At 46.3% G+C, this 61,046-nt stretch overlaps 1 protein-coding gene across 1 annotated transcript; it reads left to right on the top strand.

Moving 5' to 3' along the window:
- Window positions 1-957: 957 nt before the first annotated feature.
- LOC148475113 (serine/threonine-protein kinase PAK 6-like) lies at window positions 958-58,399 on the top strand. Its single transcript, XM_088457718.1, has 8 exons — window positions 958-1,287; window positions 4,761-5,357; window positions 25,287-25,751; window positions 32,781-32,914; window positions 33,718-33,844; window positions 39,558-39,683; window positions 44,107-44,241; window positions 56,394-58,399. Exons 1-8 carry the CDS (start codon window positions 1,084-1,086, stop codon window positions 56,559-56,561), a joined length of 1,956 nt encoding a protein of 651 aa, XP_088313844.1. The 5' UTR covers window positions 958-1,083; the 3' UTR covers window positions 56,562-58,399.
- Window positions 58,400-61,046: the final 2,647 nt, after the last annotated feature.

The following is a 61,046-nucleotide window of genomic DNA, read 5'->3' as shown; positions in this document are numbered from 1 at the left end:
GATCTAATGTAGCATCATAAAATTAACATTATCCATAATTTTGTCAGAATTGTGCACACAGTAACATAATTTATTTTAATAACAAATGGCTTTTGTTCAGGGATTGTAGTAATAAACATCTGTTATTACTAGTTATTGCCCGTGGATTCGCCCACGTTGAAGTTGCTTCTGCCATCATTATTTTTTTATTATTATTTGAGGTGTTTAAGTTGTAATTGGGAATCCCTAAGTGTATATTTAATTAAAAAAGCAAACAAACAATGTGTTTATGGTATAACTTTTGAAATAGTTTAATATTAAAGGTAGTTAAAAGTCTAAAAGGATATTTGTTTTCATCATACTCCTTCGTAGTCCGTTACATCTTTTGCACACAGATTTCCGCCGGGCGCGACTTCTCCCACCACCTGGCCCGAGGCCAAGCGGCCCTGCACACAATTAGGTTTTCTTGTTAACTACTTACCCTCTTGAGAACGGGCACAATGATACATAGCTTATCCTTGTACCCTGATATATAACATGAGTCAACGTGAAACTAACAGACAAACAGAATTTTTTAAAATGGTTAATTCAGTCCAGGTACCCGATAAACTAGATGTCTAATTTGAAAATGCCTAAAAATGTTAAAATTACAAACTTACAATTATATTTATTTGTGTTGATTGTGGATTTGAATTTTTCCCCCAATCTTTGTAACCTGGTTTTTGCTAGCCACAAGCATAATTTCTGGGTTACATAAGAAAATGAGCCTCTGTTTATAACCATACAACCATTTTATTTCTGGCTGATTAGGTTGTATTATTGAGAGGATTGATGATGATGATGATGATGATGATGATGATGATGATGATCAGGCTTATTTGTCAATAATGATACATGTACTCAAAATTAAAAGAAACGCATAGCAGCAGGGAGTGTGCTTAGTTGTGTCCGGTGCTCAGTTCTAGGCATTCTGTGTTTGACATGTGATTGTGAGACGTTGCATAGTATTTCAATATTCCGGCAATACTAATCCACCAAATGTAAAGCAGGTGTGTTGTTTATTATTTTATTCATTGAAAATTTCTCCCACTCCAGTTCCACATCATGTTTCGCAAAAAGAAAAAGAAACGACCCGAGATCTCTGCTCCTCTGAATTTCCAGCACCGGGTGCATACCTCCTTTGATGCCAAAGAAGGCAGATTCGTAGGCCTTCCTCCACAATGGCAAAATGTTCTGGACACCCTGCGACGTCCAAAACCTGTAGTGGACCCTTCCAGAATCACTCAGGTGCAGCTCAAGCCCATGAAAGTGAGTAATTACAATTGTACTCTGCCAGCTTGTTTCTGTTGGCCAGTAACTGTACTCAATCACCCTTTCCGCAAGAGGCACTAGGGGATCAACAGTGACACAAACATTATCTGGGATGAGCTCATAAATGCCCCATCAGTGAGCTATACTATCTATAGTGAATACAGGGCCCACACTGCACACTCTGCATCTATGCTCTGTAATACTCACCTCTCCGAAGTTCCATGGCAACCGCGCTGCACAAATTACCGGGAAAATGGCGCTGTGGTTATTTTCCAGGCGATCTGCACATGTACAGTAGAAAAAGTGCAGTGCCAGGAAAATGATCGCCACCCCAGTTTCCCAGTGATCTGCACATGAACAGTAGACTCTGGTACTGCATCAGCGTCTACCTGCTTGTGCCACCGGCTAGAGTGGAGAGGGGCCCGGATGGAGACTGCACACGGGCCCCCTCCTCACATAATGCACGCCTGCTACACACTCTAGATGTATTTGGTATATACCTTATTGCAAGTGTGACTGCTAAGTGGGCATTTAAAATCTACCCTTGTCTTTCATCTAACAAATACCATCATGGAATCGCGTTAGCAACATACTGTATTGTAATTGCAAGAGGAGAATGTGTGCGTTGTAAACTTAAATCCTCTTGTCAGTGAGTGGCACATATTCACATAATAAAGCCACTATTTATTAGTGTGCATCAATCATAAAGATTTCCTACAGCCCCTTATCGGAAGGATAGAAATCTTTTATTGCCACAATCTGCTAATAAAATATCACTGAAGCAGCTGAGTGTCACTCGGCTACCTGGCAATACTACCTGGCAGCGATACGAGAAGTCTTTACCACATTGCCGGATCACTGACTCAGGCTTCCAGTTCCACTTGTGTAACAAAATAATAATGAGAATAAATGTGCTGACATTCCATGCAGAAAAAAATGTTTTATTTCAGTAAATAAAGAATTTTGTTACATGACTATCCTCTGCTAGTGAGAGAAGTATCATTATTAAATAGATTTTATTGAATAGATTTCTCCATGGTTTGCATGGGGAGCTTTTTCCGAAGATACCCAGCAAAACTCTCCACCGGCGATGACAGTAGCAATACGGTACGCCTATCGGCGGGTAGCAATATTTGTGATTAGCGCCACTGTAGGCAATCTATTTATACATGCCTGCATGTATTGCCCCTTTGTACTAACCTCAAATTGTGTCCCACTGGAATATCGGTAAAAGAAGGATGTGCAGAATTAGCCAGGTTTGCTATAGCAACTCCTTTATTTGCCTTAGAAATCGCTTTTTCAAATCAAAGAGTACTGTGAAAGAATATAATTGCTGAGTTATAATGAATGAAACAAAGTAAGTTAAGGCCTAATAATTATTTTCAAAATACTGATATTTATACTCAATCGCCCAACAATGTATGACCCCAAAAATTTCACTTTACCCAGTCTTGGCAAAATGTTAGCTTCATTAATGCAGCGAGTGTGGTTCAAATGATCAAAATATAACTTATACCAAATATCCCTGAAAATTACATTGTACAGTATGAAGTCTTTATTCTCACTCAAATGCTACAACGTGTATGGCTTCAAATTATTTTAGTATACTGTATTCTAATTACAAATATTAACTAATAAAGATAAACTATGAAGTGTATCAACAAAAGTGCACATTTAAACAGCAAACTCTGAAAAACAATGCGGACAAACAGCCTCCCTGGCTCCCGTTCACATTCGTCACCCGGGGGGATTGCTCAGGGCTTGGAGAAAACGAGCTGATCTCGCACTTCTTATAGGTGGTGCTTTCTATAACTGGTGAATTGCCATATCGTTTTTCAAACAATTATTAATCTCTATACATGTTCAAGCAGGTTACATATGGTCTGGTAAGTATGGCACAATGGACTTCGAAAAACTTAAAATGGTTTTAAGACCTTTCATCCTGTTATCTTGCAGAAATGTTTCCCAGTCTCGTTCATCAAGGTACACTGACGACCAGGTTTTAAGGATAGCCATACTTGAGCACAGTTGACTTAGGAACTGAGGGCCTGATTCAGAGCCGCTCGTAAGTGGCCGCTCGTTCGTTCAGAAAAAGGGGGAGGCTATTCAAATGAACCGTTCGCTCCTTGCGGTCTGTTGCCGCCTCCATGTCTGAACGAGCGAACAAAACATGCGCTCGTTTATTTGATAAAAACGCCCCCTGGCCGCTCGCATCATACGTCAAGTCCGCTATTTATTAGATTAATCGAGTACATCGAACAGCGTATGAACTGCTCGCTATTCTTGTGGTTGGTTTTTGCTACCACAATTTTGCGAGCAGTTCTGGCTATAAAATAACCCAGTGACGTGGTCAATGACGCTGCTGTTTAAATTATGCACACCCATAAAACGCCCACTTTGACCTTTAAGCACGCCTGCGTTCTGATCTCCACTCCCCCGTTTTCAAGCACCTTCCCCTGTTACCACCCACATACGCCTCATTCTGTCACTCAAAATAGCAGGCATTCGCTATATAGCGAACAAACGATTTTCGGCCGCACTGACTGGTTTGCGCATGCGTATTAAAAACCGTACGCATGCGCAGATGGCCGAACATCGCTCGGAACGAGCGTACTGCCGCTTACGAGCAGCTCTGAATCAGGCCCTGATTCATTACGGATTGCAACTGTGATTACGCACGCAATCGACCAATTGTTGCGTACTAAGCATGTGTATGCATCGCACTGCGCGATGTGGCCACTGTGATCGCAGTGACTACGCAGACCCATCGCAGTGTGATTGACAGGAAGTGCCGTTTGTTGGTTGTTAGGGGGGATGGTCGGTGAAACACAGGCATGCCAGTGCGTTTGAATGCCATTGCAGGGGCATGCATAAATTATCCACTGCGATGCCGTACACAGCCTGAGGACTCATAGCGTGCGATGACTTAGCAATTTTTGAGTAAGGTCAGGGCTTGTGCAAGTGTGCGTGAGGCTACGATGGTTCTCGATTGTACCGATGGTTTTGCAGTCTTACTAAACATTATGGATGTGTGGTAAGTAAAGTGGGCGTCCTCGCAATGGATTAGCATGTTATCGCAGTGAGACTGCGTGTGTAATCGCTATTGCAGTTGCGATCAGTAGTGAATCAGGCCCTTAATTAGTACTCAATGTACATGTAAACAAGCATGATATCCTCAAAACCTAGACTGCTAGTGTGCCTTGAGGACCAAGGCTGGGAAACACTGTCTTTCAGTGTTGCCCTTATATTGATACCACTTGGTTTGATTAAAAATAAACACCCATGCACTATCATACTAAGGATCAGTGACTCCTATTTTGTGCTCTCATTCCCTTTGTGATGAGCATCGCAAATGAGTTGCCCAGGGCATATACAAGGTTAAATACTTTACATATTCAACAAAGACATTATTTGTAAGTAATAAAGTGCTGTATTTGGTCTAAATGTAGTTTTGTATATATTCTGTGCAGACTGTTGTTCGTGGAAGCACCATTGGATTGGAAGGATACATATCAGGGATACTAATTGACATTCAGAAACTTTCTGTGACCAGTTCCAACACTCTGAGAGGACGGAGCCCTTTAACAAGACGGAGAGCTCAATCTTTGGGGGTTCTTGGCGAAGAGAGGCCAAACAATGGACAGTTTATCATTCCAGAGCAGAACATTTCTGACAAGTATATTAACTGTAATGGGAGCTCTAAGACCAGTAGGAGGCAGACCATGTGGCCGGACTATAAGCCTATAGAGGATAGCCCATCTAAGCCCAATGGTTCTGTTTGTAAAGCAAAGTCTTTGGATCCGGGGGATTTTCAGGATACAGTTGACCGTGTTGCTCAGACCAAAGCACCTCTTGGCAGCTTGCATAAGAACTTTGGTGGAGGGCATAGCTTTGAGCTGGATACACATACAACAAGAAGACAATTATCTCATGAGACACTGCTAGAAGAGGGCTCTGTGCCAAAGTCTGCAGAGAGTGTTACAAAACACGGACAGTTACGGAGTGGTTTTGTGCCCTCCAGCAATGGAAGGAGTTCAGAAATCCCCGCCTCAGCAGTACAGATAAAGGTATGATTGTTTTTCCTAATATTGCACCTAAGTTGTTTGTTTATGCTGGTTTTCCCATGACATAATCCTCCTCTTTGTGGCAATCTCAGAAGACTGTACAGCAGTGTTTGTGTGCAGTGCACGTGAGTGTGCAAGGGTTAATCACCACCAGGCCACCTGGCCTGCCTATAATGATTAAAAAAAAAAAAAAGTGTATAAAAACACATTCCAGTTACATGGGAATAGCGTGGAACAGTGGCGTAACTAGGGTATTTGGAGCCCAGGGCAAATTTGAAAAGGGAGCCCCCACCCCCCCCCAACATCCCGATATGTGCGCGCGCTGGGAAAAAGAATGGGCGTGGTCACTTAAAAATGGGGCGTGTCAACATGACACACCCCTTTATTTTCACGCTGAACATTCCTATCCATATGCACCTTAACCCCAGTAGCACTCCTTATACAGTACCCCCAGTATGCAGTTGTGGTCCCTCTTATGCATGCCCATAGTAGTGCCCCTTATACAGTATCCCCAGTAGTGGTCCCCCTTATACAGCCCCCAATTAGTTCCCCTTACTCAGTGCCCCAAGTAGTGGTCCCCCCAAATGCAGTACCCTATGTAGTGTTCCCCCTTATGCAGTGCCCCCAGTAGCAGTCCCCACAATGCAGTGCACCCAGTAGTGGTATCCCCTTATGCAGTGCCCTTTATATAGTGCCCCCAGTAGTAGTCCCCCCCCCCCCTATGCAGTGCCCTTTATATAGTGCACCCAGCAGTAGTCCCCAACCCCCCCCCCCCTCCCCATGCAGTTTTCCCAGTAGTGGTCCCCCTTATGCAGGCACCCAGTAGTGATCCCCCCCCTATCTAGTGCCCCCTGTAGTGGTCCCCGCAGTGCCCCTAGCAGTAAGCCCCTTATATAGTGCCCCCAGCAGTAGTTCCCCCCCCCCCTCCCTCCCATGCAGTGCCCCCAGTAGTGGTCCCCCTGATGCAGGCCCCCAGTAGTGACCCCCCCTATCCAGTGGTCCCTGTAGTGGTCCTTCCTGTTATTGCCCCCAGTTGTGGTCCCCCCAGTGCAGTGCCCCTAGTAGTAGGCCCCTTTTATAATGCCCCCAGTAGTAGTTCCCCCCCCCCCAAGTAGTGGTCCCCAGTTGAGGTTCCCCCTCCCGATTAAGTGCCCCCTGTAATAGCCCCCCCACAGTAGAGGTCCTCCCAATAATGGTGCCCCCCCCAGTAGAGGTCCTCCCAATAATGGTGCCCCCAGTAGTAGCCACCAACCCCCCCGTTGTGCCCCCACCCCAGTAGAGGTCCCCCCAGTAGTAGCCACTCCCCTCCCCCGTTGTGCCCCCAGTAGTGCTGACAGGTTTTACTTACCTGAATCCACGCTGCTGCTCGACACTGCGCCCGCCGCCGCCATCCGCCAGTCCTCCCGGGCTGGCATGCTCAGCATAATGGGAGAGACGTCATGATGTCATGACGTCTGTCCCATTACCCACTGCAGGAGCCGGACGGAAGTCTGGCTCTTGCAGTGGGTGCTGCAGCAGTCAATGAGAGTCTATCTGACTCTCATTGGCTGCTGTTTAACACACGCATCGCCGCAAGCGCTGGCGGCGATGCGTGTGTCATGCACAGCCTGAGCCCGCCTCCTGGCGCTATTGGGCAAGCGCTCAGGGGGAGGGAACGGGCTCAGCTGTGCAGCACAGGACCGGCGCTGGAAGCCTAGCGCCGGTCCTGTGTAAATGTGTAACGCTGACCGCACTCACTGTGGTCGGCGCTACACTGGAGGCTAACTAGGGCGGGCCGGACCGTGGCCGGCGGCGCCGCCGGTCCCACGGCGCCCAGGGCACGCACCCTGCTTGCCCTGCCCTAGTTACGCCACTGGCGTGGAATGATGATGGACAGCCAATCTATTGATAGATTTCTCAAACCCTAGTTGGGGTTTAACAGCACATATTGTGTATATATAGTATCTCCAGGGTGACCAAGTTATCTCAGAGTTCTGGACTGACTCATGTGAGGTGAGCAGTCCGGACGGCTTGTTGCCATGATTCTCGCTGAATCGCATCAATGTGGTCTCGCCCTATTTTACAATGCCGGTCCCTGTACTGCCTACTTGACTGCTCCACACCCCATGCACCTCCCAGCGAGTATGCTCCGATAAGAAAAAAGCTCTTGGACAGTTGAAATTCCGAGCCTGGTTTACCAAAGGGACATTTATTAATAAATTCATTACCTCTTTAAGAAATTAGTGGGTTGAGCGGGCATCCATTCCCTGTATTAACCAATGGACAGCTGTACCCCATGTATGAAATTATGTTGTATTGTTGTTTCTTATACAGCTTGATCACAGCTCACGTTTATTAGCTTCATCTGTGTTTTTTTTTATATAAGGTGTCTCTGGGTCTTCCTTGAGCACCAGGGTTCTTAACTCATGATTTTCATAACTGAAACCTTTCAAACTTAGGGGGAGATGTATCCAAAGCTTGGAGAGAGATAAAGCGGTGAGAGAAAGTACCAACCAATCAGCTCCTAACTATCACTTTACAGGCTGTTTTAAAAATGAGTTAGTATTGGTAGGTTCTTTGGGGTCTAGGTACATAGCCTTGGTGAGAGAGAGAAAGTGGATGGAGATAAAGTACCAACCAATCAGCTCCTAACTGTCATTTTTCAAACACAGCAGGTAAAATGACAGTTTTGGAGCTGATTGGTTGGTACTTTATCTCCATCCACTTTATCTGTCTCCAAGGCTTAGTACATAGACCCATTATTTCTTTCCTCTTTATCTCTCTCCAAGCTTTGATACATCTCCCCTTTTAAGCATTAACCACCTGCAAGACCCATCCTTGGGCCAAATGTAATAGGGTGAGAGTTTAGCAGTAACTCTCACATTGGTCAAGTTCTCGGACTCTATTACATTGGCAGAGTATAAAAAGTGTGTGAGGTTACTGCTAAACTCTCACCCTGTTACATTTGGCCCCTTGTCTTTTTGTAAAAACCTAATAATAATAATAATAAATACTGGAAGGAGCTTTTTGTATTGTCCTTATTATACCCCTTTTACACCGGAGCTAAAACCTGGGTTTTTGAAGGGTTAACCCGGGCAGCTCCCTGGTGTAAAAGGGGAGAGGGTTGGATCGCCGAGTCGAGTGACCCGGCAATCCAACCCAGGTAACTAGCAGGGTTTAACACGGGCGTAGCCCGTGAAACCCTGCTGTGAGAACAGCGCACTCCGGGTCACGATGACCTGGAGTGCGCTGCTAGCCGGCCGATTGGTCCGGCTTCAGTGGCGCTTGGAGATAACGTCATCTCCAAGCGTCCACTTTCACTCCGCAAAAGCCGGGTCTATGCAGACCCGACTGCGGTGTGAGCGGCGCTGACTCGGGAATATCCCGAGTCGGCACCGGCAAAATTCCGGGTCTGATCCGGATAGGAACTTTGGGCCTGATTCAGAGCCGTTCGCTATTTGCGGTCGTTCGTTTAAAAACAAGGGGTGGCTATTCAAATGAACCGTACGCACATTGCAGTCTGTTCACACCTCTAAGTCTGAACGAGCGAGCAAAACATACGCTCGTTTATTTGTTAAAAACGCCCCCTGGCCGCTCGCACCATACGTCATGTCCGCTATTTATTAGATTAATCGAGTACATCGACCAGTGTATGAACTGCTCGCTATTCTTGTGGTTGGTGTTTGCTACCACAAATTTGCGAGCAGTTCTGGCTCTAAAATAACCCTGTGACGTGGTCACTGACGCTGCTGTTTTAAATATACACACCCATAAAACGCCCGTTTTGACCTTTAAGCACGCCTGCGTTCGGATCTCCACTCCCCATTTTCAAGCACCTTCCCCTGTTACCACCCACATACGCCTCATTCTGTCACTCAAAATAGCAGGCACTCGCTATATAGCGTACAAACGATTTTCGGCCGCACTGACTGGTTCGCGCATGCGTACTAAAAACCGTACGCATGCGCAGATGTGCAAACATCGCTCGGAACGAGCGTACTGCCGCTAACGAGCGGCTCTGAATGAGGGCCTTTGTTCCAACTCCCCCATCAGACCCGGAATTTAGGTGGAAAAGGGGTATTAGTCACGCATGGCAAACCACCGGAATTGGTTTGAAATACCGACTGCTGAATAGCCGCCGGTTCTCATACCGACGCCGGAAAGAAGGATATCCCAACAGCGGCCGGTAAGTGCTCTAACCCTACCCTCTCCCCCCCCCCCCCCCCCCTAACTTTCCCTTAGGGGTGCCTAACCCTAACCTCTTCCCAGTGGTGCCTAACCATAAGTCCTCCCTGGGAGTGTCTAAACCTAACCCACTCTTTCTGCACCCTAAAGCTAACCCTCCCGGGGGGTGCCTATCCCTAACCTCCCCTCAGGGGTGCCTATCCCCCCCTTTCCCATAGCCTAACCCTCCCCAGGGGGTGCCTAACCCTGTTCCCCGGAGGTGTCTAAACCTAACTCTCCCTCCCCTCCGCGGCTACAAGCTAACTCTCCCCGGCTTCCCTCGTTTGGGATGCCGGGTGTCGGGATTTCGGTGTGGGGCTAAAGATAGGCGTCGGCATTTCAACGCCCATATTTAGTCCTAGGTCAGCCTTCCGCCATCGGGATTCCGATGGCCAGCATTCCGGGCGGCGGTAATTTAACCGCAACCCAAACCACCAATATTCTTGACTAAGAATAAACAGGCATTTGGTTGCTGTTCCTGCACTTTCTACAATACTGCCTATTAAAATTGTCAGGCCAGAATATACATATTCTAGGTGTGACCTTGTGTTGTGCTTATGTAGATGCAAGATAATACATTCATTACACAATTTCTTATTTGTCTTACTGCTTAATGAACAAATGTTATTGGCTTTGGCTGCCACTGCTTGGCATTGCTTATTGGTCACCTACCAACGGTCCACTTTATCAACATTTGTTACACATTTGCTTGGTCATAGCATGAACAGGCAACAGAGCAAGGCCAAAATAATCCTAGTTTTCAATTATGGAATATATAGAGAATAGTGAATCTGCATCTGACTATTACTCTCAGTGCATTCTAATTGAATGGTTTGCCCAATATAGTACTATTTAAGGAATAATTGTATGTATTTATTTTATCACCAGTGATTTATATAGAGCACACATACAGCACTGACCCAGTGGAATTTACAATCTATGGGGCATATTTAATAATGAGTGATATTCATGTTATTACTTGTTACTAATCTCAAATGGTGCTCCAACCAATCAGCTCCTAACTGTCATGTGTTTGAAAAATGACAGTTAGAAGCTTATTAGTTAGAGCACCATTTAACGTTATGAGTGATAACAAGAAGATAACGCGTTATTATATATCCCCCTATATTCCCTATCGCATGGACAAACCTATACACTAGGGATAATTTTTTGTCAGCTGCCAATTAAACTACTAATATGAGTGTGGAAGAAAACTGGAGCACCCTGGGGAAACTCCTGCAAACACGGGGAGAACATACAAACTCCACGCCAATGGGCCATTACTGGGAACTGAACTTGGATCTCAGGGCCTCATTCAGAGGCGGTCGGAGGATGCAAGCGGTCGCTCAGAAACTGGGCGGCCACTTGCATCCTGACCGCCCCGCCTCTGTTGCGGTTAACACCCACAGCTCTAACGACCCGCTCGGGTGATGGTCGCGATGGTCAGAGACCATCGCGACCATCGGGGCTTACGACGAGACCCTAGGGTAGGGTCTCACTTGTTGTAAGCCCCAGAGAGCTTCTGCTCCCATAGGAACGCCTCCGTTTGGCCTGCCACCCCCCCGGCCCGCCTTCCAAATGGGGCGAGCTGTCAATCAACATCGAGACCTGCTACGACCGGCGCTGTCGGTCGTAGCGGGTCTCACGCATGCGCACGAGGGAGCCGGCTCCCTCGTGCGCATGCGCACTTGACAAACATCGAGGCGGCCGTGCGTGTCGTAGACCGTTACGGCCGCCTCTGAATAAGCTCCTCAGTGCTGTGAAGTCATAATGATCACCGCTACCAAAGCAACATAAAGGTAGGGGCACCTCTCTCTCAGCCACCCTGCCCTTTCCTAGCCAGAGCACACTGCTGCACTGTGCGGTGTTGGAGGCGTGCTCTGTGCTGCCTCTGTTACCACACACAGCAGCCTCCGGGCACTAGGACCCAGCGGCTCTCCATGGAGGTGCGACCTTCGGCATGTGATTTCTGCACATACGCCACACCCACCCGCTTCCTCCCCGTCCGGCATATATGGACGAGTCACATGTAGGGATGGCCATCGGAGGGGTGTCCTTTGGTGATTACCATCGATGACACACAAACCATCTATGGTGAACCATCGATGGTTAGACACCCTCCATGGCCACCGCTGTGGTGCGGAACGGTGGTCTGTGGGCCAATCAAAAACAGGGACGGGGCTTAGCCGTGCTAGGGGGGCGGGGCTAAGCTCAGTCCCATCCAGAAAAAAATATACCATTGGTACTTTTGCCATCGATGGTAAAAGTGTTCAACATTGGCCATAAACCATGGATCATTTCTAATGATCGATGGCCATCCCTAACCACATGAGACCCCAATATCAGCTATGACTTTAATATTTCTTTAGCCCTAATGCTAAACACAAATTGAACCCACGCCCCTTAGTCGGGAGTGCATGGACTCCTTTGACCTTTACGGCCAAAACAGAGGTTTGCATAATTAAGCCAGAAGAGCAGTGACAAATGCAGGATTTCTAGGGAGGTAGCGGGGGTCCAAATGCTTGATTTTAGAGTGTGGTCAGTCCATGAAAAGGGCATAATTAGCACTTATCCAGCTTTAATATGCGTCATACAAAGTGTATTGTGTGTCATAGTTCCAGCATATACTGGACCAGCGATCACAGTAAGCCATTAAATGTGGCAGTAGGGCCATCCTGCCCGAGCTCAATGTTTTTATTTAAGATGTGGGCACCATTCCAGAGTATTGGAGCAAGTCCGAGAGTCTGGGGTAGCAGCAGGAGAACCTAGCACTGCCCTGGACATTTATGTACATATCGGTCTCCTTATGCACTGGATAGTGTATTATTATACAGTATTAATTATTATTCCTATTGATGGTCTATAGCAGTGCACCCCTAACAGTGCATGTTTTCCAGATCTCCTACTTGGTGCACAGGTGTATATGTTAAAAGATCCACAGGTGGTGCTAATTATTTAATTTGTGATACTGAGAAGAACATGCAGCACTAGTAATATTCTATTATATTACTATATATTACTATTTATATTGTGGTCATGGTGTAGGCTGTGGAGGCAACTGGAAACCCCCCTGCGTTTGCCTAATGAAGAGTGACGCGGTAACAGAAACACAAATAATTGTAACAGGATTTTTTTTTTTTTTAAGGAAACAGAATGTCACTACAAGCTGAGTTACTGGGGTTTATCAACAAGTTGTATGTTTTCTCACTGTGGCCCCCATTTATTAATGATCGCACTTGCAATGCGATCTGGGCATGTCAGTACCCGCCCATGATCGCATTGCAATATGTGATCATATCGTCCGGATGCATCATCCGGCACATGCAAGGATAGGGGCTCCGATAGGAGCCCGTCCCTGCGATGTGCTCGGAGAGCTGGCAGCTAGTGCCGGGGCTGCTGCGCTGTCCGGTGACTGGTGCAATTGCCAGGGGAGGGTTCTGCCGGCTAATTATGTGGTGGTAGCCCATAGGCTACAGCGGCTAATGCCATCTTTAGATGGCGTTAACTGAGGGGGCCAATATCGGGAATGCGATGCATTCCGGATATTGGTAAATCTGGCAGCATTGCATCCCCTATAGAAACCTATGGGGAATGCGGCTGCCAGCGCTAATGGAGGGATCACAGCAGGTATCTGAGATACCTGCTGCGGTCCCTCCTTAATACATCAGGGGAATACTTAATAGTTGAGTCAAATAAATACCGGTTTCGGGGATTATATTTATCAAATATTCAATGGTGCGGTGCTGACATACACAACTCTCACACCTACACTTGGCGCATCATCATTAGGAGAAGTTCTATGTCGATAGAATTAGTGTCTAAATAGAGCAATGTGCACGCGTAATTGCCCTTGTTTTAAGGTGCACCTGGTACAGGGCTCTTGCAAATTCCCACTAATGATGACGAGGGCTACAGATGGGGAAGATGGATGGGGGAGGGGGCATCTGACCGCAGAGAAAAGTAACTTGGCATACCGGCAAATACACACTTTTTTTTCCAAGCATGTAATTGAGGAGCAATTATAGCGAACTTGCATTCAACTCTACATACACTGCATAGTGTGATTGCCACTTGAGTAAGTTGTAATTTCCTACTTTAAAATATGTAAAAATGATTGGTCAAAACGTCTCTGAGGCTAAAAACAAAAACAAAAAAAAAAGAAACAATTGCTATAAGTTCTGTCATTTTAATGGGCTAAAACATTTCGGCTAAATTTGAGCATGGTAAAGAAGTTCAAACATGTGTGAGCTTCTTTGTATTTACATACAGACAGGCAAGCAAGCGGTGTCTGCAGTGGTTTCCATGTGAATTTCAAACTTGAACATTGTAATTTGAACAATGACCATTACTGTGTTTATGTACTTTTTTTTGTTTGTAATATAAGATGTAGCCAATTTCAGCACAAACAAATCAACGTGATACAGGCTAGTCTTTTTTTCTTTGTTTACTAACGACCCGCCCCGGATTTGCATGGGAGCCATTTTCAATTTACAGCGATAGGTTTTTTTTTTAACCATGGTCTTATAAAATTGCCTTGTAGTCAACATTAGTCGTTTTTCCTCCTGACATCAACACGAAAAGATTAAGGGGTATATTTACTAAGCCTTGGAGAGAGATAAAGTGATTGGAGATAAAGAACCAACCAATCAGCTCCTAACTATAATTTTTCAAACACAGCCTGTAAAGTCAGTTAGGAGCTGATTGGTTGGTTCTTTATCTCCAATCACTTTATCTCTCTCCAAGGCTTAGTAAATATACCCCTTAATCTTTTCGTGTTGATGGTAGGCAATTTTATAAGACCATGGTTAAAAAAAAAAGCCCGAAGGGAGAAGATCTTGACAGGGCAGGTAAGTACCCTATCCCTGCCCCTCCCCCCCAACCCTCACTTAGTGGGCCTAACCTCCCTGCCTAGTACCTAACCCTAACCTCCCCCCGGGGAGTGCCTAACCCCCCTTACCGCACCCTAAACCTAACCCTCACGGGGGGGTGCCTAACCCCCCACCCCCCCTGCATGCGGCTAACACTAAAGGCGCCCCGGACTTAACTCGTTCGGGCTGGTGTCCTTCAGCACTCCGGCGTCGGGATTAAGATAGGCGTCTGTATTTTGACGACCTATCTTAATTCCCTTGTCAGGATTTCGATATAGGTATTGAGACTGGTGGCATCGTGCCTGCCGGTCTCATAACTACATCCTGTACATAGACCCCTTAGTTTTTACATGCAAAAGGGCCATTTAAAGTTGTCCATGAGCAAAACAGTCTCCACTTAGGTCAACTCCAGCCAAGTTAAGTGTCTGTCCCTGGGCTTTATTTATTACATGCCAAATCACACTCTTACCAGGAATTGAACTTCTTTGAAATTAAAGAAGCATTTTTCACATAAATGAAACAGGAATGGTAATAAAAGTGTGGATCAATTTTTCTGGAGAAACCAGATAATATGCATCAATCTCTACATGGTATAAAATAAAGTCCATCGTTGTGATATATCTTTAACGGTTTAGGCAACGTAAGCCAAGAAAGTGCTCGGACGTTTTTTTTTTCATTGACTTGCTTCACTAAAATAGTCGCCGCTCGGCTCCCTACTGTTATACATTAATGTTTCATACACCTAAACCCACTGGTATCACTAGGGGGTTGCGGGCCGCACTGTGTGAGCTGCTTCTGTTATTTTGGTGTCACCGAGCACTGCAGCCACAAGAGAGGCAGGGGAGAGGCTGTGGGCTTCCCCAGCAGCTGCCGGAGAGCTGGGTAAGCCAAGTGTGCGCCGAGAACGGGGACTAGCCTGTACAGACAGACACCTACAGTACCAGGGACTTTATTCTATACTATGTATAGATATTGGGAACCCACTGTAAACCATAAATGTAACTGCATTAGATGAACCAAAACTGCACCAACCAAAAAGAACATGGCTGAAAATCTAAATTAATCCTCTCTCACGCGCGCTCTCTCATTCTCTCTCTCTCTCTCGTGTGCTCTCTCTCTTTCGTGCTCTCTCTCTCTCTCGCTCTGATATTTGCAGTAAGAATACAAAGAGTTCTGAGAGTCCTATATTAACTTTTTACTATATCATCCATAACTAGGGTTATTACCACTTCATTTCATTTCTTGTATACATTTATTACTGAATCCGGTTTAGCTTTTCCCAGTCTGCTGATAAACGATAAAGAGCCGCCCAGTGTCTGATTGGTGTCATTGAGAAACTATATAACTGTGACAACACTGCTGCCTGTTATTTGCTGTTGGTTTTATTTCACCCACTTTTCTCATTCTGTGCAAACATAAACTGATGCATTACAGGACAGGACATTTCAAACCTGCTTGTGGAATTCACCTCCTGCATGTCAGAGACGGCTAGAAAAATGCACTGTTGTTATTGCCCTGTATAGATATATCCTAAGGGAAGACATTCTGTGTGGGGCCTCACGTCTACCAGTACAGACAGGCAGGCAGGTGGCTGCTGTGTCTTTCCAGTTGAGGCAGGTTGAAGAGTCTCCATTTGTACAAAGTATTCCTCCTCTGGATGCCTCAAAAATCAATTTAGTTTGAGAGGAGTAAAAGCACATGACCTTGAATTGTTTGAATTCTGTTATTTGGAGGCATAAATCAACTTATACAGTGAAGGATTTCTCTGGGCATGTGCAGCTATGTTGTTAATTAACACTCTGGAGAACAGATAAGACATCAAGGCCTTGTAGTTTCATTTATGTCAGATATTCACATAATCTTGAAATAGGCACCGAATGTACCTAGTTTGACCGGACACTGCAAGCATTGCTGCTGGATTACCAGACATAGATCAAGGTTAATGTAATTACCATTACTATTAGATCAGTCATTATCAACATATTCAGTAATTACACTGTTTCTTAAATGGAGCTTAATTACTAGTTATGACATTTTTTTCAAGGTTAATGGGTCTTGCAAGTGTGTAAGCTATGATTAGATTCATTATATATCAAGGCTAATTAAAAGTAATTCACTATCTTAGCCTAGCCCTAGATGAATACAGGGTTTGAACAGTTTGAGTGCCAGCCCATTCTCTATGTCCTTATCAGTGAATGGCAGCGATATTGTAGCTGCAGCCTGGTACTGTACTGAGTAGTGTCCGACAATGAATAGTTTCCAGTTTTCCATTATGATTCCCCCTACACTAAACAGGGCTGTCTTACCTAGCACAGTATACTGCAACATGCAGGTCCTGACAACACGTCCAAACTAGTTGTGTTCCAGATGGAGCCAAAACAAAACCTCAAACAAGTCACCTGTCTGTATGCACCCCATCTGTCATGATTAGCCTCATATGTCAGTAGTATGCACCTCATTTGTCAATATCAGCTTCATCTGTCAGCAGTATGCGCCTCATCTGTCAGCAGTATGCACCTCATCTGTCAGCAGTATTTATTAGCCTCATCTGTGTCATTATGCACCTCATTTGTCAGTATCGGCTTCATCTGTCAGCAGTATGAGCCTCATCTGTCAGCAGTATGAGCCTCATCTGTCAGCAGTATGAGCCTCATCTGTCAGCAGTATGAGCCTCATCTGTCAGCAGTATGAGCCTCATCTGTCAGCAGTATGAGCCTCATCTGTCAGCAGTATGAGCCTCATCTGTCAGCAGTATGAGCCTCATCTGTCAGCAGTATGAGCCCCAAGTGTCAATATTGGCCTCATCTGTCAGTAGTATGAGCCTCATGTGTGTCAGTATGCACCTCATTTGTCAGTATCCGCTTCATCTGTCAGTATCCGCTTCATCTGTCAGCAGTATGAGCCTCATCTGTCAGTAGTATGAGCCTCATTTGTCAGTATCAGCTTCATCTGTCAGCAGTATGAACCTCATCTATCAGCAGTATTTATTAGCCTCATCTGTGTCATTATGCACCTCATTTGTCAGTATCGACTTCATCTGTCAGCAGTATGAGCCTCATCTGTCAGTATGCACCTCATCTGTCATTATCAGCCTCATATGTCAGTAGTATGTTCCTCATCTGTCAGTATGAGCCTCATTTGTGTCAGTATGCACCTCATCTGTGTCAATATGCACCTCATCTGTGTCAGTATGCACCTCATCTGTGTCAGTATCGGCTTCATCTGTCAGTAGTATGAGCCTCATCTGTCATTATCAGCCTCATTTGTCAGCATGCGCCTCATCTATCAGTAGTATGAGCCCCAAGTGTCAATATTGGCCTCATTTGTCAGTAGTATGAGCCTCATGTGTGTCAGTATGCGCCTCATTTGTCAGTATTGGCTTCATCTGTCAGTAGTATGAGCCTCATGTGTGTCAGTATGCACCTCATTTGGCAGTATCCGCTTCATCTGTCAGCAGTATGAGCCTCATCTGTCAGTAGTATGAGCCTCATTTGTCAGTATCAGCTTCATCTGTCAGCAGTATGAACCTCATCTATCAGCAGTATTTATTAGCCTCATCTGTGTCATTATGCACCTCATTTGTCAGTATCGGCTTCATCTGTCAGCAGTATGAGCCTCATCTGTCAGCAGTATGAGCCTCATCTGTCAGCAGTATGAGCCTCATCTGTCAGCAGTATGAGCCTCATCTATCAGTAGTATGAGCCCCTAGTGTCAATATTGGCCTCATCTGTCAGTAGTATGAGCCTCATGTGTGTCAGTATGCGCCTCATTTGTCAGTATCCGCTTCATCTGTCAGCAGTATGAGCCTCATCTGTCAGCAGTATGAGCCTCATTTGTCAGTATCAGCTTCATCTGTCAGCAGTATGAGCCTCATCTATCAGTAGTATGAGCCCCAAGTGTCAATATTGGCCTCATCTGTCAGTAGTATGAGCCCCAAGTGTCAATATTGGCCTCATCTGTCAGTAGTATGAGCCCCAAGTGTCAATATTGGCCTCATCTGTCAGTAGTATGAGCCTCATGTGTGTCAGTATGCGCCTCATTTGTCAGTATCGGCTTCATCTGTCAGCAGTATGAGCCTCATCTGTCAGTATGCACCTCATCTGTCATTATCAGCCTCATATGTCAGTAGTATGTTCCTCATCTGTCAGTATGCGCCTCATTTGTGTCAGTATGCGCCTCATTTGTGTCAGTATGCACCTCATTTGTGTCAGTATGCACCTCATCTGTGTCAGTATGCACCTCATCTGTGTCAGTATGCACCTCATCTGTGTCAGTATGCACCTCATCTGTGTCAGTATGCACCTCATCTGTGTCAGTATGCACCTCATCTGTGTCCGTATGCACCTCATCTGTGTCAGTAGTATGAGCCTCATCTGTGTCAGTATCGGCTTCATCTGTCAGTAGTATGAGCCTCATCTGTCATTATCAGCCTCATTTGTCAGCATGCGCCTCATCTATCAGTAGTATGAGCCCCAAGTGTCAATATTGGCCTCATCTGTCAGTAGTATGAGCCTCATGTGTGTCAGTATGCACCTCATTTGTCAGTATTGGCTTCATCTGTCAGTAGTATGAGCCTCATCTGTCAGTAGTATGAGCCTCATGTGTGTCAGTATGCACCTCATTTGTCAGTATTGGCTTCATCTGTCAGTAGTATGAGCCTCATCTGTCAGTAGTATGAGCCTCATTTGTCAGTATTGGCTTCATCTGTCAGTAATATGAGCCTCATCTGTCATTATCAGCCTCATTTGTCAGTATTGGCTTCATCTGTCAGTAGTATGAGCCTCATTTGTCAGCATGCGCCTCATCTATCAGTAGTATGAGCCCCAAGTGTCAATATTGGCCTCATCTGTCAGTAGTATGAGCCTCATGTGTGTCAGTATGCACCTCATTTGTCAGTATTGGCTTCATCTGTCAGTAGTATGAGCCTCATCTGTCAGTAGTATGAGCCTCATGTGTGTCAGTATGCACCTCATTTGTCAGTATTGGCTTCATCTGTCAGTAGTATGAGCCTCATCTGTCATTATCAGCCTCATTTGTCAGTATTGGCTTCATCTGTCAGTAGTATGAGCCTCATCTGTCAGTAGTATGAGCCTCATGTGTGTCAGTATGCACCTCATCTGTGTCAGTATTGGCTTCATCTGTCAGTAGTATGAGCCTCATCTGTCATTATCAGCCTCATTTGTCAGCATGCGCCGCATCTATCAGTAGTATGAGCCTCAAGTGTCAATATTAGCCTCATCTGTCAGTATGCGCCTCCTCTGTCAGTCTTAACGCTATCGCCATACATTGCCTACCGTATTAATAAGAGGTTTAGTTATCATATGTACTTGTTGCTGCAGTATTTAACGTTCTGAATGTAGTAACGTTGCTGCCTGCAATTCCCCCCCCCACCCACCCACTATATATTGCACTTCACAAATTGCTCATCCAGCCCATTGTAACCTACTGTATGTAGTGCGACTTAGATGGCTACTTCGTCTGGCACTTTCATGAGCAGAATGAACAACATGTGCAACTATTTATGCAGTGGGTATCGTGTTAGTCGCTCTTCATTTTACTTTTGTATGTCTAAGGCTGGGTACACACTATACGATATGTCGTCCACATAGGCAGTGTGTACCCGCTATGTCGCTGACGACACACGCTCCAAATCTAAACCACTACATTATGTTTATGAATTTTGTAAAGCGCCTTGAGTCCTTTTGGTGCAAAACGGTATATACAGAAAATTATGATTATTATTAGTACCACTGCATTTTATTCACAGATCAGCCTCGCAATGTTTTAAATAGCCTTCACCTGCAGCATAATGCTCTGCCGAAAGGCTTCTTGTATGAAGATGTTAGAGTAAATCAGTGTGCATGCAGAGCACGTGCATGTCCATTTGACTTCATCTCCATACAGGTAAGTGCCAGCCCAGTAAGTTTTCCACTTTTTCCATTCTGTGCATGTACGAGAGAAGGTTTCACAGTATATTGCAGAACAGTCCAGATGTCTGTGGGACTTATGGAGCATACACACTGTCAGATATCAGATGAACGATTTACCAACGATTGAATGATTTTTGCCTGTATTATAATGAATGGAATCGTCCAAATCTGACTGCAAACACATCAGATGTCAGATATCGTTATCTGACCATCGGGAACGCACATTGTTCATCTGTCAAACATATCAGCAATGTCAAATTTTCCTTCAGATATGAACGATTGAACGATTTTTAAAATCGTTATTGTACAGATCTGACGGAAAATCTGACCGTGTGTATGCACCATTAGTTATACATAACGATATGAGATGGTGTTATCGCAGTATGATAAATTGGAAATACTCCACAGTCCCCATAATAGGCTATAGGGACGCAGTAAACTCCAAAATCACAGGAACCACATATGAAATCAATAATATCTCTGCGGAAATCATTTTGATAATTAGCAGGAAGCAGTGACAATTATAGAAAAATAGGTTATCAGTGTTGAATAATAAACCCATAATTTCCTGGCTTAATCACCCACAAATACCTATTACTATATCTAATGAAAGACTGGCATCCAGTATGTTTTAAAAAGAGACAATAGGCGGTGCCACAGATTGCAGAAAGACATTAGACTTTCTTATTTTTATACTTTCATGTATGTGTGTGTATGTGTATGTGTATATATATATATGATCCAGTTTTTATTTTATTATATAATCAGTATGATAAAAACAAATGTAAATAAACCGTATAATACAACAAAAATACAATAAAAAGTAATTGACAATAATTAAGCATGATGCTTCTGGCAAACTGGCTGTGATTCCTAGAGAATGCACCGTCGTATCTAGATTGCTCAGTGTTTGGATGGGCTGTAATTACCAAGACTAAAGTGATAAAACTCAGGTATATTTATCACTATGGATCAGTCCACTCCATATACATATTCTTTCTATGCCAGCACAGTTGTAGATCAGGCGTGTATTAGAGAAGCCCTTTAGCATACAGCATGGTTTAATAGGAAGGTGTCTATAACTGCACAGTGAGTATACTGTGATGTGTCTCTGGATAGCATTAACTGGCAGCAGAAAATGATGTAGTATATTAGTAACAGATTTGTCCCATCCACATTCCTTCCAGCTGCCATCCGCACACATTACAGTAATATCTCCCTGCAGCAGCCGGTGAGATCGCTGTCACATGCAGTGTATAGCTCAGCAGCCTAGTAGCATGCAGTATGCTTATAGCCACATTGGGCTGACATGTGGACCAGTACAACATTTATATTTTGTATGAAGGCAGCAGTGATGCAAACAAAGCTTGCATTAATGCATGTACATGTAATTACTTGTTTGTATGAATTGAAACCATATGCAATATGACATTGTATGCAATGGAGGCATGGGCAATATGCCTAGCAGTAGCTCTGTCATGTAATGGTTATAAGGTCTTGGCAAAGTATCTGAAATTCAAGGTCTGTACAGTAGCTCTATGTGGTAGAAACACAATGGCACAATGCTGCAGTAATCGTGTCTGAGATTGGAGGTCAGAGCCACAAGAGTGCTGCCATGCTTATCTTCCAATTGCTTCACCACATGTATCACAGGCTGTGTATTCCAAAGCTGAATAATATAAAATAAATAACTGTGCTTTTTTTATACTTGACTAAATAGTTCCACTACGCTTTATTTATAGTGTGCCATGGTAGGAGTGAATTCCTGCACTAACAGATCACATCTGATCACTCACAGATTGGCAAACTTGCTTTGAAGAAATGCTCTGGGGCAAAGCAAAAGAGAGCAAGTAACTTTGTATCGGACAAACCATGCTGCAATACAGGGGCCTGAATAAAATGAGGTCTGGAGGATGGTTGGGGCCTGTAGTGTATTTCCAAAGCAGAAAAAGTGAACAGAAAGCACAAATAGTGTAATACTAATATATGGGTTAAAAAAACAAACCGGTGCATACAGTTAATAGAGGTGTAGAATAAGTTCCCTTTAATTTAGAGTTCAGAGGTGGTCCAAAGATAAATGTGTCTCAACACCAGTATGCCTGTTTATGCATGCCTCCCCACTGTCCTGCTCTCAGCCGGACTGTCCCACCCGCGGAGTGCAGTGTCCCGGTGGATGAGGGGAGCCTCACAGCTGCTCTGTGTAGCTTCTGTTCACAGTGCGATGAAATCCCGGGGCCAGCCCAACATATCCAGGTGCTGGTCACGGAAAATGGGGGAGTACTGGAGTTGTGAAAATGGGGGAGTGCCACTTCCAGTGAGTCTACGCCCCCTTTTCGGCCGCATATGCAGTAGGGATGGACATCGGAAGCCCAGCATTGAATAGTTGCCGGGCTTAAAACATCAAATCATACGATGGCAACTAGCCATCGCATTGCAACAATTCGATAGTATAACCATCACGATGGTTAGTCTTCCATCCAAAATGGGGCCGGATTCTGTGGGAATGGGGCAGGGCCTCATAGCACCCCCACCCACGTCACTGTGGGGGCATTCCCAGCACTCTCCGAGATGCTAGACTGTCCCCAGGCTCCCTCTACATGCGCCCGGCAGCTATTCTTCTGCTGCCCTGCTATGCAGAGCAGTGGTGTGTGCTCTCCCCTTCATAGCCAGCCATTGGATGGGTATCGGAAAGCTGCATCTGATGGCTGGCAACCATCGAATTTTTGGTATTTGATGAAAAAAGTACTTCCATCGAATCAGAAACATCGATGGTTGCTAACCATCGGCTTCCGATGCCCATCCCTAGTACACAGAGGGCCTGATTCAGACCGTTCGCTAGGCTGCGTTCACACGTAGTCTGGCGATGTTTGCAATCTGTGCATGTGTATAAGACGCAGTGCGTGTGCGCGAACCAGTCCATGCGATTGGGAAGCTTTTGCACCCTGTACATAGACGCTCCGCAAGCATGAGTGACAGAAAGTGCCATTTGTGGGTGGTGACAGGGGGTAGTCGATGGGAACGGAGGTGTGGTGGTGCAAACGCAGGAGTGTCTGAATGCCGTTTCAGGGGAGTGAATAATTAAGGCGCATCGTTGGCATACATGTCACATGGCTGAACTCCGTAGCACTCGCAGTGCTTGCGGTAGGTATGGTCAGCCACAAGTGCTGCGTATGGGTCCGATGTTACTGATTGTTAATACACTTCCTGGAGATGACGTGTGTTATGAAGGGAAAGTGGGCGTCTTGTGTCAGGCTGGTGAGCGTCTAAATACATTCCGTGATCGCACGGCAAGACATAGTGGGCATGCTAATCTCGGGCTAGCGATCGCAGGATTTGCATACTTTGGCTGCTGATGGCTGCGTGCGAACGGGTCTGAATCAGGACCAGAGTCCCGAATTTAAACTACAGGATGTTGGGAGGTAAGGAGATTACTTTTTACTACATGGTGGTAGGCTGCTTTTTGTAGCTTATTGCAAATAAGACTGTCCACAATTATAGTATAATTTATGCAATGCATGGCTGCAAATACATTTATTTTTAAATACTGGCTTCTATTGCATGTAGTTCAGAAATGCTGGACACAGGGCCGGATTATAGGGGGAGCGACAGGGGCGGTCGTCCCGGGGCCCCCACACAGCAGAAGCAGCTGCACAAGAACCGGCACTGTTATTAAGCCCCGCCCACCTCGTGGGTCAATCGGCTGGAGGCGGAGCCAGTATGATGCATTTCCATTACAATTGTGTAATTTGGCTCCGCCCCTTTCCGATTGACCCACAAATCGTGGCCAAAGCCGTGAGGGGGGCGGAGCTTAATAACATGGTGCCTTCCTGCCAGGTCCCCTCCCCATCCACAACATGCAGTGCAGATAGTGCAAGGTAAGTGTGTGTGTATGTATGTATTTATGTTTGTGTGTAATGTACAGTATGTGTGACACATGCATATGTGGTGTATATATATGTTTTTCTGTGTGTGTGACTGTATTTATATGTGTGTGTGTGTGTAAGTATATAAATATATGTGTGTGTGTGTGTGTGTGTGTGTGTATATATATATAAATATATACAATTATATTGATTGGGGCCCCCACAAAGTTGTTGCCCTAGGGCCTTCTCAAACCTTAATCCGGCCCTGGCTGGACAGTATTATGTTTACACTGCAATGTAGATCTGAGTGTGGACACGGTCCTCTCATATCTAAATCTCTCTGTACATTTTACTTCTTCCCACCATCAGTGCAATATGGTTTTTCCAAGGTGTAAAGTTATTTGCTCTTTTTTTGCTTTGCTCCCAACTCAGAATCTATCAGCCCATGCGTGGATTGGGGATCTGTATCAGGTCCCACTTGGACACTCCTAACGATGTAGGACAGGGGTCTTCAAACTTGGCCCTCCAGCTGCTGTGGAACTACACATCCCAGCATGCACTGCCACCTTTTTGATATAACAGCATGCTAAAACTATGTGCAGTGCATGCTGGGATGTGTAGTTCCACAGCATCTGGAGGGCCAAGTTTGAAGACCCCTGATGTAGGAGGTGGTTAAGCTGTCTGTAATGGAGAAGGGTTTAAATTAGGGATGTGCAGGCTCGGATAGGACTTTTGTCCAGGAATGATGATGTTCGTCCATGCAAGATGACGTTTTGCCTCTTTCTGAGTTCCGTTTTTTTGGAGGGAAAAATCCGAACACCACGTGCAAACTCGAACCTATCCGAGCCTGCACATCCCTAGTTTAAATACTGACTGCATCGATATATCAACATGATGACACTAAACAGTAGATTTTTACCTTCATGAATTATATCTGAAATTCCTAATTTAGTAACCCTTCAATTTCACCATATTAGACCACTTTGCTTTTTAATAAACACATTCCTAAAATAAAAATCTGTTTCAGATGACATCCACTGATTATATTGTCCTTGTGTCTCTTCCTAGACCCAGGGATTCCAGCACCGCACCACATCTACACGGGGAGTTTTGACCAAAGCAGCCTCTCTTCCACCTGAACATTTATCTCCTGACTTTAGCAGGGTACTATCAGAGACCCCATCAGAGCGTTCATCTCCCCTCCGGCCCTGCAGACCTTCTCCAGCAGGATCACCTCGTAGCCGTCCTATCCAGACTAGCTCCACCAATCTTCATTTATGTCAGGACTTTTTCAACAAAAACCAACTGGGTAATCCGGGTACAGCGGTGGTAACTCATGAGCAGTTCAAGACGGCACTTCGGATGGTGGTAGATAAGGGAGACCCACGTTTGCTGTTAGAGGATTATCTCAAGATAGGAGAAGGATCTACTGGAGTGGTTTGCATTGCTAGGGAGAAGCACAGTGGGCGCCAGGTGGCAGTAAAAATGATGGATCTCAGAAAGCAGCAGCGGAGAGAACTTTTGTTTAATGAGGTAAGTTCCGCACATCCATAATATTGCAGTTATATTACATAAGCCTTATTTCTGTAGCCTTGGTAACCAAAGTCATGAAATAGCTGTTTTAGTATCTATTTTGACCAAACAGCTCAGGAATGAAGCATATGTTCATAATGATTTTTTAATGGTGTTTGACTGGGATCTAAATTAATGGTGAGAATGTTTGTTTTTATTACATGTGGCACTTTTGTGTGTGTCTTTCTACTACATTGCTCACAGTGCACCTATAAAGGTGCTTTGCTGGGTAAGGGTCTGATTAAAAGAGCAGGATGAGACTCAAAGGCCTCCATCTCTGTACTGTCCTTCTATAGCAGGGGTGGGCAATACGCGTCCCTCCAGCTGTTGTTGAACCACACATCCCAGCATGCCTTGCAACAGTTTTAGAATGGTCAAATAGCAAAACTGTGACAGGGCATGCTGAAATGTGTAGGGGTTCCTATTATCCGGGTTCTATGTGCAGTGAGTGGCCAATGCGTTTCACTGTATCCTACAGCTTTGTCAGGGGCTAAAAGCATTTCGCCTCTGACAAAGCTGTAGGATTCAGGGAAACGCGTTAGACACTCACTGCACATAGAACCCGGATTCTTTTTCAATAGCACACATTGGATTACCAGGAACATTGTCGAGTGAGCCGTCTATCTTAACATCTCACCCCCCCCGAAAGGACACATGAATAATAGGAACCCCTGAGTGGATCGCACTAAGCTGCAAGTATTGTCTGGACACCAAGGGACACCACTTGTGTAAAGGGTTTTGCAACCAATTGGACACCACATACGGCATTTACCTACCTGCTGATTAGGCTACAATCTCCTCCAGTGTATTTTCTTCAATTTAACCAAATTCTGAGATACATGTACACCTTTTTTATTGCTTGGACTTACTGATTTTCGAAATACCCATTTTTTATTATCATTTATTATTGTCGTGACTATTTGTATTGTATATTATATATTTGTTATTCCCATGATGTTTCTTCAGCATGAGACCCATCTTTTATTGTGTATTATGTGAATAAATTCACCATTTCTACTTCAGGGTCCATAGGGTATCCACAGGATACCTTGGGTATAGGTGATGACGTCAGTCTTCAGGCACCACAGAGTTAAAGTTTTCAGCCTCCCAGGATGCATCTGGGTCCCTCTCCTATACCCCGGGCCAAGGCATCTCAGTTTCGTCGGTGCCTGGCCAGAGTCGGAGGCACTATGCAGAGGGGGGCTATGAAGAGCCCCTGAAGTTTCTTTTAAAGGCAGCGCTGGCTGCACATCTGGGAGTACAGCATGGACAGTCAGTACTGACGTCCATGACGTCTCCCCTACACCCCGCCGGTACCAGAACGCCGGTACTGATCCGGGGATGCTGGTAGACATCTGGGGTCACGGCTAGCGGTGCCCCCAGATGCCTTGGACCATGGCCGGATCCCAGGGGATAGCAGGTAAGCAGCGGGGTCCCGCGGTGGGTCCCCGCTGGTCACATGGTCCTGAGTCCCCAGGCAGGGGGCTCCCTGGGGACTGGCTGCAGCGTGGAGCCAGGCGATCAACCTGCGCTTCCACTACCCCCTGGGACAGCGGGCCGCTGCTGAGCGGCATGCGCTGCGGCGTCCCAGGGGTTAAATGCATGCCAGCGGAGCGCGCTTTCCCTGTCTCACAGCCGGCGCCTCCCCTGCTGCACACAGCCTCTCTGCTCTGTCTGATTGGCCATAGTGTGTCAGCGCTCCTCCCCCAGGCCGGCCTCCTTCATCTTCTGCTCCTCGGTGGCCATCTTTGAAGCATGGTGAACGCTGCTGGAAGCCTGTGAGCGGTGGCATTGCGGTCTGGGTCTCCCAGCATACCTCTCCTCTGTTTGTCACAGGTCAGTGTATGCAGCGCTGAGTCCTACCAGCCTGAGGGTCTGAGTAGTTGAGAACCAGCGCTAATAGTGCAGGGATTTGTTTCTTCTGCATTGTATGTGACTGAACTGCTAGCCTGCTGTCTGTACTTTCACTTTCTACTGTCAGCTTTATTACTGTCCCTGATCTTGCTCTGCTCAAAGCCCTTGCGGTGCGCGGTGTGCAGGGTGTTATTCACACTATACCAATACGTATAGGTGTGAGTGTCACATACTTACCATCATGTCTGAGACTGAATTTCCTCTCCAGCTCATGTGTACTAAATGTAAGGTACCAATAGCGGAGGGGGAGGGTAATGCTTGGAGGGGTTATGTCCCCAGTGCCTGGCACTGTCACGGCCGATTATGGTCACGGTCCCGGTACAGGAACCTCCCTGGGTTTGTTTCGCTAAGGCGCTTACAACCCTTGTGGGCCAGCTAGCTCCGCCACCTGCGTTTACCCAGACGGGTTTGTCCCAGCAGTCAGTGGTGTCGTCACCCATGCGGGAGTTCCCGAGACAATTGATGGTACCCCACAGTCTCCCTGTCCCTTCCCAGGTTTCTCCGGAGCCTGCGTGGGTTAATACTCTAACTACATCGGTTCAGCATTTGTCCGATGTTTTACAGGGGGAGTCTGTGTTGCGGCCTCATAAACGGCCGGTGGCGTCTTTATCTGCTCCTTATGGGGATGACGATGAGACGTCAGATGATGGGGAGATTCTGGATCTATTTGACCAAGAACCTCTCCGTACCAAAGAGCCGGACGCTAAGTCCAAGGTGTATATCCCTGGTCTTATTCGAGCGGTCCGCTCGGCTTTAGTTATTGAGGATATTGATCCTTCGGTGGCCACATCCATATATGCCTTTTTAAGGATATTAAGGGTGAGGCTAAGGTGTTCCCTCTTTCTGATCAATTAGTGGATCATTTAGAGGAGGCATGGAAAAATCCAGGTAAACGGTTTCAGCCCCAGAGGCGCTTAGCCGTGGCTTATCCGTTTGCGGTCAATTATTTTTCTAAGTGGGAATCCCCTACGCAAGTGGATTCACATGTCACACGCCTAGTCAAAAGTGCCACGTTGCCTATGCCTTCGATGTCATCCTTGAAGAATGTCACTGACCGCAAAGTGGAGATCTGCCTCAAATCCGTTTATTCCCTTGCAGGGAAGCATCCAGACCGGCTCTGGCCGTGTGTTGGGTAGCCAGAGCTATGGAGCGCTGGGCGGATAATTTGGAGGCGTCTTTGGACTCTGACTGTTCGGCTGAACAGACCGAGTTGGTGGGCAATCTCCGAGACTCGGCCACTTACATTAATGAAGCGGCCTTAGATATTTGTATGCTCACCTCTAGGATCTCCTCTGCAGCCGTGGCTGCTCGTCGCACCTTATGGTTGCGTTCTTGGAAAGCGGACGCGGATTCCAAAAAGGGATTAGAAGGTCTGGACAGGTACTGTTTGGTCCAGATCTGGACAAAATAGTAGCTGCGTTGGCAGCAGCAAAATCTGCATGTCTTCCGTCTGCTACGATTCCTTCTAGTGCTGGTGGGTCGTCCTTTTGGCCTCACAGGGCCCAAGGTAGGCCTAAAGTACAGTCCTTTCCACGGCAGGCTGGGGCCAAGAAATTGTCCAAGCCCAAGAAACAGGTCTGGAGTACCAGACGTCCGGCTCCTAGGTCAGATAACAAACCTGCGGCCTGACGGTCCAGGCCTCCCTTTGGGGGACCCCAAAGTGGGGGGCACCTGCTTCAGTTCGCCCAGTGCTGGTCGAGGACTACGACAGACACTTGGGTTCAGGAGGTGGTCTCTCACGGGTATGCACTCTCCTTTCGGCACAGGCCTCCATCCCGGTTCTTTACCACAGGCCTTCCGCTAGACCGGAGCAAAGCCACGGAACTGCGGAAGGTTTTGCACACTATGCTCCAGGCTGGAGTTTCAGTGCATGTTCCAATTTCCCAGAGGGGCCTGGGTTTCTATTCCATTCTATTTTTGGTGCGGAAACCCAATGGGTCTTACTGTTCAATACTAAACCTAAAGGCCCTCAACAAGTCCTTGAGGGTGCCTCTGTTTCGGATGGAGACCCTGCGGCCCATTATTCTGGCACTGGAACCTGGGGACTACATGGTGTCATTGGACATCCAGGACGCTTACCTGCATGTCCCTATTCTTTTGCGCCATCAGCAGTTCCTCAGATTGGCAGTCTGCAACGAACATTTACAGTTCCGGGCACTGCCTTTTGGCCTGGTGACTGCTCCACGGGTATTCACCAAGGTCATGGCGGTCATGGCGGCTCTCCTGCGGACGCAGGGAGTCCGACTGTTGCCTTATCTGGACGACCTCCTGTTGATAGCGGGGTCTCCAGAGCTTCTTTTTCACCAACTGGATCTGACGATTGCGGTACTGCAACGTCCCGGCTGGTTGACAAACTGGCAGAGGTCCACTCTCACCCCGTCTCAGAGGATCCTGCACCTCGGGGCCTTATTGAACTCCAGGCAGCAGTGGATCTTTGTGACGGAGGAAAAGATCCTTGCTTTGTAGTTGAGGGTGCGCAGTTGTCTGCAGTGTCGTCGAGTGTCGATACACTCGGCAATGAGGTTATTGGGCTCAATGGTGTCAGTATTCGACATGGTGGAATATGCCCAGTTTCCACGGTGGCCTATTTAAACCAGCAAGGAGAAACCCAAAGTCGGGCAGCACTCGCAGAAGTGTTCCGTATTCTGGTCTGGGCGGAGCGCAATCTCCCAGCATTATCAGCAGTGTTCATCCCGGGAGTCCTCAACTGGGAAGCAGATTTTCTCAGCAGGCAGGACGTGCATCCGGGAGAGTGGTCTTTACACCAGGACGTCTTTCAGAGTCTGGTGGACAAGTGGGGTCTTCCAGAGATAGACCTCATGGCGTCCCGGCACAACAACAAGTTGCCGGTGTACGGGTCTCGAACAAGAGACGAAAAGGCGTCTCTGGTGTATGCCCTGTCCGTCTAGTAGACGTTCCAGTTTGCCTACCTTTTCCCTCCGTTTTCCCTTCTTCCGCGGGTAATACGGAAATTCAAATCAAGAAGGAGGTACGCTACTGTTGATAGCTCCCGAGTGGCCCAGACGGCACTGGTTCTCCGACCTCCAGAGTCTGTCAGTAGACGTTCCTCTGAGGTTACCATTACGACCGAATCTGCTGTCACAGGGTCCTTGTCTTCACCCGGACCTGACTCGGTGTGGCTGTTGAAATGGTCATGCTAAGGTCCAGAGGGTTTTTCTGGCTCCGTGGTGCAAACCATACTAAGAGCTCGTAAACCTTCCTCGGCAAGAATCTACCATTGTGTGTGGCATACTTTCTTCCGGTGGTGTAGACCTAGAGGGTATTCCCTTAGGGAGTTCCACCTGTCTAGGGTGTTGGCTTTCCTACAGGCTGGACTGGATCATGGGCTTCGCCTGGCTTCTCTGAAAGTGCAGGTGTCTGCCCTGTCAGTCTGGTTTCATCGTAGGATTGCTGCGCTCTCTGATGTGCACACCTTTATGCGAGGTGTTCTTCGCATTCAGCCACCTTTTGTTCCACCGGTGGTGCCTTGGAATTGGGTTGTGGTCCTGAGAGTTCTCCAGGGACCGCTGTTTGAACCACTGGACTCAGTGGACTTTAAATGGCTTACAGCTAAAACCATATTCCTTCTGGCCATTGCCTCGGCCAGAAGGGTTTCGGATTTAGGGGTTCTCTCTTGTAGACCCCCTTTTCTGATTTTTCATAGGAATAGGGCGGTGCTTCGCACTCGTCTGGGATTCCTTCCCGAAGTGGTATCCAGTTTTCACATCAATGAAGAAATTGTTGTGCCGGCTTTCAATTCACCTGGACTTTCAGTGGGTGACGCCACTTGGGATGTTGTGCGGGCATTGAGAATTTATGTTGACCGCACTTCTTCTTTTAGGAAGTCGGACGCCTTGTTTGTCCTCTATGGCTTCCGTAAAAAGGGTTGGCCTGCTTCAAAGTAGACTTTGGCAGGCTGGATTCGTATGGCAATTTCAGAAGCTTATCTTCATGAAGGTCTTCCAGTTCCCTCCTTGGTGAGGGCTCATTCCACTAGGTCTGTGGGTCCTTCGTGGGCAGCTAGACGTGGTGCCTCTGCAGTTCAGATCTGCAAGGCTGCTACATAGTCTTCTGTCCATACCTTTGTGAGGTATTACACTTTTGACACCTTTGCCTCTCAGGATGCTTCCTTCGGGCGTCTGATTCTCCTCTCAGCACAGGAGCGTCCCCACCCTTAAAGGATACTGCTTTGGGACATCCCCAAGGTATCCTGTGGATACCCTATGGACCCTGAAGTAGAAAATATGAGATATGGTAAGAACTTACCCTTGTTATCTCTATTTCTACGAAGTCCATAGGGTTCCACAGGACTCCCGCCCTGTCGCACCTGTACTGCAGATGGGCTTTATTCTGGTCACCGGTTTTTCCGTCTCCCTATGGTGAGAATGTGATTCTTGTGAGTGTCCAGATTTTTTCTTCTCTCTTTCTTCTCCTCCTCCGGCCTATGGCTTGGGACGTAACTGAGATGCCTTGGCCCGGAGGCGGGGTATAGGAGAGGGACCCAGATGCATCCTGGGAGGCTGAAAACTTTAACTCTGTGGTGCCTGAAGACTGACGTCATCACCTATACCCAAGGTATCCTGTGGAACCCTATGGACTTCGTAGAAATAGAGATAACAAGGGTAAGTTCTTACCATATCTCATATTTTTATTTACATCTGCCACTGTGTTAGACTGCATATTTGCACAATAATCTTATTGTTGATGTCTACTTCTAATATTGTATACTATAGATTGCACTAACTTCCACATTGCTCTGGTCTATACTCTTTGAAATCTGGGAAAGCTCTCACGACTTCTGAGAGTCTCCTGGACATTCTGGAGAGTAGGCAAATATGCTTTGCAAACCTTTGGTGTAAATCTAGGTGCTATTGTGCAAATCAATGAACATGGCGGGACCAGAGCTGATTTTACACAACACAGTGGATAGTTTGTGCTTCTTAAATGAACTCCATGTAGTTATTGCCAATAATTGTCAATATTATCAATGTCATCATCTTGTGTCAGTTGGCGCTGTATATTGAACTGTAATTGGCTGATGACTATTCACGCAACCTTGTTCTGTCTGTTATGCAGGTTGTGATCATGAGGGATTACCAGCATACCAATGTGGTGGAGATGTATAAGAGCTACTTGGTAGGGGAAGAACTGTGGGTTATGATGGAATATGTACAAGGAGGTGCTCTGACTGATATCGTATCACAAACCAGGTGTGTGGAACGTCATATACAGAGAATATCAAGGTTACAAATCCTATGACAAACAAATAAAATAAATATTACAACATCGAGCTCTGGCTTGTTTCAGTGAGCTGTAAATCAGTTTATGAAGTAAAAACAGGTAACGTACAGCATGTAACTTACAGCATGGTTCATACTTGCTATAAATGTCTGTATTTTATTACAAATCCCTCTCCTTCGTCATGCTATATTAGGCCTTACAGGATTATTATATCAATATTTACTTTCTCTTTTATTGCAGGAATTAATTTAACCTGGGGCTCACCTATATATATTCACCTTCTCTAGCCAGAGCCGTAACTAGGGGTGTGTGGCCTGTGCCATTCGCGGGTGGCGTCATCGTCGCTGCTCCGCGGCACCTGCCTATGGCTCTGCTTCCCAGAGCCAGCGGCCCCACCCCTAGGCATGATGTCATGGGTTTAGGGGATGAGACTGGCACAGGGCGCTCTGCTACCCTATTACGCCATTGTCTCTAGCCATAGTATGTTTGTATTTTGTTCACAGAAACCACCAGTAGGCAAGTCAGGCATAGTAATCTATATGTTATGCTACAACATTGACAATCGTTTGTGTACTTTCTATGCACATAGGTTCACCATGAGCAAATGAATGTGTGCAGCTTTTGTAGGCATCTGTAAAGTAGGTTACTGAAATCTACTTTGAATCTTGTCACTAGTATCCTGCAATATAGAACATGTCCCTTTAATTTTCTTCACTAGAATGTCCTTTTGTCTTCACCAAATGTAACCTTAGGTCTTTGCTTTTTATTTCAGACTGAACGAGGAGCAAATTGCTACTGTCTGTAAGTCTGTGCTGCAAGCTCTGGAGTACCTGCACTCCCAGGGTGTGATTCACAGAGACATCAAGAGTGACTCTATCCTTCTCACACTAGACGGGCGGGTGAGTGTTCACAATCAGCTTTAGGATTATTATTATTTTATAGTGCGTAATGTACGTTCTCATACCCTGCTAAATTAACCTGCATGCTGATATTAAAAATGTTGTAAATGAATGGACCTGAGCGTGCGCTTATCTGCCAAGCTTTGCTTTCATTCATTTCTATGCTATTTGCAGCATTCAAAACATTATCACTCAATAAAATTAAATACATTTTTTTGTGAAGGATCATTAAGGTACATAGGGTGGGATGTATCAAGCCTTCTAAAGACTAGACAGGGTGCCCATAACAGCCAATCAGCTTTTAGCTAGCATTTATCAAGTACATTCTATAAAATGATAGCTAATAGCTGATTGGTTGCTAGGAGCAACATCTCCACTTGTCCTCTTCTCCACTATTTAGAAGGCTTGGCACATCTAACCCACAGTACACTATTCTACAGGGATGCTTTAATTGTACATGGTTTTGTCTGTGTTTTGGCCATACAGTAAGCCTTGTTTTTGTGTGATCTGCAACATGAAACATATATATACTGTGTGTGTGTGTGTGTGTGTGTGTATGTGTAATATATATATATATATATATATATATATATTTCAACACGACCAATATTCAGAACTCACCAGTTACAAAGCAAAATAATTGAACAGATAATATAAATATTCCTTAGCCTACGTTAGGTTACATGTGGACCTGTCATAGACTCTGTCCTGCATGTCACATAAGCACAGTCAGCACCAGGAAGGCTCCTGTCATGTGAAGCTGAGAGCCTGGGTTCTCCCCAGGCTGTTTTTTGCGGGTGCACTAATAAGATAAGAGGACAATATATAAAATGTTATTTCAAGTTTAAATTATAAGATCAGGGTTTAAAACATTTTTTCTACTGCAGGGTCCATAGGGCTCCACAGGAGACCTTGGGGGTATAGGTTGATGACGTCAGTCGTCGAGCACCTCAATAGTTAAATTTGTGCTCCCAGGATGCACCGTGCTCCTCTCCTATACCCCGCCCCCAGGCCAAGGCACCTCAGTTTCGTCAGGTCACTTCAAGAGGGGCTGCGTTGACAGCCCAGAAAATAGTTGTTTTTTACTGCAGAGTGGTCAGCATGGGCTGTCCAGCGTACGCCCATCCTGCCACTCCGACACCCCGCCGGCGCCGAGACGCTGGCTCTGCGCTAGGGATCGCGGCGAGTGTCTGGGGGTTTTGACTAGCAAAAGCCCCCAGGCGCCCAGGACTGCGGACGCCCGTTGATAACACAGTTCATTTACTTCCCAGGGCTGAGGGGTCCCTGGGAAGAGGCTGCGTGTGGCACCAGGCGCTGTCACTAGACCACCAGGGATAGGGGGCAACAACGTGTGGACATTGTGGCATCCCAGGGTCTAATAGCACGCCAGGGGAGCGGGTCTGGCCCTCCCTGTATGGCACAGCCGGAGCCTCCCCCGCTGCACTGCGCAACTCTCCACAGCGGTTTGGCGGTTGCAGGCAGCTCTCCCTCAGGCAAACCCCCTGTGAGTCCTCCGGCGGCCATTTTAATGTGCATAAAATGCTAGTCTCACAGGGAGCTGCGGAGCCTGGGTCACCCTACATACCCCTCCTCCAAGCAGGTCGGTGTATGTATCACAATTCCTACTAGACACAAGGTCTAGTTAGTTGATAATCGTGCAGTATAGTGCAGGTTTTCCTGGCATTGTATGTGTCTGTTGCTAGCGCTGTCTGACTGTAAAACTTATGGCAGTGATGGCGGCCCAACTGCAGCTGCAGGGGGTCCGTCTGTTGCCCTACCTGGACGACCTACTATTTCTAGCCAGGTCTCCGGAATTACTACTTCAGCATCTACAGCTGACAATAACAGTGCTACAAAGCCACGGTTGGTTGATCAACTGGAAGAAGACCTTGCTCATGCCCTCACAGAGGATGCTACATCTTGGGGCATTGTTGGATTCTCAACAACAGAGGATTTTCTTGACCAGGGACAAAACAACCACGCTGTAGCAGCAGGTTCGTAGCTGCCTGCACAGTCGCCGGGTGTCGATTCACTCGGCAATGCAGTTACTGGGCTCCATGGTGTCGACCTTCGACATGGTGGAGTATGGCCAGTTCCATTCCCGGCCTCTACAGACACTGAGGGCCTGATTCAGAGGCGGTCGGAGGATGCAAGCGGTCGCTCAGAAACTGGGCGGCCGCTTGCATCCTGATCGGCCGCCTCTGTTTCGGTCATTAGGCTGTGGGTTTACACCCACAGCTCTAACGACCGCTAGGGTGATGGTCGCGATGGTCATAGACCATCGCGACCATCGGGGCTTACGACGAGACCCTAGGGTAGGGTCTCACTTGTCATAAGCCTCGGAGAGCTTCTGGCTCTGTCAGAGCCGGAAGCTCTCCACTGACATCACTAGTCATGTCAGTGGGGCCTCCCCCAAACGGCAGGCATTCCCATGGGAACGCCTCCGTTTGGGCTGCCACCCTCCCGGCCCGCCTTCCAAACGGGGCGAGCTGTCAATCAACATCGACAGCTCGCCCCCTTTGGAAAGAGACCCGCTACAACCGGCGCTATCGGTCGTAGCGGGTCTCACGCATGCGCACGAAGGAGCCGGCTCCCTCGTGCGCATGCGCACTGGACAAGCATCGAGGCAGCCGTGCGGTCGTAGACCGTACGGCCGCCTCTGAATGAAGCCCTGATTCTTTCCAGATGGGACTGATCTCCACACCGGATCCGAACCCAGACATTGGTACTGTACTGTCTCCGGAGGTACGTCTGTCTCTGAGTTGGTGGCTCCACACAAGTCACCTTGCCAAGGGCTGCCCCTTTTGGATCCCGGAGTGGGTCCTTCTGACAACGGACGCCTGTCCCTGTGGTTGGGGTGCAGTGACTGGTTCACACCTCTTCCAGGGAAGGTGGACAATAGAGGAGTCCGTGCTTCCAATAAACATATTGGAACTCAGGGTGGTCCTAAGGGCTCTTCAGAAGCAAGGCTCATACTTCACAGAAAACCCATGCAAGTCCAGTCAGACAACGTCACAACAGTGGCCTACATAAACCGCCAAGGAGGCACTCGAAGTCAGGCAGAACTAATGGAAGTGTCCCGCATCCTGACTTGGGTGGAGAAAAATGTCCCAGCCATATCGGCAGTGTTTATCCCGGGAGTCCTGAACTGGGAAGCGGACTTCCTAAGCCATCACGATGTACACCCAGGGGAATGGTCACTTCACCAGGAAGTATTTCAGCTTCTGGTGAACAAATGGGGACTTCCCGAAGTAGATCTAATGGCATCTCGGCACAACCACAAGTTGCCAAGGTACGGCTCAAGAACAAGAGACGTGGGGGCTCTGCTGGTAGACGCTTTGTCGGTCAAATGGACCTTCCAGTTCGCGTACCTGTTTCCTCCATTCTACCTTCTGCCTCGGGTGATTCGGAAGTTCAAGCAAGAAGGAGGTATGCTACTGCTGGTAGCTCCAGCGTGGCCCAGATGTCACTGGTACGCAGATCTTCGGAGTCTATCCATAGACACTCCGATTATGTTGCCTCAACGTCCGGACCTGTTGTCCCCAAGGTCCTTGCCTCTACCTGGACCTGAGTCGTCTGTCTTTGACGGCGTGGCTCTTGAGACTGCCCTCTTGAGTTCCAGGGGTTTTTCTAGCTCGGTGGTGAACACCATGCTCAGAGCTCGCAAGCCTTCTTTGAATGGTGTCGCCCCAGACGTTATAATCATCAGACATTTGGATTATCCAGGATTTTGGCATTCCTACAGGCCGGGCTTAGATCACGGGCTTCGCCTTGCTTCTCTGAAGGTGCAGGTTTCTGCCCTGTCAGTACTGTTTCACCGTAGGATTGCTACTCTTCCGGATGTACACACCTTTATGCAAGGTGTGCTTCGCATCCAACCTCCCTTTATCCCACCGTTGGCTCCTTGGGATTTGACTGTGGTCCTTAGGGCTCTACAAGGACCGCCATTTGAACCACTGGGCTCAGTGGATTTTAAAATGGCTCACAATTAAAACTGTGTTTTTCTAGCCGTTGCTTTGGCCAGAAGGGTGTCAGATTTGGGGGGCTCTTTCATGTCGCCCTCCCTTTCTGATTTTTCATAGGGACAGGGCGGTTCTTCGTACTCGCCCTGGTTTCCTACCTAAGGTTGTATCCAGCTTCCACATTACTGAGGAAATTGTAGTGCCAGCTTTTAACTCCCCAGACCTTTCAGCTGGTGAGGCCTCTTTGGATGTGGTACGTGCTCTACAAACTTATGTGGACCATACCAACTCATTTCAGAAGTCGGACTTGTTGTTTGTCCTTTTTGGTTTCCGAAAGAAAGGATGGCCTGCCACTATGCAGACTTTGGCAGGCTGGATTCGCCTGGCAATTTCAGAGGCTTACCTTCCTGTACCGTCCTCTGTTAAGGCTCATTCTACTCGGTCTGTGGGTCCTTCGTGGGCAGCTCATCGTGGTGCCTCTGCTGTTCAGCTGTGCAAGGTGGCCACGTGGTCTACTGTCCATACATTCATAAGGTATTATGCATTTGATACCTTTGCCTCTCAGGATGCTTCCTTCAGTCAGCGGATTCTTCTTTCTGCACAGGAGCGTCCCCACACTTAAGGAGACTGCTGTGGACATCCCCGAGGTCTCCTGTGGAGCCCTATGAACCCTGCAGTAGAAAAGAAGAGATATGGTAAGACCTTACCTTTGTTATCTCTATTTCTACGAAGTCCATAGGGATCCACAGGACTCCCGTGTTGTCGTACCTGTGCTGCAGATGGGCTGTGTTCTGGTCACCAGTTTTCCATCTCCTTCTGTATGTGAGAATGTGATACTTGAGTATTCCAGAATTTCTTCCTTCTCTCTTCTCCTCCTCCGGCCATTGGCACAAAACTGAGGTGCCTTGGTCTGGGTGTGGGGTATAGGAGAGGAGCCCGGTGCATCCTGGGAGCACAAATGTAACTATTGAGGTGCTCGACGACTGATGTCATCAACCTATACCCCCAAGGTCTCCTGTGGATCCCTATGGACTTCGTAGAAATAGAGATAAAAAGGTAAGGTCTTACCATATATCTTATTATTATTGTGAAGTCCCCCACCCGGCTACTTCTTGATGTCACCTGGCTGGAAACATTTTCTGGGGAAAACACTGAGCCATATGCATGTGCAGCTCACAGATAAGTTTTACAATCCATTACAGCTCTATGGAGCTCTAGTGGAGATAACTGAACAGATTTGAGTCCTTCAGCATGTGGCACGATTGACAACACAGCTTCAGGTACAGTCCTTGAGGGGAACAACCTACACCCCTATTCACTACACAGGGAAGGTTCTATTAAGAGAAGTTTTCCAAAAACTAAAGTGAATCAGTCCAGATATGCTCATATATGCTGCATCACAGACCACCAATATCCTTCTACCAAATGGCCCGATCTGTCTCATTTTGCCAATGATATAGACCTGAGGTTCCCAAATGCGGTCCTCAAGGCTCCCCAACAGTTCAGGTTTTAGAGATATCCATGGTTGAGCACAGGTGAATTAATTAGTACCTCAGTCAATTTGATTTAACCACCTGTGCTCAACAATGGACACCTCTAAAACCTGAGCTGTTGGGGAGCCTTGAGGACTGTGTTTGGGAACCTCTGATACAGACATTTAGCAATCAGGCCAGATTTCCATGTTTCATCAGATACACCACTGTTATACATGGTCCTATTCATTTATATAAGTTTGGACTTTTGTTTTGCAGGTAAAGCTTTCTGATTTTGGATTTTGTGCTCAAATTAGCAAAGATGTTCCAAAGAGGAAGTCGTTAGTAGGCACACCATACTGGATGGCACCAGAGGTCATTATAAGGTCTGCGTATGGCACAGAGGTAAGTAGTTGATATGACTTAAAAATTGCCTCAGCACTCAGGGGCATAACCAAAAATAAAGAGGCCCAATCACCCGAGATCCAGATACTCCCTCGTCCCCTTCTGAAGACCTCCAAACCTATAGCCAAACTAATCAGATACATCTTAGGTGCCACAAAGTTTCAGATCGCTGCTCACTGTAACGATCCGGAACCTCCCCTCCCTCCTTGCTTCCTACCATCAATAGACTATGGCAGTGGTTCCCAAATTCGGTTTTCAGTGCACCCTAGCAACCAGTGGCGTTTAAGAGAGGAGGGGGCCCGTGTGCAGCCTCCGTTTGGGCCCCCTCCTCTCTTATGGCGGCTCAGTGGCACTAATTGCCACAGCTCATCCGCGAGTCTACAGCGCATCCGTGAGTATCCGGGAAAATAGCGCCCGCGCCTACTTTCCCGGGGACATTTTTTCTGCGCATGCGCAGATCACTGGGAAAATGGCTGCCGCCATTTTCCCAGTGAGTGGTTGCTGCTCTACAGCGCCGGTCCGGCTCTGCGGAGCAGCAGTTCGGGAATCAGCGGATAGGTAAGTATAATTACCTATGGGTGTGCGGTGTGGGCCCCACACACCCTGCACCCATTATAGATACGCCCCTGCTAGCAGTGCAGGTTACATAGAAACATAGAATTTGACGGCAGATAAGAACCACTTGGTCCATCTAGTCTGCCCTTTGTTACCTTTTGGTAACCTCAACCCTATGTGATCCTCAGTTCTTTGTAAGGATATCCTTATGCCTATCCCAAGCATGTTTAAATTGTTCTGTTGTCTTAGCCTCTACCTCCTCTGATGGGCGGCTATTCCACTTATCTACTACCCTTTCTGTGAAGTAATTTTTCCTCAAATTTCCTTTGAATCAACCTCCCTCCAGTCTCAGTGCATGTCCTCATATTTTAGTACTGTACTTCTCTTCTTTTGGAGAATGTCTCCCTCCTGCACCTTGTTAAAACCTATTATATATTTGAACATTTCTATCATGTCCCCCTTTTCCCTTCTCTGCTCCAGACTATACATATTGAGATCTCTTTGTCTTTCCTGGTACGTTTTGTGGTGTAGACCTTGCACCATTTTAGTTGCCCTTCTTTGTACAGTCTCTAATGTATTTATATCTTTCTGGAGATATGGCCTCCAGAACTGAGGCCCTCATTCAGAGCCACTCGCTAGCGGCAGTACGCTCGTTCCGAGCGATGTTCGCACATCTGTGCATGCGTACGGTTTTTAGTACGCATGCGCGAACCAGTCAGTGCGGCCGAAAATCGTTGGTACGCAATATAGCGAGGGCCTGCTATTTTGAGTGACAGAATGAGGCGTATGTGGGTGGTAACAGGGGAAGGTGCTTGAAAACGGGGAGTGGAGATCAGAACGCAGGCGTGCTTAAAGGTCAAAACGGGCGTTTTAAGGGAGTGCATAATTAATACAGCAGCGTCATTGACCACGTCACTTGGTTTTTTTAAACTCAGAACTGCTCGCAAAATAGCGGTTGAAAACACCAACCACAAGAATAGCGAGCAGTTCATACGCTGTACGATGTACTCGATTAATCTAATAAATAGCGGACATGACGTATGGTGCGTGCGGCCAGGGGGTGTTTTTATCAAATAAACGAGCGTATGTTTTGCTCGCTCGTTCAGACTTAGAGGTGGGAACAGACTGCAATTTGCGAACGGATCATTTGAATAGCCACCCCTTGTTTTTGAACGAACGACCACAAATAGCGAACGGCTCTGAATCAGGCCCTGAGTACAGTATTCTAGATGAGGCCGTACCAGTGACCTATACAGTGGCATTATTGCTTCTTTCTTCCTGCTACTGATTCCTCTCCCTATGCAACCAAGCATCTGACTTACCTTTCTTAATGCTTTGTTACACTGCCTTTAAAGCATCTGAAATAGTGACTCCTAAATCCCTTTCCTCCTATGTAATTTCCATTAGAGTACCCTCAATACTATATTTAGCTTTTGGGTTCTTGAGACCCAAGTGCATAATTTTGCATTTTTTAGCATTAAACTGTAGTTGCCATGTTCTTGACCATTCCTGTAGTCTACCCAGATCCTCCATCATTTGTCTACCCTGTTGCATATTTTTGTGTCATCTGCAAAAAGGCATACTTTCCCTTTAATACCATTTGCAATGTCACCAACAAATATATTAAAAAGCACTGGTCCAAGTACAGAACCTTGGGGTACACCACTTGTCACAATTCCTTCCCGAGACTGCACTCAATTTACTACAACTCTCTGTTTCCTATTATGCAACCAAGTTTTTATCCATTTAACCATCTTAGAATCCAGTCCCAAGTTTTCAAGTTTATTTATCAGTCTGCGATGTGGGGCCGTGTCAAAAGCCTTACTAAAGTCTAGATAAGCTACATCTACGGCCCCCAATTGATCTATTACTTTAGTCACCTAGTCAAAAAAAATCAATAAGATTTGTTTGGCATGATCTCCCCCTAGTAAACCCATGCTGTTTGGGATCCTATAAATTGTTGGATTTGAGATGTTCCACAAGTCTTTCTTTAATAGTGATTCCATTACTTTCCCTACTACTGATGTAAGGCTCACTGGTCAGTAGTTACTTGCCTTTTCCTTGCTTCCACTTTTGTGCAGTGGGACGACTACATTAGCTCTTTTCCAGTCCTCTAGAATTACTCCTGTAGCTAGTGACTGGTTGAACAGGGCCGTAGCTAGGGTAGTGCGGCCGGTGCCATCGCACAGGGCACCACAGGTCAGGGGGCACTGTTTGGGCCTGTCAAATTTCTGTTTATTATCATTCTTGCTTGTACCTTCCTCTTATTTCATCCCCAGCATCTCCTGGCCTCCCCTATCTATTCCCTGGCCCTTCCCCATGAAGCCATGGCCTTTTTTTGGGTGCATTATGTCCCTTTCTAAAATGAGGGGGGCGCCAATGCTCTTTCTGGCACAGGGCACCAAAAAGTCTAGTTACGGCACTGTGGTTGAATAATTCAGTTAATGGTGTTACCAGCACCCCTTTAAGCTCATTTAGTATCCTTGGATGTATCCCATCAGGCCCCATTGATTTATCCACTTTCAGTTTTGTCAGTTCTGTTAGGACCTTTTCCTTAGATGATCTGCTATGGCCTTGTCTCCCTACACAAGACTCTCACTGTCTGTCTTCATTCTTATTATTCCACCATTTGATTTTCTTCTTTCATTTATATACTTAAAAAAAAAAGTTTTGGCCCCTTTACTTACTGACTTGGCCATTTTTTCTTCAGCCTGTGCCTTTGCACATCTGATCACCTTCTTGGTCTCCTTCCTTCTGACAAGATACACCTCAGTTATAAGGATTTCCATGTTTTAGCCCAAATTGTTACATCAAAATGTCTGAGGTACCAATGGAATCATGCCAAGCATGGATATTCTTAAAATCTGGACTGGTAGGATGCCTTAAAGACCAAGTTTGGGAACCCCTGGACTATGTCATACATAAAGAATGGAATGTATTTCTAGCATCCTCCATTACACCCCCTTGGACCACTTATTATAAGGCAGTTGAGTTGCTGAAAATGTCATTTGTAAAATGACATAACAAAATAGAACAAGGTTCAATGATACTATCTAAACTGAGATTCTCGTAGATACAACCTAGGCAGGAATGGGACTGTGAGCCCCTGTTGTTGGTATATAAATATCTTGCTCCAGCATTACTAGGACAGTGTCTCCCATTTGATTAGATGCCCTTAGGACTGCTCTGCTGTCTCTGTAGCAGATTTGGGAGCAGGGCCGGCTCTAGGGGTGCACAGGGGTGCCACCCATAGAGGGAGCACCCCTCCCCAACAACCCTATTTCCACCCGTGGGCCGAAGTGGCCTGCTGGTGGTCAAATCGGGAGGTTCGGAACCCCCACTGCCGCAGCTGTGTGGCGGTGCCGGACCCCGGAGACTCTGAATGGATGCTGCGCGCATGCGAGCGACATCCATTCAGTGCCGGGAGAGGGGCTGGTGGGAAACCCAGCTAGCCAGGCTCCCCCCAGCCTGACGTAATTTGGAGGCGGGCACGCCCCCTAATAACGTCACATAGGGGGTGTGGCCTATGGTAATTAGGCCACACACCCACTTTCTACGCTGTGCACGAGCATAGGGCACACTGGAGAGGGCCGGCACAGGGTGCTCCGACCCCTGGAGCCAGCCCTGTTTGGGTCGCCTACTTTACCTGTATATTGGGCGTTTGGGAGTTACTTCTCTCTTCTTCATGGGCTAATGGCTATTGTTGTCAAACTGCAATCACGTTTTATTTGCCATTGAGTCTAGCTGTGACTTGTGATGTTTCCATGTCACAGAAATCTTACAGACTAAGCATTACTAAGCCATTTATCTGTATTGTACAGCTTATCATAATGACGTTACCTCCTTTATCCTCTTCGTGTTCCCTCAGGTGGATATCTGGTCTCTGGGGATCATGGTGATTGAGATGGTGGATGGCGAGCCTCCGTATTTCAGTGACTCTCCTGTACAGGCCATGAAAATGTTGCGTGACAGCCCACCTCCTAAAATGAGGAACTCTCACAAAGTGAGTGACAAACCCTAATAGCCATCTATCGGGTCTATTCATGAAGCAGAGAAGAGCCCTGTTTAGCTGAAATCAGGGCTCGTCTCTGCTTCGTGCCATTCATGGAGCAAGTTACCCTGGAGAAGTGGTAATATTTCTCCAGCGGTGTACCCGATCTATACCTGGATCGCATCACCATTCCTTTGTATGATTAGTGCGATTCTTAAAGGAACGGAAAGCTCAGCTTTCTACTTCAGGGTCCATAGGGGGTCCACAGGGTTGACCTTGGGGTATAGGTTGGGAACCAAATCCGGGCACCACGCAGTTAAAGCTTTTAGCTCCCAGGATGCACTGGGTCCACTCTCCCTATAACCCCACCCCCAAGCCAGAGGCACCTCAGTTTAAGTTGGTGCCCGGCCGGAGTCGGGTCACCGTTAGCGCAGGGGGAGCTGATTAGCAGCCCCTAAGCTTATTTTATTTTTTTAGGGACAAAGTTTTTTCCATGGACTTTGGACTCTTCAGAGCGGCAGCGTCGGACTGTCCATAGGACGTCTAAGCTGCCGCTCCGTCACCCCGCTGGCGCTGAGACGCCAGTACAGATCTGGGGATCTCAGCGGGACCCCAGAGTCTGTACTAGCCAGACTCTGTGGGCGCCCAGGACTGCTGCCGGATCCACGGGGAGCAGGTAAGGTCGCGGATCACCGCTTGCGGTGATCCGCGCATTCAAATGCAGTCCTGTGCCTCCGGTCTCAGGGGACAGACCGGAGGCGCCGGCAGTGGTGGCGGGCCCCCCATACCCCGTGTGTCCACTAGACCACCTGGGACTTAACGATCGGTGCAGGGAGCCGGCGTCCCGGGGGTTAATAGCCGGCCAGGGGAGGCAGCCTTCCCTGTTACAGCGGCTCCTCCCCTCAGCTCAGCGCGCCTTTCAGTATCCATAGTCTGGCGTCGCTGAGCTGCTTCCTCCGCGGGCCACGCTTCTTCTGAGGTCTCCAGCGGCCATTTTATCTCTGTGGTGCAGCAGAAATCTCTGGAGATGGCAGTGAGTCCAGTCCCCCTGCGTACCTCACCATCAGGTCAGTGTACACAGCACTGTAGCCTTCCCAGACACTGAATCTGGGCAGTTGAATGCAGTGTAATAGTGCAGTATATTATATGACATGTTTATGTATATATGTATATATCTGCATTGTATGTGACTTATGCTAGTGCTGACTGTACTTTATTCTCTCACCTGTCAGTGTATATCTATCCCTTTTCTTTATCTGCCCTAATACAGCTGTACTTAGGGTGGTTCTGAGACCTCACATTTATATACTTGTTAATATTTGTGTGGTTTGTCACATACTGTTGCGTGCTGCACGTTGCCATATTTTAGATGGAACTGTGTGTTGCATACGCTGAAAATGGGTCCCTGCAGCTAATTTTTGGCATCAGTCAGGACCAGTATAGCGCTGCTTAATATTTCCGCCAAGATTGGTCAGATATGTCTGACCAGGAGATAGAGCGTTATACTGCACCCATTTTTACTATCCTGCAAGTCATGTGCTGCAGGTGTTAGTGCGGAGGATTTGACTCATAAAGGGTTCTGTATGTGGCGTCATCTGGTGCTGGCCTCTTTCACGACCCCCTTGGGCGGTTTGTTTTCTCGGGATCCTCTCAATTGCGGATCGCCGGGCGGGCCCCATTGTTGTACCTCACTTGGGGTTACTTCACCATACTGCCCTTTTCATCTCAGGGTATCTCGCAGCTTCTTGCACTCTTCCCCTGTGACACAGACTACCGCTCCCTGCAGGGGTTTTTCGCAGTATATGAATTCCCCCTGGTGCCACAATAGTCTGTCATTCCCCTTGCAGGGATTACCACAACAGCCACCCTGGGTGGATGTCGTTTTCTACGAAACGCTAATCGGCGTGGTTGACGCCCTGTGGTTACTTCCCAGTTGGCTCTGCCGTGAACTGGGTACTGTTCGGGGCTCTTTCCCTCTTACACGGGGGGAAGCCTATTTCAGGTATTATTATCCCTGCTTTAGGGCTGGTAGCAGGTCCATTCTGGTTAGAGTGAATGTTGACCTGCACCTGTATCATACACCCTCAGTATTGCGTGCCTTCGGGTTCCCTGTTGCTGACTAGCGGGTGGATCGCATAGCGGGACTCTGGCTGTTGCCAGATAGGAGGTGTTACAACAGTGTTTGGCCTCCTGTCCCAAATTCCCTGAGGGTCATCACGAGCCCCTCCTGGGGGGGATGGGCGTGTTACTCGTCTGATTACAGACGTTACTACGCCTCCCATTCCTGCGTGGTCGGATTCTTCGGATCCGTAGGTGGTAACTCTGCCTGAAATCAGTATACTTGCTTTCAGGAGTTGTTACCCATCCTACCATGGCTATAGCATGGTTGGTTAATACTATTGCATATTGGGTTGATGCATTTGTAACGTTTTTTCCCCTCCAACACGTCGGGGGTTCAAATGTATTTGGTCGCTCACGTAATATATGCTGTTGTCATAGGTGGAAATGCCTATATTGGATACCAGTCTCCTAACTTTCAGAGTTCCGGCTGCGACTGTATCCTCCGTAATACCCTATGGCTGCGCTCTGGGAATGCAGAGGTGCAGATACCATCTTTAGGGTTGATATTGTTTGGTCCTGACCTTGACAAGATTGTAGTAACATTGGCAGTATTACTAACGACAAGTTTACCGCTTTCAGCTATGCCCACTACAAGGCCTCAGACTAAGTCTGTTAAGTCTTTTTTGTCCTCTGGGTCAGCCTAAAGGTCTGTTTCTTCGTAGACTGTCGGCATCTACAAGGGCCGACATATCCAGTACCGAGCAGGCCTGGACTGCCAGCCGATCCTGCTTCTGAACCTACGGATATCTCTTCAGCCTGACGGGACAGGCCTACAACTGGGAGATACCGATTTTCTCAGTTCGCCCGGTATTAGTGTCAAGTTGCCGCGGCTACGTGGGTAGGAGGGTACGCCCTCTTTACAAGGGCCTTACAGATCCAGAAAGCTATGCAGTTGTTGCGGTAAGCGGAGCTAATTAGGCCATCCCCACTATCTCAGTGAGGGACTGGTTGTTCTGCTTTCTTTCTGGTGCGGTGGCTGAATGGTCCTCTTTGGCCTATTCTCTGTCTCAATTCCCTGAACCAGTTCCTAAAGCTACCTGGGCTCAGGAGGAAATCCCTATGCTCCATCATACGATGTTTGGAACCTGGGGACTTTATGGTATCACTGGATATACAGGACGCGTGCCTACGGGTACTTACAGAGACCTTTCCTCAGCATGGGCTGAGGTTTGCTGTATCACAGCAACACTTACAATTTTTCGGGCTCTGCCTGTTGGGACTGTCCTCAGCCCCACAGGGGTTTACCAGCGTTTTGGATTTTCTGACAGTTCTTCTGTTCAGTATATCCCAATGCTCCTGTACCTGGACGGCCTCCTGCTCTTAGCGGGATCACCGGGGTACTTTACGGCCAGGTCAGGATGACTGTGGCTTCTTCAGGGTGCAGACGTTTAATCAACGGGGAAAAAGTCCTCCCTGCATCCCTCTCTGGGTATTCTTCATCTAGGATCCCTGCTGGATTCTCAGAATCTGAGAATTCTTCTGGCGTAAGACGGAATCTCCTCTCTTCCATTAGGAGTACATGGTTGTCTGCGCAGTCGACAGATGTCTTTACACTCTGGGATGCATGGTGGAATGGGCTCAGTTCCATTCCAGGCCTTTCCATAATTGGCTCATCTCCAGATGGAATGAGTTTTTTTCTGTCGGATAACTGTTCAAACGATGATGCTCTCTCCGGAGGCAAGTCGGTCCCTGTCCGGGTGGCTATGGCCATCTCGTCCAGGGTTTTCTTTGCTATGGACAGTGTCTGGATCGAATCCTTTTCAGTGCAGTTGGACGTCTGTCGATTCCACCCTGTCAATTAACTTACTCTGGCATAACTCTTGTTTCCCGGTGAACCTGAAAAGGTTCAGTCCGACAGGGTCAGGACAGTGGCTTCCTTTTTAGCAACACTGTTCGTTGGGTGGCAATGACAGGTATGTCACATATTCGGACATAGTCCGAGGGTCTCCTCCCGACCATCTCGGCAGCGTTCATTTCAGGAGCTCTCCATTGGGAAGCGGGAGTCCTCAGCCGTCACGACGTGCATCCCGGGGACTAGTCTCTTCCCCAAGAGAGGTTTCATCTCCTGGTGAGCAGGGGGGGCCCCCCTGAGGTGACCCTCATGGCCTTCTGACTTTATCACACTATGGTGTTACAGTTCAGCTTTGGGGATTCTGAAGCAACCTTCAGCGACTCTTTGTCGGTGAAGTGGTCCTTCCACTTTGTGTACCTGTGTTCTCCGGTCTCCCTTCTTCCTCAAGGTCTTTGGAAGTGTTTTCAATCGAGACGGAGATGCTTTCCTGCTGGTGGCTCCTGATTGCCCCAGATGTCAGGGGTACTTGGATCTTCGGAGTCTCTACATCGATACTCCATCCCTGATGCTTCACTGCCCGGACCTGTTGTCTCAGGGTCTTTGGTTTTGCCTTGGACCTGGGTCGTTTGTCTTTGACTGTGTCCTTACAGTGGTCTTACGGCTTCCCTGGCTTTGTCATCGTTGGAATGATTAGAGCACATGGATCAGCTTTTGCTGGGACCTACCACAAACTGTGGCAGCCATAAATCTTATGGTATTGTACCTGTCGATACAATCCTCCGGTGTCCAGGATTTCCAGATATTCTGGCATTCCTTCCGGCTGGCTTGGGTTTCACACTTGGCCTGGTCTTCCTGACAGTGCGGATCTCTACACTGTCAGTATGGTTAAGATATGGAATTGCTCCACTCTGGTATCCAGTTCATCCTTTGGAGTGTTTTCTTGATTATGCCTCCATTTGTCCTCCCTAGGGACTCCTGGGGAGTAAGTAGTGGTTCTTCGTTACCTCCGGGGACAGTCAATGGAACCGCTGGTTGTGATAGCCATTACATGGTCTATTGCTTAGGCTCTCTCTTTCTCTCAGGGTGTTTATATCAACCAGGAGAGTGTCTGAATTGGGAGCGTTCTCATGTGGCTCCCTCTTCTGGAGGGCATCATGTCAGGGTGGGAGTTGCTCTCGCCCTGTGTTGCTTCTTAGTGGTTTTCAGGTTCCATATTATTCTGGAACTTATGGTACGGCCATTCTGTCCCCAGTCCTCTCGGCTGGTGTGGCCTCATTGACTGTGGTCTGGCCTCTTTGGATTTTTGTGATCCGTTCAGGTTCCTTACGGAAATCGGACTCCTTATTGGTGGTCTGAGATTTCTGGTTTTCACAGGAAAGGATGGCCGGCCTATAACCAAATGTTGGCTGGATGGCCTCGTAGGTCTTCCTCAGGGGCCTACCCATGGGTAGGCCTTCCTGTTGTTGATGCTTGTTTTTTCTCGGGCCATGTGTGCGGCTCGCTGTGGCGCCTCGGCTGTTTTACCTTACTAGGTGGCCACGTGGTCTTCTGTCCACACCTTTTTAAGGTTCTAGGCATTGGTTTCCTTTGCCTCTCAGGATGCTTCCTTTTTGGCGACGGATTCTCCTCTCAGCACAGGAGCGTCCCCACCCTTGGTTGAACTGCTTTGGGACATCCCCAAGGTCAACCCTGTGGACCCCCTATGGACCCTGAAGTAGAAAACAAGAGATATGGTAAGAACTTACCTTTGTTATCTCTGTTTCTACGAAGTCCATAGGGTCCACAGGGCGCCCGCCCTGACGCACCTGGCTTCATATGGGCTGTGTGGCTGGTCACCGGTTTTCCGTCTCCCATTTCGGTGAGTATGGTTATTGAGTGTTCCAGTTTTCTCTCTCTTTTTCTCTCCTCCTCCGGCCTTTGGCTACTTACAAACTGAGGTGCCTCTGGCTTGGGGGTGGGGTTATAGGGAGAGTGGACCCAGTGCATCCTGGGAGCTAAAAGCTTTAACTGCGTGGTGCCCGGATTTGGTTCCCAACCTATACCCCAAGGTCAACCCTGTGGACCCTATGGACTTCGTAGAAACAGAGATAACAAAGGTAAGTTCTTACCATATCTCTTGTTTTCCGTCCCTATCCTGCGGCACAAATTCGCCACTTGAGAATGGCGTAATCTGTACCGTAAGCTGAACAGAGCAGGGAAGTTGCATACTTCCCTGCTGCCTGCACGGCACCCGGCGCTGGTCCCATCCCCTTTTCCCAGCGTCCATTGCAGCAGGTGTGACGTGAAGTGCTGCTCTCGGACACCGGGGCATGCACAGTGAGAAGCAGGCATATCGGGCTCCAGATACGTCTCTATTCTCACTATGTACAGGGATTGCGGAGGGGCCGGACAGCGCAGGAAGACATCGGAGAGGTAAGTATACATGAATGACTACTAAACATCACTATCGCATTGATGTGATGTGATATATAGTGAAATCTTTTAGTAGCCACTTCATGTTGTATATGAATAGACGTGTGTGTGTGTGTGTGTGTGTGTGTGTGTGTGTGTGTGTGTGTGTGTGTGTGTGTGTGTGTGTGTGTGTGTGTGTGTGTGTGTGTGTGTGTGTGTGTTAGAGAAAGAGATTTAGTATAAGAGGTAGAGGGACCAGTGTGCCTAACAAATCCCATTAAACAATAAGAATACATGTATATGTTGTATAAAAGATAATTCATTTATTGAGAAATAGAAAAGAGAGGAGGATCAATTCCGCTTTAAGACCCATCTCTTTTTTTTCTATATAGCAATAAATTATCTTTTATATTACAGAAACATGTATACTCCTCATTTCTAAACGGGATTTGTTATGTGTCCTTTATTCAACACAGAAAGCCGGACGTGTCCCAGTGGCAGCCCAACCTATACACACATCTGGCAGTATCCAATCCCCCCCCCATCCTGCCGGCTCCTCTTCTCTGGTGTCCTAAGTCCCCTCACCTTCTGCTACCGCGTCCACTGTTCAGCGTCCCCTCTCTACAGCTATTCGTCCCTGGTCCACAAATCCCACGCTCTCCCCTCCGTGCTGCCAGGTCTTGTCTGTCAGTCCCGCCCGCCGGCTACCCTGCAATAATTCCAGCTGCCGGCCCACCAAAATCACCCTCCCTCCTGCTTCTTTCCTGCGGTGACGGGCAGGCTCTTCTCTCCCTCCAAAAGGCAGCAGGTACAGTGCACTGGAAAGAGCCTTTTACACTGCACTCTGAGGTGCAGTGTAAAAGGCATCTTCTGATGGGTATTGGATGCTGAACGCCATCTCACGGTGACGTACAGTATCACTCACAGGTTCTGGAAAAAAATGCTTTTTCGGAACTGGATGAATTACATAATTTCTACCTCCCCATACTTTAGTATGGGGGCTGTGGAAATTATCGGGAGTGAATTGTAACCAGGAGATACAAGTTATATCTCCTGTGTTACAGTAATGATGAGTGAGCCTGTAACTTAATTTCAACAAAATTAGGTGAAAATGTGACTTTTCACCGGCTTTTGTAGAAATTAAGTGATGATGAATAGACCCCATAGTATCACCAAATAAAATCTTGCACTAACCTTATTCATTTGCGGGGGTGCACTCTTCATATATAGTAGGTTTATTGGTCAGCACTCAGTAACACATATCTTAATCCAAAACAAAGTAAAAGCGCTTAAAGAGCCACTTACCAGACTTCATAAGAAAATAACAATATACCTTTAAGCCATCATCAGTGAATAGTCCGACATGTTATATACGGGATCTCAATCCCGACACAGGAATCCCGGCAAGGGATTTAACATGGGCGTTGAAATACCGACGCCTATGTTATTCCCAACGCCGACAGGAAGCCGGATCAATCGTCTGCAGCCGGGGGAAAGTATACACTTAGCCAGGGATGGGAGGGTTAGGTTTAGGGACCCCCGGGAGAACTTAGGGTTAGGCACCCTCCCGGAGAAGATTAGGGTTAGGCTAGGGGAAGGGGGGGGTTAGGTTTATGCACTAGGGGGGGATGTTAGGCACCCCCCTGGGAGGGTTAGGTTTAGGGTGCGGAGAGGGGGGGTTAGGTTTAGGCACTAACGGGGGCAGGTTAGGGTTAGGCACTAGGGGGGAGGTTAGGGTTAGGCACCCCTAAGGGAGAGTTAGGGGGTGGAGGGGGGAGAGGGGTTAGGGATAGTATACTTACCTGCACTGTCGGGATTTTGAACCATCGGGCTGCAGGCGTCGGGATTTGAACCATCCGGCTGTAGTCCGGCGGTCATTCATACTGATTCCGTTATATATCAAACATAGTAATCCCCTCTCTACGTTTTGATTACCTCTTGTGAATCAGAGAGCAATTAGTTGTGGCTTTACCTACCTGGTCTGGGATCCTCCATAAATAACACTTGGATATACAATAGGAGCACCAAAGCTACGAGGGCACCTAGTGGCCAGAAACCGCAATGCTATCAAACTTTGTAAACCAGCCAGATTATAGGTTATACCTCACAAGGTCAGCGGTCATTTATTTATTAACAGCTATTATATAGCGCATACATATTCCGCAACTCTTTACCGAGAGAATATTCGACCATTCACATCAGTCCCTGCCCCAGTGGAACTTACAATCTATATTCCCTACCACATGCTCACACACACAAAAGAACAGGGAGAATATACAAACTCCACACAGTTAGGGCCGTAGTGGGAATCAAACCCATGACCTCAGTGCTGTGAGGCAGTAATGCTAACCACTACACCATCTGTGCTGCCCTAATACTGCCTAATTGCAGTATATGTGTATTTACTATGATGGTGTCACCTGAACATACCAGAGGGTGTATATAATGCAATACACAACAAAAGATGGTGCATATAATGAAAGCGGGATATAGTTGGCATCCCGGCGTGCGGGATGCCGATGGTCTAAATAATGGCGCGGAAATCCCGACAGGTCGGGATCCTGGGCACCAGTATCCTGACTGTCGGCATCCTGAAGGTAAGTATCAGGGTGTCAGGGGATGGTTAGGCAGTAAGGGGGAGGTTAGGTTTAGGCATCGGGGAGAGGATGTTAGGTTTAGGTTCCAGCAAGGGGGAGGTAGGCTTAGACACTTAGGGTTAGGCATTGGGGAGGGAGGTACGGCCGTAACTAGGGTAGTACAACCAGTTCCATGGCACAGGGCACTGCCGGGCAGGGGGCGCTGCTTGGGCCTGTCAATTTTCCAGTTTATTATTATTCTCACTTGTAGCTTCCTCTTCTTTTATCCCCAGCATCTCCTGGCCTCCCCTATCGCTTCTAATTTGGAGTTGTGCACCTGAGATTTGTCTGTTTTTGTGCCTGCAATTTGTCTCATCAGGTAGCACCTCCCATTATATATATATTTAGGGTGTGCAGTCCAGAAATCTTTCCCATATACTCCATTTAATGTGCTTTATTGCACACCTGAAGGAAAGGAGACGTCCTCAGTCTGGATTAGCACCCCTACCTTATTGGTTTAAAAGCAAGGAGTCTTGTGATGAATATGCACACTAGTAATAGGCACAATTCTAGGGAAGTCCTACAAGTTTTATATACTGTAGTGCAACTTTGGTTCATTTTTGGGGCGTGGGTCCCCCTGGATTGCCTTTCGTTGATCTGTTTCAGGGCACCGCATTATAACACATTTTTCTTTTATAACACATTTTAACCCTTCACTGTTTGTTTATTATATATGTACCTCACTTTTTATTTTCATTCTTTATATGCAGCAGTAGCTGCTCCTAACTATCTCTTTCACACTGCACTTTTCTTACTATGGCGGTGCCCTGGGGCGGCTTAGCTGGGCTAGTTTGGGGGTATCCTGCGCTCTGGATTTGAATCGTAGTATGTTAGGGACCTACCCTACAGAGGTTACCTGGATATGGTGGGTAGGCCCATAACCCTGGCCAAGATTATGCTAAAAACCTCTTGATTGCAAAATTTTATTGCATTTATATATTATTAATAATTTGGAGTTGTGCACATGAGATTTGTCTGTTTTTGTGCCTGCAATTTGTCTCATCAGGTAGCACCTCCCATTATAATTATATATATATTTAGGGTGTGCAGTCCAGAAATCTTTGCCATATACTCCCCTATCTCTTCCCTGGCCCTTCCCCATGAAGCCATGGCCCTTTTTCAGGTCCACTATCTTATGTCCCTATTTAAAAAATGGGAGGAGCAGGGGCGCCAATGCTTTCTCTGCCACAGGACACCAAAATGTCTAGTTACGGCTCTGGAGGGAGGGTTAGGGTAGGGGTTAGGAAAACACTTACCGTTTGTTTCTATGGGTGTCAGGATTCTGGCTGTCGGGATGCTGCTATCTGTATTCTGACCAGCTGGGATGTCATACCCAACCCAATAAAACCATACATACAAGAATGTATCATATGGTTGTTAAGCAACCTAAAAAGATATATACTAGAAAGTAGTGGAAAAGTAGTTACATTTATTTAAAAATGTGCAGCATAAGGTAAAGCCCAACATACATTTCAATCATGTACAGTAGATTCTCATTTTATGTTATTATTTTAATTATATTATCATTTATTAGTGTTCCGCAGTGCTTTACAAAGTACATGGACAAATAAGTGAACAAGCAACAAGTGACTTACAGTACAATACAATGCAGGACAAGGACAAGGTTTATATACATTGCTGCATTCGTGATCATAACACCCAATTAAGCAACAGGGCGTAAGCAACCAGGTGTTAGATGCCCAAGTGCGGAGCAGATGAAAGTATAAGTAAAGAAAAGCACAAGAGGGTTGAGGGCCTTGCTGGTGAGATCTTACATTCTAAAGTGGCGGGGTAGACAAACAGGTGTGACACAGATGGGGTAGACTGGGATGAAGGAGCAAGTAACAGTGGGTTAGGATGAGAGCTGGAAGGCTTTGATGAAGTAGTAGGTCTTGAGAGCCCGTTTGAAGATTTGTAGATTTATATATATATATATATATAATGTTAATTATTGGGCAGGACCACATTTATTAACGATGTTAATAATACCCAAGCAATGCACTGTCTAATATATGATGTATGTAAATCTGCTCTACTTAATAAAAAGCCACACCGATACAATAAAGGTTACTGTACTGGAAAATGATATGTCTTAAATGCAGTAAAGAAGCTTCTGAAAGGGCTCCCCATAGCAACTTCCTTACGCCTCTCCTGACACCCCTAACCATAGCCAGGACTCGGGGGTTATGTACAGTTACACAGTGCGGCGTATAAATGCGGTATGTGTAAATGGCTGTGCACTGCCCCTAGCACACAGCCAATTATACAGGTTGCTTTTACACAGTCTGCACCATGTAAAGATGCAGCTGCCCCTCCTGTAGCATGTGGGTGTCTCTGTATGAAATCCATCGACCACAGCATTAGCCATAAAGATACAGTTGTGGCTGCAAATCCATCCACCTCTGAATCAGGCCCCTAATCTCCACTTTCTCATTTAAATTAGAAAGTTCCAAAGAAAGCAGGTGCCTGTTACCTTTGCTGCCTGGTGAGTGTATACGTTGATGACTGGAAGTCTTCAGAAACAAGACACAAATATTCTAGTTTCTTGCCATGTTATGTGTGGTTTAAGTCTCCTAGCAATTAGGAATATTCTTCTGTCATTCGTCAGGATTAACCAGTGTCGGATAAACCGGGCAGCCAAGGGAAGTCGCCCAGGGCCCCCCAGTCATTGCCGTATCACCAGCATCGGTGTAGCAGATGCTCCTTTAAGCTCTTGCTGCAGCCTGCAAGTTCCCAGCATTACTGCCTCACAACACTAGGTCTTGGGTTCGATCCCATTTACAGTGGTGTGGAGTTTGTATATTCTCCCCGTGAGTTTCCTCCGGGTACTCTAATTACCTGTTAGAGCTCTACGGAAACTGTGTGCACTGTAAGTAAATAAATAATAAATATGAGATCTCAGGGAAGTGAATAGCAGTGGGGATGTATAATGGGAACTGGAGGCACTAGACTGTAGTATAATGTGGATGGGGCACTCTGGCATACCGTGAACTGGGCACTACAGTGTGTTCCACACATTTGTGGTGCTGACAGTACTTACACATTACACTTTTTTAATAACATCACCAGTAATGTATAGAATTTTGATCATTTTATTGGTAGGGGCCCCCACAAATTATAATCTGGCTAAATACTGTAACACTGCAAACACACATGGTGATCATGCTGCTGGGTCAGTAGATGAAATGATGCATTAGTGCTGATGGCTTTCGCTTCTTTCCTAGGCGTCCCCGATTCTGCGAGATTTCTTGGAGCAAATGTTGATACGGGAAGCCGCAGAGAGGGCAACAGCCCAGGAACTCCTGGATCACTTTTTCCTACTTCAGTCTGGCCTCCCAGAATGCTTGGTGCCTCTGATTCAGCAATATCAAAAGAGGAACTCTACCTGCTAACCTTGGATGTGCATGTATACCAGAACCTGTTCATGAAGCCGCTCCACCTCTTCTACTAAGCACAAGAGAAGGCTGAGTGGCGGATGTCCCCAACGCAATGCACGCCACTTCCAGAGTCTGACTGCGGTGCTGCAGATATCATTGGTTTTGCAGATATATAAAAATGTATTGGTTGTGGTAAAAGAAATAGTCTACTTGGATTTGGAAGGGCGGCATCTTATTTGGCCTCTCCACCTTTCAGCAGGGTTAAATGTGATTGTTTACAGTAGTGATTAACCATTTCAGTGCATGAAAGTACAGCAGATTCCATGCTGACTGTACTGCCATCAGAGTGGCAAATGATTTATTTCTTACACTGGAATATAAAGATATACGTTAGACCGCTGCAGAGGCACCTTATTTTCTGTATCCCAAGTACAGCATCTGGCACTTCCTCAGATAGCCAGCAGGGGGCTGGTCACACAAAATAAATACTGTACAGTATATGGTTTGGAGTGTGCTGTTGCCTTTGTTTGGAATTTAAATGGTTAAAAAGGCAGTATATAATGTAAGACCAAACCTAATAAATAGCTCCTAAATGGGACATTTACAGAAGTTACAAATGCTAAGCTGGTTGCAACAATATTGAACAAGATGAGTAAACTAGGTAGCGAGGTAATCGGACGTTCTGACAGCTGTCACTTCAAAAGAGCTGTAACATGAAGGCGACTGGTTTTAAGTGTGACATGCTGGTCAGCTGCCAATATAAGGATTTTCTCATTTGTGGTATGTTTGAAGAGATACATATAAAACAATTAAGTGTAATATGAATTAGTTGCACTTTTGCGTCTATATATGTTAAATTATCTGCTCACATAGTGCAGCTGGCTTATGTGTGTGTGCTTTTAATAAGTATCTCTTAAAGTGTGAAGCTTTGGAGGATGACAGAACATGCCACATGCTGTATACCTATCAGGCAGATTATATTTTTATTTGATTGGAGCAATGTTTAAAAATAGGAGTGAGCAGAAAGAATTTGTATTAATATTACAAATGCTGTGACATATCCGCATCTCTTGTGTATTCGAAAATAGTAAATTACATCCCCAATATAATACCAAATCACACCCTGAATCTTTATACAAAGATCATTATTTTTTTATAGCACCAGATGGTAGTATTCAAAAGTTATTGTCCACACGCTAATGCAGGACAGCACACCCATGAGAGCTTTCAATCATTTTGCATGTTAAAATTACTTTTTACATTCACTTTGTTTCCCACTAGTTAGATTGAAATGTCGGCATGAATCTGACGGAATTGTGTCTACATGCAACATTCACAGATTTTGTAGAAAGCCTATTGTTATTTTGTGCTGGATAGGGTATCATGTATAATCCTGCCCCATTTCATTTGGTTTAAATTGACACGGAGGGGCAGATTCAATTCTATACATTGAGTCTGTGCATTTTTCCACCCATTATGGTAGGCTGATTCTGCTCGCACCTCTATAGGCTTCTGGAGTTAACACGCGGAAGTTGGTAGAACGGGTTTTGTTGGCTTCCGCGCTTCATTAAACCTGCCTCTAAATGGACTGCACACTTTTTCAGATCAAGTGAAAGTTTAGAACTTTATTATGAAATTGTTTAATATATGGGTTGTAGTGCTACTTTGTGCCAACGTATCCCCTTTCTCTAAAAAGGGATTAAAACCCATCAAAGGGTTCTGCCCAGTACTATACTCTCTGGACCATGTTGGTGAACATAAGATAGGTGTACTGTACTGCTGCTGTCCAGTGTGACCTATTTATGTACAAACACCAAGCACTTTGAACAGAAATGTTTTAATAAAACACTTTGAAAGTCTGTTATAGCTTATTCTGTCCGATAGTTGTTTTTTTAACGATTACAATTGTTCTGTCTCCAGTTCCTCTCCGCACCAGCCAGATATCTGCTTGGAAGAAGATATTCTCCAGAAAGTTTTTGTCTTTAGAGATAATTCGTCTTTTATAAACCAATTGTAAGTTTCATTCACAGACAGGAAGCCAGAGAAAGATTAGGCTATTTAGCTGCAGTTCACTTATATTTGAGAAGCTTCAGCTGGGACCAAGGGGCCTATGTATCAAAGCTGGGAGAGAGATAAAATTGTAACAAATAAATTACCAACCAATCAGCTCCTATCATTTTTTAAACACAGCTTGCAAAATGTAAATTGGAAGATGATTGGTTAGTACTTTATCTCTCACAATTTTATCTCTCTCCCAGCTTGATACATAGGCCCCCAAAACTGTTATGTACAATTTACATAAACCTTTTTTTTTTTATAAAACATACTAGTTACAGGAGTGCCCAGAACTCAGTCATTTGAAGTGGAAAATGTTTCATACAGTCTAAGGACCTGGTTGTCAATATATAATTAGTATTGTCAAACAAAAACATTTTTAATTGAAGGATTTAAATAATAGAGAACAGTACACAGTAGAGTAAATACATATACTACATCATTTAAATACCATGCATAGACAAACTGCTATTGGCCTACAATACTGCCAACCAGTTTATAACAGAGTAGGATCAGACATTCCCAGATTCCCTGCTACCACCTACTGTACCAACAGAATAACAGATGACATTGTTGGTTACATACCAATGTAAAATAACTAGTACAAAAAACAAATATCCTTATAAAGAAAATCTACATGGAAGGCATTTTCTATGTATGTTATATGAAACAGAAAGGTGCCACAACACACTGGGTGTTATATTATAAACATATATATATATATATATATATAGCTAGCAAAATCCACAGTACTTTACAATTTTGAACAAACACTAGTAAAACAAGATGAGTATAGACCAAAGACACCAAAATCTAGGTAAAACAGTCTATATTAAACATATTTATAATTACGTTGGTATAAAACAAACAATTACTATTTACTGGCAAAATAAATGTTTTCCACCAATGTGCTATATATCCAAACATAGAACAGACCATTCAGAATGTTTTCCATTTATGTCCTGATGGCTTAGACTTAAATTTTAATGGCTGAGCTATAAGAAAAGAGAAAAAAAACTTACAGAAACATATTTAAAAGTAAACTTAATATATTATATATGTCAATAAATGCCAAAGTCTGTTTACTATGAAGACAAGTAATATAACTGAACACTAACAAGGCAATGCTTCTTTATACGACATCACAACTGACATGGTAAGATCTGATGCCTTTTCCTGTCCTTTATAAACATTATTTTACTTGTTGAAAAGTTGATGGGATGTAGCTTTATTAGCTTGGAAAAATTTGGGTGAGACTGAACAGTCCACTTTCCCCTTAATTTACATATCCAATTAAACCCAAATTTATAATTTAATAATTTTAATTTTAATGGATTTTAGTGTGCATTTATTCCCAAATAATTGCGATTGTCCCTAAAAATCAGCAATGTATGGGGTTAACCGATGCTGATCACCATCAAAAAGTGATTGGAATCGCTAAATCAGGTTGTCCAACATGGTGAATTCAGCGAGGATATAGACTGGTAGTGTATGGAGACGGCCAGCCAATTTGCAGACCGTCGCTAGTAAAATTATGAGCCTTTCAAGATTGGCAGATCTGATTTGCTAAAAGTTATCTGCAAATCACTGAAAAATATCTGTAATGAATGGGCACAGGTTTGTAGACTGGGGGCAAAAAATAATAAATCACAGAACATACATTTTTTTTTTTTAGATTGCTGATGTATGGGACCCTTAAAGCCAGGTACACACTATACGATCAGTCATATATTGTTCCATCATGGATTGGAACACTATATCATACGGATCGTGTAGTGTGCACACACGCATGCATATTCACAACAGTCGTTCATCGCATCGTCTGATGCACTGAACGGATAGGTACGGGACGCCAGCAGTCAGAATCCCGACAGGGTTAGAGTACTTGTCGGTCAGTATTCTAACCCTTCCCCTCTCCCTACCCTGCTACTTGCCTTCGGGATCCCAATGGTCAGGATGCCGGCGCTGGTATTCTGACTAGTATCTGGATTTTGGCGACTGCATTCTGAGCTCCAGAATCCCCACTGTCTGGATATTGATCGCGTCCCGCGTTGCAGCATTTAACAATATATCTCGCTGTTGTACACTGGATTGTGCAGTGTGTATGGTGCACGTGATGTATCGTTACATTGTGTCTGTCCAACAATGGGTGTATATATTGTGTACCCAGCTTAAGACTAGCACAATTTAGACTTTATTTACGAAGTAGCGGCTTTTGTAAGTGTAAAGTCTGGAATGCTTTACACCGATTGCGGGTGCCGTTTTACATTTTCACTTGCAACTCGCCGGGAAGCAGCGCTTCGTAAATAAAACACTTGGTCTCTAGTAAATTGTTTCACTGATATATATGATGCCATGTTGCAATATCACAGATTTGTACGATCTGTGAATAGAGGTCAACATCGGACCTGGTACATATGTTCCTTGCTCTTGGGCTGTTGGATC

This window comes from Taudactylus pleione, unplaced genomic scaffold, assembly GCF_031769625.1.
Source record: "Taudactylus pleione unplaced genomic scaffold, aTauple2 ptg000778l, whole genome shotgun sequence".
NCBI classification, from domain to species: Eukaryota; Metazoa; Chordata; class Amphibia; order Anura; family Myobatrachidae; genus Taudactylus; species Taudactylus pleione.
This window is presented reverse-complemented; position numbering and strand designations above follow the sequence as displayed.

Bases quoted from the DNA above. Each gene is read 5' to 3' on its own strand.
- LOC148475113 (XM_088457718.1), top strand. From the start codon at position 1,084: ATGTTTCGCAAAAAGAAAAAGAAACGACCCGAGATCTCTGCTCCTCTG. The intron at 25,752-32,780 runs GTAAGTTCCGCA...TCTGTTATGCAG, and splicing joins GAGAACTTTTGTTTAATGAG to GTTGTGATCATGAGGGATTA. The intron at 33,845-39,557 runs GTGAGTGTTCAC...TTTGTTTTGCAG, and splicing joins TTCTCACACTAGACGGGCGG to GTAAAGCTTTCTGATTTTGG.